Here is a 72,089-nt window from a genome sequence, read left to right on the forward strand (position 1 = left end):
GCAAGGGAGTCATTCATTTGCTGCTTTTTATTGTCTCTTTCTTGCAAGCAGAGACAGACAAACGTATCTGTTTTTTTCTTAGGTCTCAAATTGACATTTTTTAGATCCCCAACAGATACCTGTTATATATAAGTTATTCAAAAGGACTCTATGTGGGGTGAGAGAGAGAGAGAGAGACAATAACTGCTTCAAACCGTTTATAAGGCACCTTGTGACTAACCACCAAATACTTTGTGAGGATCCTGCATGGCAGAAGCTATAACAATTTTCCATCAATGGTAGTGGATAATCTATAAGAGATTAACATGCACCCCTGAGTTTTCAGAAGAACTAAAATGGTCTAACTTGCTATGATATGCACTTATAATTCAAAATTTTCTGATCAGTTTCCGTAGTGTTTTTTTTTTTTTTTTTGGGTGACTCTAGCTAGTTTAGTTAAACTATGAAGATCACCGCACATCTACCTAACAACATTCCACACATATAGCGTTCTGAAGGAGCGAACTTGGTGGAGTTCTACAAGGATGTTCGATGGTCTAAGAAGAAGGATCAATTCGTGACATCCGCCACAAAAAATATTTATGTGAGTCTAGGCCTTTTTTTCAGTCCAAATAGATATGCTAGCAGGTTTTATTTTTCAATACTCTCCCTATAAATGGCATAAACAACACATTAATACACTAATATATAGTTTTGTGTGTATGTGCAAAAGAAGATGGTTGGTAAGATGGATAATTTAGAACTTGAGAAACGTACCAAGGAGGCAGCATCGTCTGTATTTAGGGAGGTACTTGGTCATAGATCAGGGTATGCAAGAGGGCTAGGAGAGATGATCATACTGGAGTCTACAAAACAACATGAGCGTGAACGGGATAAAGAATACATTGTCTTAGTGGAAAGACATAAGAAAGATTCTGACTATTACAAGAGTCAGCTAGAGAAGATGAGGGGGAGATATGAGAGTACTTTTGGAGAGACAAGTTGAAACTGACGAGTTGTTGACGAGTTTTATGTCCGAAAGGCAATCCCACAGAGAGTCTCTTGGGGAGACTCAATGAGCTGCTTACGATTGAAATCTTTGTTGGGTATTTTGTTTTTTGGGTATTTTTTTGGTAGTAAGATGGTGGCTGGGTTTTTGTTAATGGGTGTGGGAGGTCACCATGCATGTTTTGTGGGAGCTAACTGGCAGGTGTGGGATGTTTGGTCTTTTGATATATCATGGAAAGTGGTTATTTTTGTATCTATGATATGGAGTGTAGTTTACATTTCCCTTTTTCATGATAGGGGGCAACTATGGCTTATAAAATTATCAAGTATTGGTTACTACTCATGTAAGTACACGACGAATATTTTCTGCACTTATTACAATGTGTATTGGCATTCATATAACTGGATTGTTTACTTACTAGGTAGAGCTCAACTCACTTGTTATTGGTCGCCTTGCATTGCTGGATAACTGGGGCCTACATTCGAAAGGATATTGGAAGTTGTATTAGTTCTATGATCCCAACAATCACTGAGGAAATGATTTCAATTTAACTAAAGAATTCACTGCTCTTGAAGTGAATGATGCTATTTTTCATATGAATCCATTAAGTTCTCCTGGACCAAATGGAATTCCAGTAAATTTTTACCAAGACCATTGGAGTATTGTTGGTCAAAATGTTTGTTAAGTTGTCCTCAAGTTCCTCAATTGAAATTGTGATATTGGCCACATTGATGATACTTATATAGCCATAATCACAAAGATTAAAAATCCTAACAAGGTTTCAAACTTCAGACCAATCAGTTTATGTAATGTAATTTACAAAATCATCTTCAGAGTGTTGGCAAACAGATTGAAGATAATTTTACCTACTATAATTTTCCCCGATACAGAGTGCATTTCCTCCTAGAAGATTCATTGTGAATAATGTAATGGTTGCTTATGAAACTATGCACTCAATGAATAGTAGGAGCTTGGAAAAAATTAGGTTTTATGGTAATGAAGCTTGATATGAGTAAGGCATATGATAGGGTGGAGTGGGGTTCGTTAAAAGCTATGATGATTCAAATGGGATTCAATGGAAGATGAATTGATCTTGTTATGATTTGTATCAAATCAGTATCATACTCTTTGCATATTAATTGTTCTCCTTAAAGTTCTTTTAGAACAAGAGGTATAAGGCAGGGTGATCCTCTATCACCCTACCTTTTTATTCTATGCTCTGAAGCCTTAAGTAATTTACTGGACAATGTTGAAGCATCTGGTGTAATCTCTGGTATCCAATAGCTAGAGGCAAACTTAGCATTAATTATTTACTTTTTGCAGATGATAGTTTGCTTTTTTACAAGAAGAATTCATTGAGTGGAGCCGATTGATTGCAATACATGACACTTATGAAAAGGCTTCAGGACAAAGACAGAATAAAGCAAAAACATCTATCCATTTCAGCACCAATACTAGTAATGAGTCAAAGGATATAATTCAGAGTATTGCTGGAGTTAGATATCCTTCATCCTATGAAAAGTATTTGAGGCTGCCAACTATCATTAGTAGATCTAGAGCTCAATCTTTTAAAAGTACCATGGAGAGAATAAGAACCATATTAAGCAATTGGAAGACATTTTTATCACAAGCAGGTAAAGAAATTATGTTCAAAAGAGTGGTTGAAGCTTTGCCTACTTATAGCATGGGTGTTTTGAAGCTTCCCAAGGTTCTACTTAAGGAAATAAATCGAATTACGAACAATTTGTAACGCCCCAATCCCAAAGATCCAAAGAGTTAGCTCTTAATACTTAATATCAACTTCAATAACACAACTATAAAATCCAGAAAATTTCATAAAATATTAATTCATTTACTCAACCCAAAAATCTATGTTCCTTCATAGAGACAATAAAGAAATTCTCAATAACATAAATTAAAACTCTCTAAAGACTCGAAAATATTCTTAATTCATCAAATCAAAATAACCGAAAATAATTTCCTAACTACGACTCTCAAATAAATACTTGTACCCTCAAACACTTATTCCACTACGATCATCACACTTTGCTAAAATTTTCTACTCTTGTTCTCCAGCTGAACCATCAAAATTATATGAAAAATATATGGAGATAAGAGGTGAGTTATCAACAATTCAGTAAGTAGAGAACTTATACTAGTGTGTAAACACGAACATTTACAAAGATTAGAATGCAGAACAAAATATTTTCATTTTCAGAGCGGAAGCAGAACATGTTATCAAAATATCAAAGTGAAGTTTTAGAAATAATTTCATTCAAAAATATCATTTGGCATAGCATAAATTATCATCATCATCATCAAAACATCATATCAGAACAGAAGCCATGTATAACCCCCGTGGTAGGGTTATGCATCTGCGGATAGTCAAGCAGAACATAAATCACTTTGTCACCAAGATGTGCACTCTAAACAAAGACCACTACTATAACCCGTGGCAGGGCCGTTTCCACTATTATAACTCGTGGTTGGGTCGTATCCACTATTATTACCCATAGTTAGGCTATATCCACTATTGTAACCTGTGGTTGGGCCGTATCCACTATTATTACCCGTGGTTGGGCCGTATCTACTATTATAACCCGTGGCAGAGCCGTAACTGAATAGAGCGGAAACATAATCAAATTCAAAATCAAAGAGTCATGCCAAAGGTTTTCAGAAATCACATCTTATCCAAACAGAGTATTGAACAAAATCATATCATCTTCGTAATCAAAGCAAATCCAAAGCATATTTACATAATTATGCACAAATTTTCATATTCGCTCTTTTTGCATAGGTCAGAAATAGAATGTAAAAAATAAGTTCATGTCTACACCAGTCATGACAAAAATGCTTTCTCTTTCATCAGAGTTCAATGTGTAATGAAGAATAAATAACTGAGGTTATTTTCACGTTTCTTTTCAAAACTTATGATGCACATTTTCCTAAATCAGTCTCAGTTCATTTTTATTTTATGCAAAGTCTTGCATAGGAACCCCGCTTATCTAGACTTCTTAACTTTTCAGAATTTTTCTCAAATCAATGTCAAGTCAACTATAAATCGTCACCAATAAAATAATCATGTAATTTCGTAAATTTTCAATCAATCACAAATTTACACCATTTAAGCCTAAGCTTCTACTATATCTATTTTAATCCTTCATTACCTAAAAATTCTCATAACCTTAAAATATCATCATTCTCTAAATTTCCTTGATATCAATCAACATTTAAGATAAGTACTAGTAAAAATTTCATTAAATAATTAATCATAATTTAAATGTTCAAAATAAAATTACACACTTACTAAAAAAATAATTTGCTACCAATAGTACAATTTAAAAATCCTATTTATTTTCTGTACAATTTCTTATACTTCCCACAAAAACCATGTAAAAACAGATTTAATATAAACAAAATTCCAAATTGAAACCATCCAATAATAAGGGCAATATTGTAATTCCATATCTAAATAGTATGTAAAACTAAGTTTACGTAGAGTCTAAAGAAAACGTTTCATGCGTTTTCTGTGCAACAGTTGGCAAGAATAGGGGCGTGAGGTACTCACTGAGAAGGGAGGAGCTGTGTGCGGTGCAGCGAAGAAGGTGGTTGTCCTGGCAGTGGGGCATTGATAGAGAGATGAGTGAGAGAAAAGATGAAAGAAACATGGTGACATAAACGGGGAGAGACGGAGAGGAGAAGCAACCAAAGGTCGTGGCCTTACCGAGTGGAATAACCAACGTGGGTGACGAGAGGTACTCGACGGCACCTGTATGCAAAGGTGATGACGGTGTGGAGGGTTGACGACGTTGCTGAGTTCACTATGCCGTGGTTGGTGTCACCTAACGTAACAAGCTTGCTCTGTTTTGAGCTACAAAAACAGGGGTGCAACTTGCTGCGTTTCCGTGAGATGGGGGTGGTGGTGCACTGGGTCGTGGGTTGGTTGAGCAGGTGGGCATTCACGGTGGTGGTGCAGGGATGGCGTTGTGGAGGGTTGTAACACAGAGGCAGTGGTGACACACGCATGTAGGCTTTCGTGAGGGTGTTGGACTGCAAACGGGGGTGCAAAGATGACTCCGTGTGTGGTTGTTCCACAGTGGTCCTGTGGTTGATGCTAGGAAAACTGGCTGCTGGGCTTCACGCGGTGGTGAGGACGGGCACTGATGTTGGACAGTGGGAGGAGCATGCAACGCAACGCCGTGTATACTATCTTTATGGCAGTGTACGTACTTCGTGGTTTAGGAGGGCAGAGGTTGTCGTTCTGCCGTGGGGTCTTGTGTTTAGGAGGAAGAGAAGTGTGCAGGACGTGTTTAAGGCGCATAAATATAGAAACAAAAACTGATAAAAAAACCCTAGAGAAAACAAAAGAGAGAGACGTGAATTAGTGCATGAGCGTGGAGACGTGTATCGCATGGAGTCGGATCCTAAGTTCCCATGGGCTTGGGCTTCTGGGCCCATTTCAAAAATAAAAAAAAATTGGGCTGGTTAGATCATTCCAAAAAAAATCTCTTTGGTTTGTTCGTAATACTTCTCGTAGGTCGAAATATATTATTAATACTATTGGACCTATAACCTATTTCCAAAAAAAAAAAATACTCGCTAGGATTTTCTTCCAAAAAAAGAAAAATTCAAACATGAGTTTCATGTTGGGTCCGGGTGTTACACAATTATTGGCTGGGACATAGCAAAATGAAAGGAAAATTCATTGGATTTCTTGGAGTCAGATGGAAAAGCAAAAACAATTGAAGGGTTAGGGTTTGGAGACTTGGACGAGTTTCAACTTGGCAATTTTGGCCAAGGGTGGAGGATTATTCAAATGCCTGACTCACTACCAACGAAAAATTTCCAAGTCAAAATATTTTCCAAAAACTTCTTTCTTCCAAGCTAAAATTAGTTCAAGACCATCTTATAATTGGAGAAGCATCATGGTAGCTAGGCATCTAGCATGGAAATAGGGTCTTTACGGAGGATTGGCAATGGACAAAGTGTTAAAATATGGAAAGATGAGTGGATTTCTCAACCAACTACATACAAGATTCAAAGTGTTGTTCGAATTTTGAATGAAGATGAATCTGCGGCTGCTATTATTAATTCAAACATTGAACACTGGAATGTAGATTTGATTGAAGAAATATTCTCTTATGATGAAGCTGCTATTAAAAAGAGGATACCTATTAGTCTATCAAACTGTCCAAATAAGCTAATATGGAGATGTATAACAAGTGGTCAATTTACTATCAAAAGTGCATAATATTTACAAATAGAAATATTGGATCGAGCTAAAGGACAGTCTTCAAATTCAAGTTGCAAGGAAGAAGTATGGTACAGAATCTGAAATTAAAAATTCCTAATAATGCAAAAGTTTTCCTATGGAGGGCTTGTTTAGAGGCCTTACCTACAGGACTTACCTACAAATCTACAACTCTTTTAGAAGGAAAATGGTGAAGTCATGCACCAAACTGTCCAATATGTTTAGAAGAAGAGGAAAGTACTATCCATGTTCTTTGGGAGTGCACAACAGCAAAGGATGTATGGAGTGTATGATCAAAGAAAATTCAGAAAAGCAGTTTGACAGCAGAATGTTTTAAGGATCTATATGTAGCCATGCATAATTTAGTTGGTGAAGAACATATGGAAGAAATAGTCTTGAATAGCAATGAGACTTTGGCAGAGAAGGAATGACTTTATTTTCAACAGCAACTTTTCCCATCAAATTTGGTGATGCAGCAGTCAAAACAGTATTGATTTTATTGATTTTAAGGAAGCTCAAACAGATTTTGTCGAGCCAGCAACGGGTGTAGAAAATTTGATGAATAGATGGGAGCCTCCTATTGGTGACTTATTCAAAATTAACTGGGATGCAGCACTTAATAAATCACTTGGTAAAGTTGTTATTGGCAATATAGTAAGAGATGGTGAAGGTAATGTACTGGCTACAAAAAGAATGCAACGTGATTTTTTCTGTTTTGATCATACCAGGTTTAATAAATAGGTTGTTAGGCATGTTAGGAGAGAAGCTAATATTGTGGCTCATTGTTTAGCCAAGAATTCTTTAGAGTTAGAGCACAATTCTATTGAGATGGAGGATTGTCCATCTTGTATTCTATCCCTTCTTTGTTGGTGGTTCATTAATAAATATATTGATATTGATTCTAAAAAATAGGTTTTTGAAAACCCTTTAAATTGTAGATCTAACACTTATCATATATTAATTTTGATGATTTTAAATTTTACACTCCACAATTGTTTAATTTTCTCTCATCTAACTTAATTAGGTCATGAAGATTTCTGTCTGTTGCCATTGGAATGATGAAAACTTTTAGACAAATTACATTATTTAAGAAAAATTTTATTTATAAGACGGTGTGGATAATGGATGTAATAAAATGTTTATATGGTATAATTTAATTGGAAAATGTCACTCTCAATGAGAGTGACTACTCAAAATAATTTTTTATTTTACTTAATAATTAAGAAAGTTTTTTTTAATGACTATGATTTTTTTTTAAATATTTAAAGGGTTTAAAAAATGTCTGAAGAAAAATAAAATAAAAATTACCCTTTCAGTGAGAATTATCAATGGGTGTAACATTGCCCAATTTATTTTAGTAGGTAAATTTTAAAATTTTTTTATACAATAAGAGTGGAGGGGTTTCGAATTCAGATTTTCTATTTGCAGAACCTGGCCGTATATCATCAAGTCATTAGGTTCTTAGTATAAATTTTAAAATTTAAATATTACAAATCAAATATTATCATTTAGTGTGGATGATGTATTTTATATATCAACTTGAAAATAGAATAAATATTTATTTAATGATAGTGCTTCATCAAATGGAAAACAATGCCATTTTTCTCAATGCAACGAATCTAATTAAATGATAGAAAATATAATTGGAGAAAACATATAATTATTTGTTCAAATTTAAACGACCCCGTAGATAGAACAAGCATAACCGACGCCGTATTCTGTTATATTCCAGAGTCCCCAGCCCTTTGGAAACGGCGGCGCATGTTATCTGACTCGAATGCTTTTCACGACAATTTGTTTTTATACCTCTTATTCATTCACCGGGTCCTTGAAACTGCGAGTGGGTGAGTTTTTTTATAGAGAGAGATGGGGTTGTTGATCTATATCTGTTCTTTGGTTCTGCTATTTTCTCTAGTACCTCTGGGTGTTGCAAAAGATCAACTGAGCTCAAGGGAGTGCGAGGATCTGGGTTTTTCGGGGCTTGCTTTATGCTCTGATTGCAACACTTTGGCGGAGTATGTCAAGGACCAAGGTAAACCATTTAAAAACCCATTATTTAAGAGTATTGGTGGGTATGTCACTATGTCTTCTATTAATTGGTAGCTTTCTCGAAAAATCATATATGTTTTTATTTTTACGAGTGGTTATACTTTTTCTGTCGATCTGGATTTGTGTAGTTCACTGGGCTTTCAATATTGTGTTGTGGCATTGTTTTTTTCTTGCCTTGGATTTGTAATTTGTTTTTTTTTTTTTTTTCCTTGGGTTGGGGAATGTTAGTTTTGTTTATGAACTTATCATTTCCTTTGGTTCATATTAAGGGTATTCGTTGACTATTAATTATGAGGTTTTATGGAGTTTTAGTAGTCTTTCTCTTGATTATCATTCATGTAAGTTTCTTGGTTTTCAAGTTTATAGGTTGAAGTGTTATGCTTGATTTTGGCTTGGAATTTTAGGTTCTTAATGGATTTTTATTGTTGTACTGATTGCTAGCCAGCATTGTTTATCATTTCTATGATTTTGGTCTTTTGGGATACCTGTTGATCATTGGTTTTGCGATTATCTTGACCTTTATAGATTTATATATTAGGTGCTTGCGTGTTTTGTTTCCCAGCGATTATAGTGTGATTTTGGGTGATAATAATGTGTTCTGCTGTTGGTTTTTTGGATTTAAGTTGAATACGTGGAAGACTTCTGAAGTAATGGATACCTATTAGTCTTATAGAAGTTAATAAGGTAGGAAATTAACATTGCAGAGCAAGTGTATGAAGAAAATCCTCATAGGAGAATTGTTTCATTCATAGTGTAAAACAGCGTCTCTGCCTTCCTCTGTACTGTGTGTTCACAATGTATTTATAGAGCCTTTTTACATCACATAAATATATTCCACAGTTGGAATATTTTATATATCAATCACACAATAACAGAATCTATTATGAGGAATATTTTCTAGAATATTCCTTCTAACACCTAGCGTAGGATTTCACCATTTGATTGTGCAACATTCTTTCTATAGTCTTCTAGAGCCATCTCCATATTTCTGTTGGAGCTTCTCAGATTATTATCATGTTCTGATCCAGAGGAATTCTTTTCCTTAACAGCCCCCTGCGAGTCAAGCGGCACTGAGCAGATGGTGAGGCTTAAGCGTAAGAGAGTGAATCGAGCTATGGAGAGTGATTTAGTAAGAATGTCAGTAAGTTGATCTTTGCTAGACACAAAAGAACCTTTAGAGCTTTGGCTGCCACTCGATCACGGATAAAATGGTAATCAAGGTCAATGTGTTTAGTGCGAGAATGCATGATAGGATTTATAGATAAATAAGTTGAACCCAAATTGTCACACCATAGAGTAGGTGCCTCAGGAAGAAAAATGCCAAGTTCTTTCTACAGTGATTGTAACCACAGAATTTCACATGTTGTATTAGCTACAGCCTTATACTCAGACTCAGTAGAGGATTGAGCAATAGTGGGTTGCTTTTTAGAACCCCGAGAGATGAGGTGTGATCCAAAGTAGATACAAAAACCACTTGTAGACTTGCGGTCATCAGGGCAACCAGCCCAATCAGCATCGGAGTAAGCAGAAAGAGTGGAGAAAGAAGATGAAGAGGAATGAAGACCAAACTATTGAGTAAGACGTAAGTAACGAAGAATTTGTTTGACGACTTGCAAATGAGGAAAACGAGGACAATGCATAAACTGACACACTTTGTTAACTGAAAAAGATATATATGGCCGAGTAAAGGCCAGATATTGCAGGCTACCCACCACATTGCGATCTAATTAAGGGTCATCAAACGAGGGACCATCCAAGGCAATGAGTTTGATGGAGTACATGGGAGTAGACACAGGTTTGGAATTATGCATATTGGTCCGATGTAATAGATCACAAATATACTTGGATTGAGATATGAATAAACCAAACGAATTACGACAAACCTCAATACCTAAGAAAAAATGCAACGGGCCTAGATCTTTAACAGGGAATAAGACCGAAGAGCATCAATGAAATCTGAAGAAAAGTATTAGATCCAGTAACAATAATATCATCTACGTAAATTAAAATATAAATTGCATGAGAATGAGAATTAAGAATAAATAATGAGGAATCTAATCGGGAACCTTGAAACCCAAGAGAGCAATCTATCACTCAATTTAGAGAACCAAGCCCTAGGGGCTTGTTTAAGTCCATAAATAGACTTTTTCAACTTACAGACATGAGTGGGGAAGTTTGGATTGACAAATCCAAGGGTTTGCTGCATGTATATTTCTTCCTCCAGACCATCGTGTAGAAAAGCATTTTGTATGTCCAGCCATTGTAACGGCCAATTGGAAGCAATAGCAAGAGAAATGAGAAGGCGGATTGTGACTGGCTTTACAACAGGGCTAAATGTTTCAGTATAGTCTATTTCGGCTTGCTGATGAAATCCCTTGGCCACCAGACATGCTTTGAAGCGTTCAAGGATGCCATCAGCAAGTCATTTGGTTTTGAGAACCCTTTTAGAACCCAAAATATTAAGATTAGAGGAGAAGAGTACCAAATCCCAGGTTCGGTTGTGCAGGAGAGCTAGAAACTCGATATCCATGGTAGTGCGCCACTTGGGGTACTTGGAAGCCTCTGTATAGGAAGTGGGTTCTTCAGGGATAGAAGAGGGGAGAGAGAGAGAGAGAGAGAGAGAGAGAGAGAGAGAGGGTTTAGGAGGAGGCCATGGGACTATGCCATTAGAGTGATGAATTGGAAAAAACATGTTTGCTTTAGAGCAGGTGACCATAGGATGAAAAGTAGGACGCCGAGATTCTAAGTCAGGGCAAGGGAGTGAGGAAGAAGATGGCGCAGAGGGAGAAGCGCCTAATTCTTGTAGGGAAGAGGTGTCGGGTAGGGTTGATAAGTGAGGGAGAGAGTTTGGTGTGGGCTTAATATTGAGTGGACTTGATAAGGGAAGGCCCGTAGAGGAAGATAGAGGTCTGGGCAAAAAATAAAAGCCCAGGGGCAGAAGGGACTATGGACAAGGGGGATGAATTGGGTTGGTTGGTGGGCTGAGAGGCAAATGAAAAATGTAATTCATCAAATTTTACATCTCGAGAGACAGATTCAGCTCATGGGAATATGTAGACAATTATAGCTCTTATGATCAGGACTGTAATCCATAAAAACACAGAGTTGAGACTGTAGGTCCATTTTATGTCGATTGAAGGGCCATAAATTGGGCCAACAGGCAGACCCAAAGGTACGTAAAAACTTATAATCAAGAGGATGATGAAAGAGTTTTTGAAAAGGAGAAATGCTATTAAGGATGGGAGTGGGCATTCAATTAATTAGAAACACAATGGTTTGAAAAGCCACAAACCAATATTTGGAAGGTACAAAAGCATGGGCTAAAAGAGAGAGACCAGATTCAATGATATGGCGATGATGCCGTTCGACATTTCCATTTTTTAGCATGAGAATAGGGACAAGTTAGTCTATTATTGATTCCAAAGGATTTGAGTAATGAATTAAAGGGCGAAATTCACCACCCCAATTTGATTGAACCGAAATAACGTTGGTAGAAAAAGAATTACTAACATAACGCAAAAAGACCAAGAAAATAGAGGACACATCGGATTTTGATTGAAATTGAAAGAGCCAAATGTATTTAGTGAAATCATCTACAATAGAAAAATAATAACGACAACCAAGTATAGACAGCACATGTGTTGGCCCCCAAACATCAAGAAAAAGAAGTTCAAAAGGCTTGTGAGATTGTGAAGGAGAAGGTGGGTGAGGTAGAGCATGCGATTTTGCTTGAGAGCAGGCCAAACAAGGATATGAAGTTGTGCCGTTAGTCACTGGAATTTGAAAGTGTCGAAGAGTAAAAGATGTAGTCCGAGGAGATGGATGACCAAGTCATGAATGCCAAATTTGAGGAGAGGTACGTTCACCCATGCAAGCTTGTGGTAAAGAACAACTAGACACAGTGGAGACAATTTTGGGAAAGGCTGCAACATCAGTGGAAAGAACATATAATCCATTTTGAACGGTGCCCTGAAGAACCACCTCCCAGGTATGCAAATCCTTCACAAGAAAATAAGTGTGAAATTCGAAGTATACAGAATTATCAATACAAAGCTGACACACGGACAATAAATTTCGAGAAATAGAGGGAACATGAAGAAGTTGACTAAGAAGAAATTTGCTAGAAGAGGTGTGTAATTGATCCAAGCCAGTGTTCTGAATAGGAAGTGTAGAGCCATTGCCGATGCTAACTTGGTCGGGACCTTGATAAGTTGCTGAGTCTAGGTTGAGATTGGAAAAATCTGCAGTGAAATAGTTAGTAGCGGTTGTATTAGGAAACCAAGCATTAGAGTGAGTTGAAGAAGATGGTTGAGCCGTCAAGTGAGCAGCCAAGGATGGTGGATCTGGGGCTTGGTAATTTTGATTGAAGCAGTGATAGGAAGACAAAGCCGTGTGGCCTAGTTTCTGATAGACGGGCCTAGTATCGGGTTTATTTGAGAAGAAATTGGAACTACTGCAACCAGTCCCACGACCACGACAGAATCCACGAGCTCCTCTGCCTCGACCTGATGTTGGGGATGCAAGCTTGGTGGTGGTGATATTGGCCGATAGAGGACTGCCCGAAAGAAGGGACTGTATCTGGTGGGCTAGCCATGATTCATGGTTGAGGAGATAGTTGTAGACTTGTTGAGGGGATAAGGGATCTGGTTGTGTTGTGATGGAAGTCACAAGGGAGTCATAATCAGTACCCAGTCCAGCTAAGAGATAAATGGAGAATTCGGAAGGGGAAAGGGGCTGTCCTGCTGCACCAAGAGAAACTGACAAGGTTTTTGCCTTATGAAAATATTCAGTAATGGTTTCAGATCCCTTTTTGAGGGTTGCAAGCTGATATTGAGTTTGCATTATGTGAGCTGATGATTGAGCAGCAAACAGATTATGAAGAGTAGTCTACCTCGTGAGAAATTGTGCATTCCAGAACGTGGGCTAAAACATGATCTGACAGAGAGGAGTTAATGGCTGAAATGATAGGTTGGTCTTGTAGAACCCATCTGGTATATGCTGGATTGGGGTTGCCTTCAATTATATGGGAGGGCATGGGAGTAGTCCCATCAACACGGCCAAATAATTGATGGCCTTTGAGAAACGGAACTATTTGTCCTTTCCATAACAAATAGTTTTCAATGGTAAGCTTGATGGTGACAAAAAGAGTAGCAGAGTTGATGATGGCAGCAGTGTTGGAGGATGGTGGTGGTGAGATTTCGGTAAATTTTTCTGAGGTATCTGAGGGATCCATACTGTTTTACTGGTAGAGAGGTAGACGTGAGTCTTTTGGAAGCTGTGGTACCATAATAAAGTAGGAAATTAACACAGCACAGCAAGTGTATGAAGAAAGTCCTCAAAGGGGATTTGTTTCATTCATAGTGTAAAACAGCATCTTTGCCTTCCTCTGTACAGTGTGTTCACAATGTTTTTATATAGCCTTTTTACATCACAGAAATATATTTCACAGTTGGAATATTTTATATCTCAATTACGCAATAACAGAATCTGTTATGAGGAATATTTTCTAGAGTATTTTTTCTGACACCTAGCGTAGGATTTCACCCTTTGATTGTGCAGCATTCTTTCTAGAGTCTTCTAGAGCCATCTTCATATTTCTGTTGGAGCTTCTCAGATTATTATCATGTTGTGATCCAGAGGAAGTCTTTTCCTTTAAAGAAGTAATACTAAAATCTCAACCCTCAGTTTTGGCTTAGCTGAAAATTATTTCTCTAGACAGTTTTATAAGATATAAATCTCTGGTGAAATCTTTGAATTTGATAAAAGTCTAAAGACATGTTTTCTTCCTCAAGAAGGCTGACAAAAGAAATTGTAACAAAATCTTTTACAAGTAGAACTAGCAACTCATTAGTCTAGGTGCAGGGGGTTTATCATTGAACATATAACTTGTCTGGAGAATAGTTGATGGGATGTGAACAGCTTATATGAGCGAGACAACCCACATTTATAAATATACTGATTAGGTTGTTCCTCGACACTTTGACTTCTGTTTGGACTCTAGTTATGCCCTCAGAGTTCTCCATAAATAAGACTTGTATCTACCACTGTTGTTATAGATGTGCTAACATCCAATTTTGGCTGTAGATTTGGTATCAGACTGTTCAAAGTGTTGCACTGAGGATTCTGATGATTCCATTAGCAAGGTATGAATAATATTTCCAGAATTTTAGAAGCTAAAAGTTATAGTTTCATTTAATATTTTTTTAGATTCACTTGAGCAATTTTTGCTAACCCAAAACCAGTCAAAAGACAAGATTGATTAGGTAAACATTGATGAGGATAAGACAACAGATTAAGCTGTCAGGGAACTGGCATGACTGACGACACTTGATTTTTATCCGTTCACTCCACTTTTTTATTTTCTTTCCCCTTAAATTATGAATACATAATGTAGCTTTAAAATTTTCAGTCCAATCTTTAAGTAACGATGTCCTTTCATTATAAAAATGTAAATTGAAGTTCAAGATGCTAAAACAAGAAAAAACTGCACTGTGGATGGCTGTCTCAATCAAAATATAGGATTTTTTTTTTCCTTTTTTCCTTTCTGGGCCTTCTTATACCTTCTAGCACATTTTAGCCAAGTGTTAAAAAAAATTAATTGATTGGAAGCTTGGATATGTATTGGGTCCATTGAGTGTATCTGAAAGGTCTCTTTACAACATAAGTGTGCATGTTACTTGTCTAACTCACCCTCTTTCTAAGATCTTTTTCGACTTCATGTGCATCATGTTCCAAATCACCATGTCTTTACCAGCATCATTTTCCATCTGGAGCCGTAAATCTTCTTGACTTTTTATTTTTATTCATTTACTCCAACGGAAGGAAAAAGGTGATGTAGTTAACTCTGTGGAACTGCAGATTACCTATTCTGGTGCTGTACTGGAGGTATGCATGAGGAAACTGGTTTTCTATCCTGAAATTGTGGGCTTCATTGAAGAAGAGAAGGATCAGTTCCCTTCAGTTAAAGTTCAATATATTTTCAATTCTCCACCAAAGCTGATCATGCTTGATGAGGCAGGCCAACACAAGGAAAACATAAGGTTAGCTTTCTTTTGTTAGTGTCAACTGTTGAGCACTGGTCTCTCCACTGGATGGATAGAAATTTTGGTTGAGAGATTTGCTTGACCTGATTGATGATAAGGGAGTGATGATGCTGAAATTTGTTTAATTGGTATATATACAAAAACCCCCTCCCCCCTTCCTTTATCCCCAGTATGTCATGCACCAAAGACTGAGCTCTATGTTACCCAGCTGATGGTTTCTGCCTGGCTCGTGTCCAAGTGTCAGAAACATTTGTTTTCCAAAATTTCTATCATTATAGAGTTCCTAGTTTTTCATATCCTCTACTTTGTCATGTTAATAGGGGTAGGTGTGGTAGGGTGTTTTGAGGGGTTTGGAGAGTCGGGAGTTGTCCATGCCATGTTCGCATGCCATATTTGGGCGAATCAAAGATGGAACTAACAGATCTTGCCTTGATCTGATATCGGTAGACAACAACCAAAACATGTACCTTAGAATTTGATCTGGCCGCCATACAGTGGCATTTTAGGTTGAGATCTCATTTTAGTCCAATTTTGGCACAGAAAACACAATTGTCTAGTTTTAGTTTGTTCCAAGTGAATAACGGGTATATGTTAGGTTGAGTTATTCTACATACTTCTCTTATTGGATCACTTTTTTCCCTTGTCACAGGATCGACAACTGGAAACGGGAACATATACTGCAATTCTTGCGAGAGAAGGTTAAGCCCACTTCAGCAGACTGAGTAGTTTTTATTTTTTATTTTCTATTTTTTTGTCTCTACCCGTGTCCTGATTGTTACAGTTGTCCAGATTCCTTTTCTTAGAATTTAATATAAAAAAAAGTAGACAATGAGAATGGAAAACATCATATTTTCGCGCTCCTTTCCTTATATACAAAAGATGAGAGCTGCATAAATGAATTGTATCGATGACAGCTGCCTCTCTAAACCATAGCTTGGACTTGGTGGAAGATTCCGTGGGTCCAAGACCCGACATTAGTGCTATCCTGCTTAGTTTCTCTTCTCAAAATTAGCAGTCCATCCATAATTTGGACTTCCTGACCACTCAAAGTAGCTGGATCTGGATGGGTTTATTCGTCTGTAGCTGGGTTCCATCAGAATGAAAGGTTTATAATTAATAGATACACCTACAATTCCATCCTCCGGTTTATCTGTTCAATCATTGAATATTGTTGTGGGCAAATGGCGTGAGCTACAAAGCTGCATGAAGCATCAGCAGCCAGATAAATTGGATCCCTGTTCCCAATTTTATTGTGGTGATGACAAAAATGCACTAGTCTAGCAACCAGTTATAGGCAGACAAAAAGAGAAATAATATCCATTTAGGTGGTGTTTGGATTCGGCCTGCAACCCGAGCAGAAAATACCAGGTTTGGACCTGACCTGACCCGAAAATAACTATTTAAGGCGCCAACCTGATCTGAACTGACCCATCAAAACAATATCGGGTCAAACCCGTATGTCTCGACCTCGTCTTTAAAAAAAAAAATACTGCTCTTTCTTTTTCATCGGCAGAGGACCTTGTTTGTAACCATTTTCTATGGATCAAACTTTCCAATCTAACCAAGAAAAGCAAGTTGCATGATAGAGTAAGCTTATACATTTTTAGATCATTTAGCTAATAAGTTGTGTTATTTTTTAAAACTCTCATCGACCAAACACGAGATCTATAAATAAGAAAAAATGTATCGAAGACAACAAATATCCCAACAAATAAAAATCCAGAAAGCTCCCAACAAATCCCCCAACAACAACGAGATCTATAACAAATCCTCCAACACAGAAAGCCCCCAACAAATCCTTCAACAACAACAGATCTATAACAAATGAAATCAGAAACCCAGTAAACAAACAAAATCACTGGACTCGAGAAAATGAGGAAAAAAAAAAGACAGCGAAGGTCCCAGGCCCCTCGGGACACCATCGAGCTTGAAGGTCTGCTCCATATTTTTCTCCCTTGAAGGCTTTTGGGTTGCAGCTCTAAAAAATGAGCTGGTTTTTCTAGATTTTTTTACCTAGTTTTATTTTTTCTTTGCCAAAGAATAATAGATTCTGTGCCAACGTCCCTCTCGGCGATTCTTTGTATCTACATCTGTCAATCTCCATCTCTCCCTCGCAATTATTATCGTTATTCTTTCTTTAATTGTTCAATTAATTTTCTAAAAGTGGACCTCATGCCCAATAGACCCTTCGCAGTAATTAAGTAGTGGTTTAAGATGCTTTTATCGATCGGTTTACACCAAAACTAAACCCTGTTGCTTTTATTAGATCGGTGAACCGATTATTAGTAAACCATCAATTGCCGGATCGGGTCGGGTCGGGTCGGATCGCAGGTTACACGGGTTGACGGGTCATATGCACAGGCCTAGTTTGGATAGTGAGATAAGATTGTTTTAAATGAAATTAAAAGTTAAATAAAATATTGTTACAATATTATTTTTTAATATTATTATTGTTTTAGTATTTGAAAATTTTGAATTGTTTATTATATTTTGTGTGAAATTTTAAGAAAGTTGTAATAATGAAATAAGATAAGACAATATGAAATATTTTTTTGTATCCAAACCTAGCGCACTCTGTACATTTTAAACTATGTGGATGCTATTCATTTAACTTGATTCCTTAACTGTCAAAAGCGAAGGCATAGTAACAAGATATATCCTCTTATGTTTTTATCAAAAAATAAAAGAAAGAGAAGAGGATGATGGAGATTGGCCATTTGATAAATGGCGTCACAACGGGAACTGTTTTGATCACACAGGCAAAGAAGTTATGTAAAATGATATTTCCCCCCTCCATATATTCATGAATTAATTATCATCATCCTTATACAACTCAGGTTTTCTAAATATACATTTTGCCATAATCAGTACAGAGATACTCATTCGATACTAGGAAGCTTCTACCATTACCAGCTTAAAATCAGGATGTTGAGGAAATTGCTTTCCCACAGTTCAAAAGATAGCCTATTCACGTTCCAGATTTCCATGGATGCACCGTGCTGAAGTTTTCGGTCATAAACTTGCTTCTGCCCAACATATATTTGTTGCACAGTAAAAGTTGGTTACCCTTTACACCACCATTCTAGCCGCATCAAAACCCTTGCGGTTTCTGTGCGACGGATTGCCTCAATGGAATTGAGAAAAAGCCTTCTCAAACTTGGGAGAAGTAGTCTTGATAGGGGCCCAGATATCTGCACCATTGCTTCGAGCAACTCCAGCTGTGCAAGAGACTGGAACAAGACATAAACCTTTGCTTCTCAAACTGTATGGTCCCAATTCCTGGAGACACAAAAAACGACCAAATTATTTATTATAGGGAAAATTTGCATACCAACAATCCTAAAGCAATCCAGTACTATCATTTTCAGTAATTGTTCGGTTTCCTATTTTGGAACCGTTGTTTTAACTAATTATGTAGTACTGTTCCAAGTACCATAAAACACCCTTTATCAGAGCTGCTTCGGAGAAAAATCCAAATTTGACTATTCAGTGTTAAGTATATCCTACAAATGTTCTGCTAATGGATGGCTCAAGCTCACCTGCATTACACTTGGGGTACTTTGGAGGTATGGAGCACTCAACACCTGAAAGCACCACCGATAAAAATCAAAAAGCAATGAGACCAAACTGAAATCTGTCAGCCATATCTTCAAATAATAAGATAGATGTCTAGTAGTCCAATCTTCAAACATCAAACTTCAGCCTCATGTCATTTGGATCCCCTCAGAACAGTTTTTAATGGATACAGATACAGATACAGATATGATCAGTAGCCCAAGAGTCCAGACAAAACTCTATCACCATAAAGATGGTTGCATCCCTCAAAACAGTTTTTGATGGAGCAACACTTGGGCAAGTTATCGTGATGATTTTTAATCTTTACTTAGGAGATAATCCATGATGGCACAACCCATAATAAATTTTCTATTTGCTTTATTGGACATGGCCAAACAAGTCCAGCACATCTCAAAGTTGGACAAGCAAGATTTTCTACAGTATAGAACTTCCATCACTGTAAAACAAGACAACAAAATGGTCACAATCTAGGGAAGTGCTAGCATGTATACGCTATAGATGGGCTACTAATGATAGTTCAGAAAAAAAAAAGCAGGAAAAGAACAAACCTTAACTTGTTCATGAAGGAACTGTATGTATTCCATTGCCTCCAAAAGGACAGAAGCTGTATCTGTCTGCAGTGAAATCATAAAAGCTTCAAAAACAACATCAATGGTCAACAACTCTATCAGGGAGAGCTTTAATGGATGAGCTATAACCTAGAAAGAGAACAATGTGTCCCCCAGTAACATCTTCCTTTTTTCACTAGGGCATCCCTCAATAGCATTCGTCTTAACAACATAACTATAATTTTAATGTTTTCTTTTCACAAACTCAGTTGGAGATGAATGTCCTAGAACTGCTCTTTAAAAGGATCCATGCTTTAATTACAAGGTCAATTTTCTGTATTACCTTCCCATATGGTGAAACAAGCTGTTGCAGAGTCACAATTCGCTCGCCAAGTTTATCCTTCCTCTCCTATTGTTAAAGTGAGAAAATAAAATAGTAAAATAAGAAAAATAAACATACCAAAAAATTACAGATAGTATGCAATAGGGTGAATTGAAGCAGCTCCAAAAGGGACTCAAAATTGCACTGGGGTGAATTCTCAACCACCTTCAAGAAATGCTTTCAGATTTCCTAAAGAATAATTTAGTCAACGTGACGTGGCCTTTTAGCATTCCCTTTATATTTGCTAAATATGCCACTTTACTTTTGGAACTGCATATATTCTGCTGGAAAACCATACTCGAACAAAAGAAATATAGAAAACAAAAATGGAAAAGGAGATGAAGAAACCTTGGCCGACAAATCAGCCTTATGCCGTTTGGATGTAAGAGAAGTGAGACTTGTCTCAACAGAACAGGGGCTCCTTTTGTGTTCCGTCATCTTTCCTAACTCTATCCCTTCTTCTCCCGAGTTTGAAATAACATAATGATCAGTCTGTGAGATAAGACAAAAGGCAACAAGGGCAAAAAACTTGCATGTCCATAATCCGCTTGAAAATATACACCTATGTGCTTACCAAAATGTTTTACCAGGCCTTTAATCAAATTCTATAACACTGACTACAGAATTAATTCAAACTACCGTGAATAAACTCATATTCCAATAAAATTATAAATTACATCTTTTCTTGTTTGCACGCGACACCAGTAACACAGAGTAACCATGTAATATGACCAGAATCATTTATATAATATTATGAGAACTCAACAATGGACGTATTCATAGTTTTGGAAGTTCTGGATTTTTGAAATTTTGGGCCAGTCATGGTTAAGCAAGTGAGACTGCCACTCATCTGGGGGCAGTACTCCATAAAATGAAAAACAGAAACCAAACTCAGAAAAATTAAATTAAATATCTGTGGGAAAGCAAACCCTTAATGGAAGTCCCAAGAAGCAAATACATTTTGCTTGAGACCTCAAGCTAGGAGGAAAGGTCCATCTTCACCTCAACATATGTCACACGCTCTAGTGTCCAATCAGTCCTAGTAAACAGGTATGATCCACACCAGTACAACTTGCAAAAATCCCACCACGTGTGGTAATGCCCAAAATAATCACAAATTAAAGTTGACCATCCAATGTAATTGACTTTACTTTAAGAAGCATCCCCGAAAGAACATAAGCCATTTTTAGCCAACTATATACTAGATTGGCATTCTCAATATACCTTAAAAAATCAAATTTTCTATGAACCATACACGAAACCATGCAAAAAAAATCATAACATTACAAAGTTTATATCTTTAAAAACAAGGCATGCACTATTTTGGTCAGAGGCTAACCCTCAATTTAAAACATCACGTAATATACATCTATCTGATGTTATTATAGCAAATAGAAAATCATATATATATATATAATCATAATTAATTAATAGTAGGCTCCACAAGCAGACAACGGGACCATGAATTCATGAAGAACAGATCACCTACACTCACAATAATATAATAAGAATTTATAATACAATAAAAATTTATAATATATAATAGTAAGAAAAATAAATAACAAAGGACGCTTACAATTGTTAAAGCTAATTCATCATGGTAATCAGAATCACTGAGTTCTTTCAACTTGGCGAGGGGTCCATGGTTTGATTAATTACACCACAACAATGACCAATGAGCCAATCTAACAATTAATTGGGGTTTCCTTAAATGATAAAAGATCAGATGAAAATAATTAACAAATCTTTTGTGGATAGGATTGGGAACAAACTGGATTAAAGAAATTGGGTATGGTGGGACCAGATTAAATATTAGACAATGCATAAAGGAACCGTAAATGTATTCAATTTTGCACATAAATCAGCCTCCCCCACCTTTATTTAATAGCCCGAATAATATGTTAACGAATACCAAAAAAATAAAGACAGCAAGTAATCCACAAAGCGAGAGTATGTCCAGAGAATGTCATGAACACCATCCCTACCATCACTTACTTCAAAATAAAAATAAGCAGGAAGGAGAGAGAGAGAGAGAGAGAGAGAGGGGGGGGGGGGGGGGGGGGGAGGGAGGGAGAGATGAGAGAGTGGCAGAAGCAAGCACTTTGATCGCAAGGTTAAGAGGGCAAGATTAATAGAGATAATTAGGAACATAAAATTTTTCAACAAAAGGAATATTTAACATGCGTTTTACTTTTATCATGTGAAGCAAGTTAATTACAACAAAAGAAATGAAATTAGCTTAGAGAAAATAAATGAAAGGTTTAAAGCTTTGAGTACTTACAGGGTACTTAAGAGTCTGCATTGCAAGGAGCTCGCGATCGTCTCCAACTTTTTACTCCAAACCCTCCGAAACCCACCACAGATATCACCCAATCTAAGGACCACTTCGATTGAAACCCAAAGAAATGTTTCTTATATTGATGATGTTCCTAGGCTAACTATCCCCGCCCAACTTTCAAAACCAAAAAAAAACAAAAAGCTACTCTTTCTTGTCTTCGTCTCTTTCTCTCAGTGTATTAGTTAAAACTTCTGCTAGAGTTTTGTTGGGTTTTCAAGTTGTAAAGTCGTGGACTTTAAGCACAACCAGCGTACATGGTTTTCAGTGAATGAGCCACATACTTTTTTCCCAAAGTTCCAAGAATTCGCTCTGAAAACATTAGAAAATTTGCAGGCATATGATACTAAAAAGAGGAAAATAGTCCTAAAACGATTCCGAACGATGACAATGGTCGGACAGTGGGCAAGACCGAAACGGAGAGAGAGGGAGAGAGCATGTGTAAACTGTAAAGAAAGCTGGGGGAGAGGGGGAGGGGAGGGGAGGTGAAGGGCATCTGAAAGTGTTTTATAAAGTTTTTTTTTAAGTTAATAAAAGGCTCTGAAATTAAATTTATATAGATATATGAATTATTTATTTGACAGCTAATATACAACCGTGTAGAGAGAGAGAGAGAGAGAGAGAGAGATTGAAGTAGTTAATTTAACCATAGATGAAGTCATTGTCCTAACTATGGTTCAAAGAGCCTGGAGAAAAAATAAATTAATTTAAAAAAAAAAAATGGGTGAAAGCAATCGTTGTGGCTTGGCTTGTGAGTTGCGATGCTTTCTTTCTAATCGTTGCTCCCAAAATTAACTTTAGCTTTTGGAGAAAAAGTCAAAGTTCAGAATGTGCCATATAAATGCAGCTTCATCTCTCATGTACGCTTGAGAGAGAGAAAATATTGCCAGTTTTCTCGTCATTCAATGTGAAGATGGAAAATCTGGGATGCTGTACTTGTTCCTTTAATTCAATAAAGAGAGCTCATCATTTTTTTTTAATCAAAATGCTGTAAAAATAAATTACAGATATAAGATAGGGAATGGAATGTTTCAAACAAAAATTCATTAAGGAAGTGACAACAACATTCTCGAGAAAGATGTGAATAATATATATATAGAAAACATTATAGACAAATCTCATAATGAGATTCTACACATTAATGTATCATACGTTTCTTTTTATTTTTTTTCTCTTTCTTTCTCCCCTCCTTCCGTGCCACCATCTCTACCCTCTTCCCGTGCTCTCTCTATGTCTGTCATGGTAGTCGAGGACCACTTCAGAATGGGTAGAAGACACTGACAGTCCAAACGGCACTGTCTGCATGGAGCTCACGGTAGTTCGCCATACACATTAGTGGTCGGGGGCCACATTTTGCACATTGTGTGCATGGTCAAGTAAGGGATTGCCAAAAGACAGTTTGAATCTCATTTATACTACTCACTTTGTCACTTTGCCAAAAAATTTTAAAAATATATATTCAAAATAAAATAGCACCCAAAAATACAACAAATAAAAAACTAAAATCATAGATTCCTAACCATTTTATGTTGTGTTTTTAATTTTTAATTTTTTTTTAATAAGTCACATGGCATTATATCAATAAAGCAAAGTGAATGGTATAAATTATAGGCATAGTAGCATTTCTCTATTTAAATATTACAAATCAAATCTTATCATTTAAGTGATCTGGATGGTATGCTCTATACATTGACTGAAAAATATAATAACTCTTAATCTTATATGTTGCAGTTGAGTGATTATACCATTGAACTGCAATATATTGGTCCGTCAAGAATAAAGCCCTTTCTTAATTTATTACACTTGATTTTAGATACCAAAACTTTTTTTGTTTAAGGAAGACTATCGTCATTCATTCATCAAAAAACTTACATCCATGAGCAGATACATTCTGAGATGTTCTCATTTCAAATATGATATCATAAATCAAAATAATGCATTTGGAGCTCTACCAGTACACTATTTTCTTTTGTGATTGGTTTGGTCTTCACTACTGCTGATACTTTAAACATCCAAAAGGCAACCCAACCTCGCCTTTCATAGAAAGAGAGGACTCAACCTCTATAGACAAAAGTCTAAGAGATGAACTTTTTTTTTTTTAATTAACAATAAGAAACCCAAAAAAGAAAGTAGTAAGATAGATGTAAAAAATGACGGATTACAATTTAGACCAATTATGGTAGATTTTAGAATCTGTGATGGCGTGTGAATGCAACATGCTTTATCTCTTTTCAACCACAAAAGTCAGATATGAAAGATCTAATGGTGGCGAGTTCGGTGATCTAGTAGGTGTAGCGAGAAGAGCTGTCAAAAGGGGTTGCGCGTGAGGACCACTCGTGGTGATTTTCACAAAACCGTCACTTTCTTCTGAACAATTTACGGTTTGAGAGTCTGCTTGTACCGCGCTTGTCTTTCGAGAGTTATCGGAAAGTTGTAGATCTGTCTTTTTTAATCTTGAATGAAATAAAATAAAACTAAGCAAAATGAACTATCTTGATAGACAAGGTAAGTGGATGAAGAAATGAGTGAATAGAGAGGAAGGAGGAGGAGGAAGCCGAGACCTCCAACAATAATGAAGAAAATTTGATCGAGAGCCCTTGATTTGTTACGGGAGAAATAAAGCGGGGGACTTAGATACCAAAACTTAAAGGCTAATAATATCAATGGATGTTTGCATAATAAAGTCTTATATATATAGATCTTAGTTAGTTATTAAGTAATTTTAAAATAAGGATAAATAAAATTATCAACTTATCATATGCATAATATATCGTAATATTAAAATTTCAGATTTAATATTCTCTAATCTTCCATCACCGACACGTGCAATTGTAACTCAATGTCGATGGCATGTACGGTTCGTGGAACATTCATAATGAGTGCAACCGCTTTTCACGACGAGAATATTAGAAGTGTAGCCTACGTTTGAGGTGGTGAGGCAATGAAGACTTTAAAAGTAAGATGCTGCATTGATAATTGGATCAAGCATGCATCTACCGAGCATATTCTTGTTAATTTGGAGAAGATTGCATAAAAAATTTTATTGTCGCTTGTGTTTGGATAGTCACTCAACTATTATTTATTATGTTTTTACTATTATTTATTACTATTTAATATTTTTTTATTATTTTTTTACTATTATTTACAAATTATCTAAAATCATCTCATTATCCAAACATAGATCAGTACAATCCCACCATCTATTCATGTTTATTGGGAAAAGTGAGTTTTATTTTTAAAGTGTATATATGTAATAAACGGTAATAGCACACTGTCCAGATGTCTTCAATTGTAAAATTTAATTTATAAGATTTAAATCGTAAAATTTATGTATTAAGTCAAATTATGTCTTATAAATATTTATTAAATATGTTCTACAACGATTTGAAAATAAAACTTTTAAAATATATATGTGTGTGTGAGCAAACATGTGTTTTTTTTTTTTTTCAATATAAGCATAACATAAATTAGCTAAGTGATTACAAATATACAATATTTAATGGAGTGGGAGTCACCAATAATCATCCCAAAACAAGCAAAAGTAATACCAAAGAAAATAAAAAAAATAGGATCTAGAGTCAAAAGTTTAACTCCCACCTATTTCTCACTAAGGGGAAGCTACTTAAAGTGGTTTTAACATTGTCTGATAAACAAACTATAAAACTACAATTAAAAGTAGTAGTTGAGAGTTGTGTGTTGCATTTTGTTAGTTTGGTCCGACTGAATGAGACTTTCGCGACTACTTTATCTTGATCCTTGGTTAGGAAAAGTAGAAATATAGAGAATTAGTAACCTGAAAATAAGTCGATACGCAGGCTTAGGACCGTCACTGGCGGTGGTGGCGGGTGTGGCTCACGCGCCACTCTAAGGAATAAGGTAGTACTCGGATCTAAGAGATCTGAACCTGCTGACCTCAATAGTACCGCACATGGCAGTAGAAGACTCACCCTGGTTCGACAGCACGTGGACTTCATGCTCATTGTAAGTCGCACGCGCGACACACGCGCTACTCATTTGGATAGTTTTCTCCTTTCGTCTGATAGATTGGTGGTTGTGGAGTATGATGGTGGAGCGTGTGGCGATTGTAGAAGGCCGATAAGTAGCAAATCAGAACATCTTGATGTTATAGCTGGAAAACTAGAAAAAAAAATCATAAAAAAATTGATATACATGGTCATTGATGGCTGCACAGTTGGAGGTAGGGAGGGAGGGAGGAGTCGGAACTCCAACCCCCTAGGTGGAGAGGCTGAGATAATTGACTACTTGGGTAAAAAGAAAAATGGTCTGGAGAGAGAAAGAAAATCGTTTTATGTGTCTAAGGCTACTATGCTGCCCATACTTTTTTTTTTTTGTTTTTTTTTTCACATTTTTTAATATTTTTAAAAAATAAAAAAATACATCAATATATTTAAAATTATTTTCTTAATTATTAAATAATTAAATAAAAATTAACCAGTGAACAGTCAAACTAAGGCGGCAGACTATCTTTTCCGGCCCAATAATATGCTCCTCCTTTTTTTTCTTTATCTTTTTTTTTCTATATTTCCTACTAGACATTATTGTTAGTTTGTTGATGTACAAGACATTCTATCAAAAAGTTTGATGAGTTGTCGGATTTAACAGATTGGACGTTCTCATCTGTTAGCTTGAATGAATAGACAATACTATACTTGAATAACCTTTTTTTTTTTCCTTTCTAATCATTCCGATAAAATAAAAGGGAAATGCCGGTGAGAGAGGCTGTGGAGAAAAATATCGATTGCTTTTTTTATTTAATTATGAAGAAAGTATTTTTAAATAAGTAATGAATTTTTTTTCTTTTTAAAATGTTTTAGGGGTTTAAATTATTTTTGAAAATACAAAGAAAAAAAAAATTTCACTCCTCAGTACATAAATTCGGCAGGGCTCCCGTTGGCCTAGCACCACTCAAAATAATATAATATAATATAAAATATTTAAATAGTAAAAGTGTTTTATTTAATCTCATCTTATCATTATAATTTTTTTAAATTTTCATATAAAATATAATAAATAATTCAACTTTTTTAAATCTTAAAACAATAATAATATTAAAAAAATAATATTCTAACAATATTTTATTCAACTTTTAACTTTTATCTAAAATTATCTTATCTCATTTCATTATTCAAATGGGATCTAAGTAGACAATTCCAGATACTACCAAATATTAGTCATCAATCTAGTTTGGTTCAAATTATAGAACAGAGTAATGATATATGTAAAACTCTTTTACAACCTTTAAAACAATCATGTTTTAAAATTGATATTATTTTTATAAGTTATATACTCTTGGTTTAAAATATAATTGTATAAAAAAATTGTAAAAGAAATTGTGTTTTATCATTTTTCTATCTATAATAGACTTATAATATATAAACTCAACTTGACTAGACAAGATTATTCAAAACTACTAGTTGATTTTGTGAACTTTTAGGTCTCGTTTGCTTTCATAAATCCTCTTAACTTATTTCATCTTATCTAATCTAATCATTACAATTTTTTTAAATTTCCATACAAAATAAAATAAACAATTCAAAATTTTCAAATATCAAAACAGAAATAATATTAAAAAAATATACTCTAACAATATTTTTTTTAAGTTGTTAACTTTAATCTCAATTCATCTCATCTATAAAAATAAACGAGACCTTAGATTTAACCTAAAAAATGGCTCAATTAAAATTGAACTAACATTTCAAATCCATGAAGTTATTAGTAACATGCATGCTCAGGCTAACTCTATATGAAGAGCATCAATATCTTATTAATTATCAATATTTTATCTCCTTGCACCCAGTCGGGTTGTTTGGAACATGGGATGATTTCATATCGTCTCCTTCTTAAATATCATTCAAATATAAATACTTTTCAATTTAAATCTTTAAATTTTTCTACAATTCAGTATAATTTTCTCAAACTTCTAAAAAAAAAACTAACTTTTTTCAAATTTCAAAACAAAAATAATATTAAAAACTTGTATTCTAACAATATTTTAATTTTATGATATTTGAATTATATTTTTTTCCTCTCATTTTTCAAAATCCCATAAAATATCATAACTCAAATTATTTCACTTCCATTCACAAATCATTTCACTATCATTTACAAATAATTTTACTGTTATTTACAAATCTTTCATCTCATCTCATTCTCCAAGTATTCCTAAGACTGTGTTTATGTGCCGAGGTGATTTCAGATGATTTGAGTTGGTATGTGAATAATTATATATCGCGAGTTCCATTGAGATATGTTTGAATATATGAAATATGTTGAAATATGTGTTTAAATATATGAAATAAGTTGAGATATACTTAACTTTTTATGGGAAGTTGAAAAAATAATAAATCACATTAATGATTAGTTTGAAATAAATTGAGATGAGTTTTATATCAGAGAAGGAATAAATGAGTTGGTCGGTTTGGGTAAAGATCACGCCACTTATCATTTTCTACCTAAACATACCCTTTGTCTCGTCACCAAAAACCTCATCCCCACAAAACTCAGAGGATGAAGGGAGACGTTCCATGCATTTCCACCGTGCCATAGTTTCATCCGTCTTTTCCTAGCCTTTCCCTCCCTCTTTCACCTTTTCGCTAGTTTTCTCATTTTCTACAGCACTTCAGAGACTAGAAGTCTAGATCTATGATTCTTGACATATGAGTACCAAGACCATCTCTCTATATGCTTCCGCAATTACTAGCACCCCGGCCCCCTTCATTCACCAACCCCACCGTCAACCGCCTGATCTATCTGCCCGCTTCTAGCTTTAATTTCTAGTTTTAAGGACATTGAACATTATATATATATATATATATATATATATATATATGTTCCAAACCAATGCTTAAAAAACTAAAATCGGAGCTGGAAGTGGGGAATGAAATGATTCTATTTGTACTTGAATTGGGCGATTCTTGATACATTTGAATAGGGTATTTCAGTATGAATTAAAAAAAAAAATTAATTGATATGTGTGTACAGTAAAATTCAAGCATTTAAAGTCATGCTTAACGAAGTTAAAAGTATAGATTAATTGCTTGACTTCAATAAAATTATGATATAAATATTCAATTTAGGTATTAATTAACCTTAATTGTCATCATTTCTCGCCCCAAATATTCTCACCTACGAATAAGATAAATTACCTTTATATTATTATATAATACGATAAATACTTTTGAATTATAAAGTACAATATTCAGTGCACAATAACACATTTAATACATGACTTTAATAACATATAAACAACCCCTTTGAAAAGGTAAGGTATAGAAAATTTACGCTAGCTTTTGACAATTGAAAATTTCAAGAAAAAATGCTTTTTACAATCGGAGACGTTGTTATAATTCAAAAGAAAACGAACCGAATCTGAAAAGAATATGCAAACTTGGCCGCATACAAATAGTCGTCCCTCATCATCTCAACGTTGAAATGAAAAGCAAATTTGTTGCTTTTTTGACAAATGGATCGAGGTGTCAGGCGTGTATTTAATTTGCCAGAAAAGTGATCGTGGAAAGTTTGATCCAAGTTAGATCCTTATATCCAGCCCAGTTTGGATATAAAGATGTTCTCGTCGTCTCGTCTTGTTTTTTTAAATTTATATATAAAATATAATAAATAATTTAATATTTTTAAATTTTTAAATTTTAAAATAATAATAATATTAAAAAATAATATTTTAATAATATATTTTTTAATTCATCTAAAACTATCTTATCTTATATTATCTTGCTATCCAAAATAGAAGTTAATTATAATTATAAGCTTTGTATAAATTTAAGAGTTTTGATCCACATAAGTCGGTGTAGACTTATACAAATTTAAAAAATAAATAAAACACCAATAATATTTTAACATAGTCAATATGGAAAGTTTTCACAATATGTTGGGTATATAAAAAATAAAACTTATAAATATATTTTCTTTAAACTTAAAAATGATTTTTAGAATTATGTTGTCCTAATTCTAAAAATTAGAAAATAAAATAATTATCTATTCAAATTTTAAGACTCAATAAAAATTATAGAACCCAAATTAAACATTTATCTTATCTTTACTTAAATCTTAAAACTTGAATGCAGAATCATGATATGGTACGGTGAACATTTATTTATGGTTGGGAATTATTTATAATAGTACTAAAAATTCAAAATCATAGAATTAATTACGAATAAATCTTCACAATATTCTCATATTTTATATTTTATATATATTTTTTAATTTTTATTATTTTTTCTTTTATTAAATATTTATTATATGAATAATGAATAGAAAATTTGAATTAATTTTAAAAAAATAAACTTAAAAAAATATTAATAAATTGAAAATTTTTAAAAAATATGAAGTGTAGAGTATGATGTGTAGTGGAAGTTGTTCAGCAAAACTCTTTCACAATTCTAACTGCACACGTCACAGACCAAGCTGCTGGCTCAACTTGACTATGAACGTAGCCGAGCCGAGCCACACTCACCGCGGTCTCTCCGGTCTGCTTTTTTTTTTTTTTAAATAAAATCATCTGTTTTTTTATTTTTAGAAAAATGTTTGTCTGCTCTTGGCGGGAAATCGCTGTCAGAGCAGTTTCCGCATTCAGGTGGAAGGTTTTCTGACAGCGGGTCCCACTCATGTTTTCGGGACCCACCAGCTTTCCTCACCTTTGATTCCCCAAATCCTTTCCCAATCCCCGCTCCATCCATCCCTTTTTTCCGCTAAACTTACTTTACGAATCCCGTCCGTGAGCTTGGATTTCTGGTCCTACTTTCTGTACTCGCTATGTACGCTCTCCGCGTGTTGCAAACGGCAGGTGCCACTCTCGGAGGCGGGCTGGGGCCGTCACCGTCTAGGAGAGAGAGTAGATGCAAGTCGCCAGTAGATTTGGGGGATGTGGGGCCCACGGCACACTGCGGCCGTGCGCCAAAAAGTCCACGAGGAGGAGGATTTAGTCATTAGTGGGACCCACGCGGTTTTGCTCTTTGTCCTTCTGGAGTACTTCTTCGGACCTCTGTGGGCGTGGAGACTCATAGGATAGGATTGGTTTCTAGGCATATGCCATAATAAATATCGAGAATTTTTTATTTTAGTGCGATATTAATTTTTTCCTAGTGCTTTCGAGTTGAATATATATAATTTTAGTTAATTTTATAAATTAAATTATATTATCTATACGGAGATTCTTATAATTATGCAATTCATACAAAGTTAGATATATTATAATTATAGAAATTTATAAAATAAAAATTAATATTAATATGAATGGTAGATTTTTTATGTTGCCTATTATTGAGATAAGAGAAATTATATTTACAGTCTTATAGTGTGCAAGTCTAATATATTTCATTGAAAAAAAAAATTCTAGCGGAGCCTTTCAAAGTTACCGCTAAATTATTTTTATTTAATAATTAAAGAAGTAACTATTAATAAAATTGTGTATTTTTTTTCTTAATGAATAAGGATATTAAAAAAGTGTTGAAAAAAAGTGAAAAGAAAAAAAAAAAAAAGACTAGTAGTATGCTCAACAGTAACCGCTAGGTGGCCCGCTAGTACGGTCTTTTGAAAAAAATAAACAAATCTAAAATTTACATAAAAATTTAATTTTTTAATCATAAATTCTATTTTTTTTTAAAGATAGTGTTGTATTTAACATTATTCTTAAGATAAAATGAATGCAATATTAAACTCACGAGAGAGTCTATGGAGATTGAAGGTTTTGTATACAAAAGTATAAAAGAGAAAAGGAAGAAGGGTGAATTACCAGCCAAGTCATGCCCAAAGGTAAGGTAATGATAGACTTAAACCCGGAGGAGAAGGCATAAAAATATAAAGCTGAAATATGAGACAAAAAGTTAAAAAATGTGACATTTACAGGAAGGTAGGTTATAAAAAGAAAAAAAAAAAAAAGCAAAAGGGAAATAGAGAATGGGGTTTCCAGATTGGTTTCGTGTGAGATTGGAAGTACCGATACCAGAGAGTTTCAAAGAAGAAAGAAAAGACCAAAGAGAACTCCATGGAAGTACTTCTAGAGAACTTGTAACAAACTTAATTTATAGTGGACTAACACCCCCGACTTGTAAACGTAAACTTTAGTGTCAACCCACATAAACAGTTTTTCTCGTTTAGTCTCAGGTTGTATTTAGTTAGTGATATAATTTTAGATATTTTGTAAATAGTAGTGAAAATATAATGAAAAAATAATGATAGAAAATTAAATAATAGTGAATAGTAATAAAAAATAAATAAATAATAATAATAAAATAATAAATAATATCCCAAACTAGCCCTCAGTCATTTCATTTTAAGTAAGTCATGAATTAGAGTTCTAGGCACATCACTACAGCGTCATTAGTTCAACCATATTGTGGGCATTCAATTGTGACCGAAAAATGCCTCAACAAGCATATATTTAACAAATGAACTTAGAAATAAATTTAAAAATCGAGACACAATTAATTTTATTTGTCATTAATTTGGATGATAATAAATATACATATATATATATATATATATATATATACACGTTGGACAAAGTTATAATCAATTGTTGCTATGAATATAATTATGTCTGTTTGTCCTTTGGCAATTATAGGAGGAGTAGGGCAGCTAGCATACTTTTAAATAATATATGGCTAAAGAATACTAGGATTATTGATTGAAAAATATGTAGATATTAAGAATGTGATGATTAGCATCATTGAATAATTTCGATCTGATCACAAAGACTACGACAATTATTTGAACCTAGACTACTCATGTCCCCTTCCCTTTACGCTTCATGAACGAACAAGAATGCTTTTTGTGTGCTGTCGAATTTCTCATGTTATATGCTTTCTTAATTAATAAATGCCTTCCCTCGATATAATGCAGCTTTGGTTGCTTGCCATATCATAAAATATGTACTATCTTTCGGACGTAACTTTCTAAATTTTGTTGGGCTTTTTATGCAGGCGGGGGCCTACTCCGGTCTTGATCAGGATCAACACTCTCAAAAATCTTTTCAACTAGTCCTATGGTGCTACGTACTATTATATATATATATATATAGAATATTCATAATTTTAGAGTATATAAATTTTGCATATTTTTTTTAAAAAGAAATTAAAAAATATAAATTTCATATAAAAATTTACTTTTTTAATAATAAATTCTACTGTTTTTAAAAAGAATATAAAAAATTTACACATTCTAAAATTATGTCTAGTATTACTTTATATACAAATATACTGTATACGGTAATGATGTCAACATCGATCATATATATTAGTGGTCACCATGAATTGGTTGATCCACAATTATACTTCTTGTTTATTTTTTAGATAAGATGAGATGAGTTGAGATTAAAATTAAAAATTGAATAAAATATTATTATAATATATTTTTGTTTTAAGATTTAAAAATTTTGAATTGTTTATTTTATTTTGTGTGAGAATTTTAAAAAATTGTAATGATTAAATGAAATGAGAGAAAAAGAATTATAAAAACAAACGAAACTAAGATGCCGTTTGGATTGTGAATTGAAATGAGATGAGATATGTTAAGATAAAAGTTAAAAATCGAATAAAATATTATTAGAATATTTTTTTTAATATTATTATTATTTTAAAATTAAAAAAAATTAAATTATTTATTATATTTTATATTAAAATTTAAAAAAATTATAATAATTAAACGAGACCAAACACTTTCCTTTTTAAATGGGCCTAATGTCCCGATTCGCCCAACTTATGGAATCCACCACCGACAGATCCCCCCCCCCCCCCCCCCCCCCCCCCCCCCCCCCCCCCCCCCCCCCCCCCCCCCCCCCACGCAATATTCCACACGTCGCTCTACGGCCGTTTTCACACATGCAAGTATGTAAACCGACGAAGTGGTACGAACAGATTTAGAGGCCACCGATGTATCGTACGCTCGATCCCTATGCACCCAGCTGAACCAGTACTCCAAAGCAGCCGCAAGCTCCATTATGACATGTACACGGCTTGTAATAAAGAGTCAAGACAGGAATGCACCTGCATCTATGCAGGGCGCAAGCACCAGCCCGTCTATGCCTAAATTCAGTACGCATTTTCACGGACGATCATCGATTGATGTAAAAGCTCATCCAATTACGTACCCGATCACGCATGAACATTGGATTTCTACGTTGAGTACTGTGAATACCCTCCCATTTAATAGAGAATATACAGTACGGAGTCCTGATGACATTGATTCACGTATGTATCATATTTTATGTGATTTATCCATAAAATTATTTAAAATGTCTTACATGATCAGTTAATGTGATTTAAAAAATAAAAAAAAATGTAGCTAGCTAGCATGTAGAATATAATATAATATTGCTCATTATCTAATTATATGTGAACAATTTGGTGAATATCTAATAGGGATATTACTATATATATGCTTTGCCATTTTAAATACATTTCTTTAGGCATAATATTTTTGGAAGGGTTGCTATATAATTAGATGAATTTGAATCAGGAGGGGTAAAGTATTGTCTGGATTGCATGCACCTTGAGTGCTACCAGTCTCATTACTCTTGTCATAAATTATTTCTTCGTAATAAGAGTTTATCTTATGTATAGTATTGTATGTATCTTTTTTTTTTTTGGGATGGAGTATAGTATGTACCTTGAATGGTACCAGATGTACCATCTTATTATCAAGTTTAGGCTCGTGACCAGGCCTTGTCATCTAGCCTAATTCTCTAGGTCTTAGACCTTTAAGGACTCTTTAGGTCTCGATTGTTTTCAGTAAATATTTCATTTTATCTCATCTAATTATTACAATTTTCTCAACTTTCAATACAAAATAAAATAAATAATTCAACTTTTTCAAATCCTAAAATAAAAATAATATTAAAAAATATATTCTAATAATACTTTATTCAACTTTTTAACTTTAATCTCAACTTATCTCATCTCATCTGTGAAAATAAACGAGCCTTAATTTTACAAAATTTCTCGACTCATTTCATCTCATTTAATCTAATTATTATATATTTTTTTAAATTTCTACTAAAAATAAAATAAACAATTCAACTTTTTTAAATTTAAAAATAAAAATAATATTAAAAAAATATATTCTAACAATATTTTATTTAACTTTCAACTTTTATAAAAACTCATCTCATCTCATTTGCAAAAACAAACGAGGCCAAATCTGGCAAAGGTTTTATCCAATGAGTAGTGCTTCTTTGCCGCCTGAGTAGCACCGTTCCATTTGACCGCTAGGCCATTTTGACCTTTTTTTTTCATTTTTCTGTTCATATTTTTTTAACATATTTAAATATTTTTAAAAAATAAAAAAATACACCAATACATTAAAAATTACTTTCTTAATCATTAAATAAAAAAATTTTAAAAAATAAATAAATATATAAAAGGTCAAAGTGAGTAGATAAAATAAGAGGACAAACTAACATTTTTCTTATCTGACTAGATGAGGGGGTGTTTAATTTACATAAATGTTACTCGTTGGCAACAGCAACCTGATCACAAACAAAGATCACAAGCAATGCATATTAGAATGATCCGTACTGTATACTATGGAGATTATTTGTTTGAAATTTTAGCTATCTTATATACATATATATATATATGAGTAATAGTAATATGTACAAGTTTTAAATAGATAAATTTCATGTAAACTATTTGTAAAATAGTAAGTTTTACTAAAAAATAATAGAATTTTTTACACTTTTGAGGTAGAGTTTATTTTTTTACGAAGGAATTGCATGTAACTTGTCTATTTAAGATTTGTATAAATCATTTATATATATATATATATATATATTATTTCATGGGAGCTGAGGCTTGGTAGGTGGTCAGTTTGATTTGACCTAGAGGGCATTTACCGATCGATGGAATCGCAAGAGTCCCACGAGATTAATGCAGCCAACCTTGAATTATGCCATAAATCGTGGCTTCAATTCCTTGTAGAGCGGATTGAGTTCTTGACTTTTGCCTCCTTTTAAGATATCCACGTACAATTATCTTTGCATTCCTACCATGTTAAGGATTTATAAGATAATTCCTTATAATATTTCTTGAGTACTGATCATCTAAAACAGACAGATAAATACTGCATTAAAGTGAGCTGATCTACACATTAAATAAGCTTTTACATAATGTTGTGGTGAAAAAAAAAAAATACTCATCGAATTATTTTACACACACACACAATGTCATAGCTAGCTTCTTCCCACAAAGAGGTATTCAATCTTTTTGAACGCTCCAGAGACGAATTAATAGCTTGATTTGTCGGTGACGAATGATGGTAAATGTGGATTGGTTGCAGTGCTATAATCTGCGCGTTAAATCCAAATCATCCGTGAACAAGTCATGCTAATTAAGCCAAATTAAACTTCAATAATGAGACAAAAGTCCGTGACATTCTGAGTTAGACCTGATTGCCATCGCAAAAATCATACTAGCAATCATAGTTTTCTGCCCTTTTTTTTTTTTTTTGTTACTTTTATATTTCGGTTTGAATTTGTTCAAGTATGACTAACATTTTTTAATGGACCTCATAGCAACATATATCATCAAAAACCAAATTGAATCCATGCATCATAATTACTAATTTCATTTTATTCATAAAAAATTTTTTTTTTTTTGTTTCATGTCATTAGTTCTAATTTTTATTTCTTGGAAGAATACAAACTATCAAACTAAATTTGTGTTTCGCAATTATGTGCATTTTAAATTATCAAAATTAAAAGTCTCACTATTTAATCATTGATGCATGACTGAAATAATATTTTCATACAATTTATTATCATTGAGATGAATGAAGCATGTCTAAAAGTTAGTGACACGACATAATTTTAACGGTCAAATTACATAAATCAAGCTAGCTTTTGTGTGCCATATTGGAACGAGCTATAGACTCTAAGGATCATAAGATTCTTTTTCTTTCTAATATCATGAGAATGATAATATACTCAACTCATTCTCTCAGATTCTTTTGAAGCTGTTTGTATGTTTAAGTGGAGGTGGAGGAATAAGCCTGAGTGATGTGAGGGATGCGAATGGACACATGATTTTTGCTTTTGTTAGATATTATGGTATAAGTTCAAATAAAATTGTTGAGATCCAAACCCTCTCAGATGGTATTATTTTATGTGCACAAATGAATATAACCCACATTGAAATTGAAACTAATTCTAAGCTTGTAGTTAATTGGTGGGAAAATGGTGAGTTAAGTCCCTTGGAGGAGTCAGATGTACTGGAATGAGAAAAAAATGTAGGCGCACTCGATGGTGGTAAGGATCTATCATTCTTTTAGGGAAACGAATCATGTCACAGACAGATTAGCCAAGCTGGACTCTGGTGGTCAAGAGGCAATCTTTGAGAATAATAATAGCCTTCTGAAAGACATTCTAGGAGCTATTCAATTGGATCAAGTTAGTTTACATGTAATCCGACATACATAAAATATTTTATGTAGGTTATTTGAGATTTAGTTGAATTTTTTAGGTATGTATTCTAGTTTGCTTTTGATTTATATGCTTATTTAAGTATATTAATATTGTATAGTGGTTGAGTTATTTATATTTTTTTTTTGATACTTGAATTTGGATTTTATGATTATATGTAACTCTAGGTGTCTAGTTGTAACTCTAAGTTCAAAGTTTCATAAGACTGTTAAAAAAACTCCCTTACAAATCCTTAAGCTACAACTTTAAATATTGAAATCTCACCACAAAATCCACTCTTATTTGAGAATATAAGATTAGATTAACCAAATTAGCTTTATCATGTGTGGGGAAGAAAATCATAAACTAAAATTCCCATTATTCAATGGAGTTGGTTAATAATGTCAAAGGCCGATCGATGGGGTCAACAACTACCTTGGTGAGTTCAAAAAGGCTTCTTGAAGGTGCAAAATCAGTCAATGCACATCATGCTTTTCATAAAGAAAACAACCAACCCCCATTTGTCCTTCTCACTTTCTTAATGATGGTGATAAGATACCTTCCTTAGAATCACTATTCTAAACTTTAAAAAAGAAAAGAAAAGAAAAAGGAATCAAAAGAAGAACATACCTAGCATTCTATGCTAAATTAGGTCCATCATTATTTTGAAACGCTGGAAAATAATGAACCTCTAACTTCTTCTAATGACAATATTAGCGGCAAGATTACTTTGATGCTTTTCTTTGTCGGGAGATCTTTGGCTAATTTTCTATGATACGTATAATGTCTTTGGTGGATCATGAAAGGTTGCTTAATTTTAAAAAAATAAATGGACTATCTCGCTCGAGAGGAAAAGTTCCATCAATCTATCTAGCTAGCTATCTTGTCTTTAATTAACGTTTACGCGCGTGATATATATATTAAGGTCTGGTTTGGATAATAAAATTATCTCAATTCATCTCATCTCATTTAATCATTACAATTTTTTCCAAACTTTCAAACAAAATACAATAAACAATTCAACATTTTCAAATCCCAAAACAAAAACAACTCTAACAATATTTTATTCAACAAATTTCAACTTTCATCTCATCTAATCATCTCAACTCACTATTCAAACCAGATCTAAGTCATCACTAATCCAGCTAGCTATATATATATATATATATGTCTAACCAGAGCAGGAGTACTCTATTCACAACAAAGCAAATGTATTTGGGAGTATATAAGATTGGTATATATGGTGAAACGCCAATTAATAATTAGTTAAAGGGTGCAAAAATGTATAAATTAACCAAACAAGTTGATCAGTACGTACAATAATTATTGCATTCTAGAATCTGTTTGTATAAACCAAACAGATGATCTGTTTGTATATATCCATGGAAAACGTGCGTACGTACGTACGCATGCAGTACTCAGCTTCCTTGGAAAGAAATTAAAAAAACTTGTAAATTTTGCACATGAATAACAATGGAGAGGTGCTTTTCCGAGAAAATTGATTTTGTAAGAGGAGTTTTAAAATAAAATATCTTATAATGGAAACTAACGTCCTCTAGTTGCTAGTATCAGAAAACGTTCCCAAAACCCCGAGGGATATATAAGATTTGGGTAACCTGGGCTTACGAAGAAAGTTGGTTTAATTAGTAGATTGAATTAATTAAAACTTATGTTGGGCCCTGTGTGATCTCAAGCCCTACCTCTAACAACTGAAGTCCGGCCCAATTAGTTGGGCCATGATTTGGTCCCTCTTTAGGCTATACATGTAGACTAATTATTAAGTTGATAGTTTTTTTTTTTTTTTCCTCACTTTCAACGTTTCTCATTTATAATATATATCATATATAGCATGAATTAACTACCATTCGGGATGGTAATATATATATGCATGGAATATTAATGGAATGAATCGTATATGTATCAAACTAGCCAAAGCATGGTATTCACAAGTACTCTCTCTAATTGCATCGATCTCATGATTTGAGCTTATAGCCTTAATGAAAGAACACAAACGAGTCGTGCTATACAGAAGTCTCACACTCTGAATATCACATAAAAATATGTAATTTTATTTTTTTGTACTCATATTTCATATTTGGCGGAGGTTTTGATGCATAATCTTGGCATGGTGTTTTTTGATACTATATTCGAAGCCATTCCCATTCACAGACCCTTTCCATTCTTTAAACTCATCCATGACCATTTCAATTATTGTCCCGTGACTAGTCAGTATCGCTTTAGACCCTTTGCTCAGCACAACCCATCTATTTTCATTCTTGTAGGACATCAACTTTTGAATTTCCTCAGTCACAGCGTCCCGCCCGCATACTGCTATCTTCTTGTCGGTCTTGATGAAGAAAAAGCTTTCAACTTTGCTCCAAAAACGCCCTAGGATGCTGAGGTCGTCCTCCCCTTTGTTGTCCTTTCCTACACAAAACAACTCTATGGGAATCCCCGCCTTCTTTATGATCGGATCTTTAGCCAAGGCAGTTGCTTTCTTAGCAAATCTCTGGATCCACTCCTTGTCCTTTCCTCCATAGAAGAAAATGTACATGTCCTCTTTGATCTGATTAATGAACCAGATATATTAATATCAAGCCACTACAAGAAAAATGAACATTTGTGACAGATTATTGACCACAAGAATAAATATTTGTAACAAAAACACTCATTTTAGTAAGAAATAGTCATTTTCACAGAAAATAACTGACTACAAATAAACAATTTTCTTGTAATGGATCAACTCTATTTGAATGATAATTATTTATATATCATGAATTCGAAGAAATATGCATGCATATTGAATATGAAGTTTGCTTAAATGTTATTTGGATTGAGAAAACAACTAATTTACCACGAATGGTGATGTTGGGTTGATGCCATTGATTAAGTATCCCATGTGTAGAGGATTTGAGAATATTACCCTCTGATTGTGAACCATATTCACGAGATCCCCCTTGATTATAGGAGATATTTCTAGGTGATAGTTTCCATAGTTAATTGTTAGAATATATGATTGTAAATGCTTCCATATTTGTACATTTCTATAAATGAGAACGTCACCACCAAAGCCAAGCATGGTGGTTTTACAAACCTTTTCACCATGCATCCAGTTGTGTTTACTTCAGTGTTTTTTGTACCGTACCGTATCGGCCGGTATGGCCGGTACATGTCGTACCGAAACAGTGGCCGGTACAGGTTCATGGGCTGTTTCGTACCGCTCAAGATATCGGCCGTACCGACCGGTACATATGTGTACCAGCCGGTATTTGGTTTTTCGGCCGAAACAATAATTTCGGCCGATACACAATCTTCAGCATTTCGGCAGAGGTTTGGAGATGGCATTTTCGTAATTTATGTAAATATGCAAGGGCTATTTTGGAATTTCATTGCTTGATAACTTAGGTTTTTTTTTTCATCTCTTTTCTTCCCCAGCTCAGCACTCAGCAGTCGCGACTCGCCTAGACCTCCGAAATTCACCCATCTGTGCGACAGCACCGTCCGTCCCACCGCACGTAGCCGTCGCACGTCGCCGCCGCATGTCGCACGTCGCCGTTGTGCCCAGCCGCAACGTCTCCATCCCTGTGGCTAACTCGCCTCTCTCTCACTGTCCCTCTCTCAATATCACGTAAGAGTGAGTTTTTTTTTTTTTTTTTTTACTGATCTATTGGAACTAATTTATTTTTTGTGATTCTGTGAAATTTATTTTTTGTGATTCTAGTGAAACTGATCTATTATTTTGGCTGTGAATATGTTGGGTTGTGTTTGTTTGGCTATGTTTTTGTCAGTTTACAACTGATAAAATTGTAGAAAATTAAATTGATCTGGAAAATTAATGGATTATCAGTGGGCACCCATTACTGTTTTAGTATTTTGATATACTTTTTAATTTTTTTGATAGGATGAATTGGGTAAATATGAAGCTGTAAATATTAAATAGTCTAATTTTAGTATCATACAATCTAATTTTTGTAAATAGTTACTGCTCTAATTCATTGGCCATTTATTGTGAAGTTTAGTTTATGAATTTTTTGAAATCTTGGTTAGGGATTTTTGCTTACTTGTAACTTATAATTGTTAATCTTTTATACTTTAATAGTTAAAAATGTTTAGTTGTCAATAAACCGGTGGTATGACTTCAACTCCAACACTTGCTCCTGTAAGATCAGAAGATCCAGCATGGGCCCATGCAGGTGCAGTGCCAGGGGCAAGAAATAATACTAATGTTTATATTGTAATAAAGTAATTAGAGGTAGCAGGATCACTCGGTTGAAGTATCATCTAGCTGGGATTCCAGGCAATGTAGAAGCATGTAAAAAGGTCTCTGAAGATGTAAAATGGCAAATGAATGAGTTGCTTGATGAAATAAAAAAAAGTAGAGAGAAGAAAAGAAGAATAATTTCAGAGATTAGAGGCGATATAGATTTAACATCTGATGATATTGATGATAGTAATAGTATGGAGGGACAGTCTCAGCTTTTAAAAGGTAATGGGAAGTCGAAAGAATCTGGAACTGGAAAGTCAGTGGGGGGATTGAGTAGATTTTTTGCTGCAAGAACAACTCCTGGAGCCCAACCTTCAATTAAGAGTTTTAGGTGTTCAAATGAGATGATTGTAAAAGCAAAGATGGCTGTAGCACGCTGGTGGTATGATGCTAATCTGCCTTTCAATGCAGCTCAATCCAAGTTTTATCAACCAGCTATCGATGCCATGACTGCCATCGGGCTAGGATTCAAGGGCCCTTCTTTATATGAGTTGAGAGGAAATTTGTTAAAGATGGCTGTGCTTGAAGTTCAAGATTATTTGCAACAAATTAAGAAGATTTGGAATGAGACATGTTGTTCACTAATGGCAGATGGTTGGACAAACCAGAAGCAACAATCGATAATCAACTTTCTAGTTTATTGTCCGAAAGGTACAATGTTCTTGAAGTCTGTTGATGCATCTTGCCTTATAAAAGATGCTGAAACATTGTCTAATATCTTTGATGAGGTTGTTCAAGAAATTGGAGATGAGAATCTTGTGCAGTTCATAACAGACAATGACGTAAGTTATAAAGCTGCAGGAAAAAAGTTACAACAGAAGTATGGCTCTTTCTATTGGTCCCCATGTGCAGCTCATTGCATAGACTTAATGTTGGAGAATTTTTTTGATCCAAGATATTTTCTCCTTATTGATGATACTATAAAAAAGGCAAAAAAGATAACAAAATTCATCTATAACCATGGTTGGGTTTTGGCATTGATGAGAAAAGACTTTACCAAAGGTCATGATTTGTGTCGTCCTGCAATTACAAGGTTTGCGACAAATTTTTTAAGTATCCAATGCTTGCTCTTGTTTAAGAAAGAACTCAGACAAATGCTTACTTGTGATAAATGGATTGCATTAAGTCATTCTAAGAGCAACATAGGGAAGGAGATAGCTGAGATCGTTTTAGATGATAAAGATCAGTTTTGGGCTCAATGTCAATTTATTGTTAAAGTTAGTGAGCCTTTAGTTCTTGTTCTACGACTTGTTGACGGGGATGAGAAGCCTGCAATGAGATACTTGTATGATGCAATGGAAAGAGCTAAAGAGAACATAAAAGCAAGATGCAATAACAAAGTTAGTTTATTCAGTCCATTCACCCGGATCATTGATCTTAGATGGGATAGGCAGCTTCACAGTCAATTACATGCGGCGGGTTGTTTTCTTAACCTTGGAATTTACTATAGCCCCAACTTTAAAAATAAAAAATGATGTTGTAAGAGGCTTCAACAGCTGTGTTATGAAGATGAAACTTGATCCCGATAATCAAGGCAAGATCATTGCAAAACTTGACTTGTATAAGAATGCAGTAGGTGAGTTTGGATATTCTTTAGCAATCCGCTAGCGTGCTAAGATTAATCCAGGTATTATCATTTATCAATATCATTTGTTAAATAGTGTGACTTTGTACTTTAAATTTTATCTTATCTTATTTTTATTTGTATTTAATTAATAATTTATAATTGCATTATTATTATAGTTGCAGGGTGGACCCAATTTGGTTGCGAGGTTCCAACGCTTCAAAGGTTTGCTGTTCGAGTACTAAGTCAATGTTGTAGTGCAACTGGATGTGAGAAAAACTGGAGCACATTTGATTTTATTCATTCAAAGAAGAGAAATAGATTGGTGTATAAACGTTTGAATGACTTAATATTTGTTCGTTATAACTTGAAGCTGAGAGAGAGGTAAATTTTTTTAATACTAATGTTTTCACTGTTGAAAAATATATAAGATTTTCACTTATATTTGATTTTATTTTGACAGGAGCATAAAAAAGGGAAGAGATGCTTTGGATCCAATCAATCTTGAAAACATTGATTTGATGGAAGAATGGGTGGATGAGGAATCTGAGCTTCTTGATGGAGAAGATTTGGATTGGGCAAGTATTGAGGAGCCATTAGCCTCACTAAATGAGGAAGACAATGATAATGTTGGTGTTGATGTTGATGTTGATGACGGTGATGATGTTGATGAAAATATTTTGATTAATATGTCGAATCCTGATCCTTATTGTCTTTTTGATGAGAATGAGTATCTTTGATGATATGGTGACGTTAATAATTTTATCATGATAATGTTGGTGTTTATAACTTTATGTTAGTTGTAACTTAAAACTTAAGACTTGTATTGAGAATGATTGAGTTTATGACTTATTTTGTTGTTATTTTTGAATACAGTTAATGTTTGTATATATATAATTTATCCAGGTATAAATTATTTCGAAACGGTACACGAAACGGTATCAGTACGTGCACCGAAATATTATCTCGAAACGGTACACGAAACGGTACCGGTACCGAAATATTTTGTTCCAATGCCGTGACCTGTACGGCTTCCGGTACGGTATTCAAAATATTGGCTTACTTGCCAAAACCATTTCAGCCTCTTTAGTGAAAGGGAAGGCCTTCGCTCCCTAGACACAAATCATGTGGAGTGCATTGGGGTGTTCCACTTTCCATCGTGAGCTCAATACCACCACCATAGGGCGCTTATTCTGAAAATTCCAATCCTTCGAAATGAACTTGATGCCTACTATTGGTGAAAAGTACTTCACTATGTAGTACTACTTCATGTCAAGCCTCAGCTTTTCAAATTTTCTGTGTAGATCATCTGTCCACCCATCCACAATTGGGATCCACATAATTTTATACCGGTCCTCCTCCTTTATTTCATCATGAATTGGTTTCAAAATCGAGATCTCGTCAATGGAAATGTCCAGACCCGAAATGAACAGCAAAATATTCCTTTTCTTCAGCACGTTGATGTTTACCTGTTTATGCAAAAATTAAATTCACCGACTGTAGTCTGTATGTAAGGTCTGGGCTCGAAACAGTACTTTTCATTTCAACAACTACTGTGCCACACATTTCATTTACCTACAAGGAGTTTTGTGGTGATCATAAAATTAAAGATTATACAAAAATAACCTCATAAATTGATGTAATTTTATGTGATTTGTTAGATTTACTTTATAATAAAAGTAACTTTACAATTTGATGAATCATATCAAGCCATGTTAATTTGTAGGATTACTTATATATATGTGATCCCTTTGTGGATCCTAAAGTATTTCTCTTTACTTTCGTTTGCATATATCTTAAGAGAAGTGCTATGGACACAAAATGATTTTATAAAAGTAAATTAAATTAAATTGTAAAAATTAAATTCACCGACTGTAGTCTGTATGTAAGGTCTGGGCTCGAAACAGTACTTTTCATTTCAACAACTACTGTGCCACACATTTCATTTACCTACAAGGAGTTTTGTGGTGATCATAAAATTAAAGATTATACAAAAGTAACCTCATAAATTGATGTAATTTTATGTGATTTGTTAGATTTACTTTACAATAAAAGTAACTTTACAATTTGATGAATCATATCAAGCCATGTTAATTTGTAGGATTACTTATATATATGTGATCCCTTTGTGGATCCTAAAGTATTTCTCTTTACTTTCGTTTGCATATATCTTAAGAGAAGTGCTATGGACACAAAATGATTTTATAAAAGTAAATTCACAAACTGACATGATTTCATATGGTACGTTAGATTTATTTTACAATAAGTAGTTTTATAATCAAACGTGTCATATCAAGCCACATAAATTTATGAGTTTACTTTTATATATAAAAATTCTTTGTGGTTAAAACATTACTGGTATCTTAAATTAAGAACATAGATCATCGTAATATCCACACAACTTTGTATAAAATGCAGGAGAAATGTCGAGTCTATAGAATACTATATAAAATGCCTTATGACCTTGAATTTGTCAAATCAGTTTTTCACTCAAGTACTAATTATTGGCATGGTAAATCGCAGCTTAACATATATTAAGTTAGTCGACGTATTTAAAATAATAAATTTAGGACGAATTAGATCAGTACTAGAATTGCTAATTGACCTCAGTTTTTGTATAACCATCCTGAATTAGTGGCTGCACATCAGTATCCTCGGGGAAGATCCACGATTCCAGTAGGTGCTAATGATCAGAGTCTCTTGAGTTTCCTATAAACCTCCATTTGGCCTGCAGGGAACAAGAATATGAATCTATTGTCAACCTAGTCGCTCATAGTTACGACATTTAGGATATTGCATGCGCGCGCTACGTACACGGGTTCAAGGTAGCTTGCATTTTTATAATATTGAAAGCGTCCCAGTAGCTAACCTATTCGAATATGGGCAGATCGTAGGAACTTGAGGGTGGTGTCGATTTTCTGACGCAAGAGCGATAGTTCCTGCAGTTTGTTTCTCCTGAAACCACGGTCATCAATTGCATCAGAATAAAGAAACAACTAATATTGTATATATTGCACGTCAAGGTAAAAAACTTACTCATCACCACTGATGTAATAAAGCATTTGAGTCGTGCAGGCTACAATTGTTACGATAACCCAATAGACATCCGCTGGGATAAGGCTCATGGCAGCTGACAATTTCGTTACATCGGCCTCTGTATCGTAGAGGTAGATACAATATTTAGAATATAGTTTTTCCAACTCAAAGATGAACTCGTTGACTTCCAATGTGCTGTTGGCCAGATCGTCAAGCTCAACTATGGCATCCTTGAATTTCTGAAGGCCTAGGTGCTTTGAGATAGCGGGTGCTCGTTTCAGGATTCCCACAGAATTAGCGAGTTGGTTTGTTGAGTTAAGATCGACAAGCACTAGGGCGCCAGAACTCCCCATACTCCATAGCAAAGGCTGCAAGTGTCATCATCGCCTTGGCACTCCATGAATACTTTGAGAGTTTAAGTATTGACATTGTTGTTCTGTGCGCAATTTCCTCACCCGGAGCATTGCATGCCATTTGGCGCACATCGTACAATATTACGCATGTTTTATCTTGAAACGTCACATATATATATATATATATCTTACTCCTAACTGATGCCACAAACCATGCTCCGGGTGAGGAAATTTTCTCGAGGTTCTCCTGATCATGTGATTTGGTACCCTTTAATGAGTCATAAGTACATAATGTATATCGATGAGAAAATGCGCGCCATGGAGAAATTAAAACAAATAAAAATAAACATTCATGTCAATTATTTAACCTTATATGTAAAAAAACTAAGTCCATATTCAATATATATCTATATATGTTTTTTGTCTTGATCTGATATAATAAACGTGAAACATGGATGCTAAATAAAAATTAATCTCTCTGGCGCCATTTCAAGGTCGCAGTCGACTTGGCTCAGGATCATGTTTATTGATCTAGGAATTAACGGTTACCAAATCTTCCTAAAAAAAAAAAAAAAAAAAAAGACAATGGTGTGTGGCGGAAACATATATATACATACCCTCACAAGATTATCATGAACAATATGGCTGGTACGCTTGAGAATGTTTCCGACGACAACGAAAAGAGAGTCGACATTAAACTTTTAGCGGCCTGCAACATGATCATTTGTAGGATTAACTACATTTTTTCTTTTTTTTTTTGAAACGGCTTAGCTGAATCTTTATTGATTATTGATCACCCTCACTTTAGGCAGGGGAAAACCATATATACAACCCATATATCAAATAAATACCACCCAACCAATTGACACCACCAATAACAAATAAACCCAGCCTAACGACAACGTAAAAACGGAAGACCCAACCTATCAATTCTCAACAATCCTCTAACTGGCAAGGGAAGAGCAAAAACATCAAACCAGGACTCATAAGTCCCTACTGCACCCAACCCGGAAAGGCTATCAGCCACTGAGTTTCTTTCTCTAAAAACACGCTTCACCAAAAAAGTGATAGATGAAAGAATATTCTGGACTTCCTCCCAAAATTCTTCTAAATACCGGTACCACAATCTTTCTTTTTCAGCCAATTAACAATGATCATCGGGTCCAATTCTACTTCCAACCTCCTGATTCCCATCATTTTGACACTAGATTTATCCCAACCCTCCTTATCTTATCATCCACCGAGAGTGAATATTAATATCCATCCACATGTTAATTGAAATCTTCTTCGGAAGAGCTGGATGCCAAATCCATGATGCCAGGCAGACTTAGTGGAAAAATTTCCATTCGGACTTTCTGTCCAAACAAGATAATCCTTCCCTTCTTTCATACTACCAAGCTGTTGTATAATCTCAACCATTTTTCCTCTCCCTACCAGTCCACTGATCAACTCCTCATTCCACCCTTGAGCCAATTTACACACCTTTATCATGAGATCCGGCAAAACAACTGAACCAGAACTTAACCCCAACGGCTCCTTTTCTGACCATTTGTCCCACCAAAAGGATACATTACCCTCCTTTGCTCTCCATCTAGACTTTTTTAGAACATCTGGAATACACCTCATAATCATCCTCCAAAATCTTGATCCTTTAGAAGGATTTACCAAGGAAATGTGCTTTCCTTCATATTTAGCCTTAAAAAATTTCGACCATAATTAGGGGTGTAACCAGTCTGGTTTTGGACAAAATCTAGGATCGAACCGGTATGTACCGGTTTTTCATTTTTCAAAACCGATTACGCCCCGGTTACTTTCCTAAACTGGTACATCCAGTTTTACCGGTTTCCGGTCCGGTCAGGTCTGGTTTTTTGATTTTTTTAAAATGTAAAAAATATATAATAAAGTACTACTTCTTATAATAAAATGTTATTAATAATTTAAATTTTTAATATATATATATATTATGTTCAAAGCATATGATCAATTAAATTTTTATCTTTAAGATTAAACTTTTATTTTATAAATTATAATAAAATTATCTTATATATAATTATATTAATAACATATGATCAAAAAAATTACAAATGTTCATATTTAAGATTAACATTTTATGTTATAATTTATAAATTATAATATGAAATTATTTCATATATGATATATAATTATAAATTATACATAAAAATTTAATATGTAATTATATATTATATATAAAACTTATATATATAAATATTTTGTATAATATATAAAATTAATTTTTATATATATATTTTTTACAACCGGTCCGGTCCAGTTCCGGAAACTACAGAACTGAAACCGGATTGGTTCTGGCCGGTTTTCATAATATAGGAACCGGTTCCGGACCAGACTGGTTCAAAACCGGACCAACCGGTCTGGTCCAGTTCGGTCCGGTCCGATTTTTCAGTTTCCCGGTTTAAATTTACACCCCTAACCATAATGAATCTTTTGTTAGAAGCTTCCAAGCAAACTTCATATGAAGAGAAGTTTGTACCTCTATCAAGCTCTGCAATCCGACACCCCCTTCCTTTACCGGTTTGCATAATTTATCCCATGCAACCCACTTTCTTTTTGATCTTCCGTCCACAAACCCCCCATAAAAGCTACTGAAAATTCTATTAAGAGAGGAAATAATTGACACAGGACAACGAATGCATGAAAGCACATGCCGAAGAAGAAGCAATCTGGAACCTTTAGACATCACCTTGTGTAAGTAAAGGTAAAACTGGGAAGAAGAACCAGAGAATCAAGGAGCACAATGCATGGAGAAGGTGAATATTCCACACTCAGATTTATTGAGAAGACGTAGGTACAATGTAGTGGGGAGGGCCTGCTATATACTGCCATCTCTAACAAACTAACAGATTTCTCTTACTAAATATAGCTGCCAGATAATAAAATGAATAATACAAAAAGAATAAAACAATGAGTAATGCAGATAAAGACAAAATAACGAGATCATCCTTTTTCATCATGCCATGTTGCATGTGGAAGTGGTGTTGCGCGACTTGTAGTTGCAGCAGGTGGTATACGACTTGTAGCTTGTAAATTGGCTGCATCTTTATTCTGTAATAGCCCCCAGCTAGATGGAGAATAGAGGTTACCTATTCCCATCTTGGATAAATGAGAGTAGAGGAGGTTAGAGGGCAAGGCTTTTGTAAATATGTCGGCTAGTTGTGACTGAGAGGCAACATGGGCTGTTGTAATGCTGCCCTATTGGATTTTATCTCGGATCAAGTGACAATCGAGCTCGATATACTTGGTGCGCTCGTGGAAAACAGGGTTAGCAGCGATGTGGTGTAACAATCGGCATTAAGGCCTGGCCTAAGCCCGTGGTACATCATAAATTGAAGCCCTAGACGTTGTCATTTATGTGAGTGACTTTCCCCTTACTTTTTCTTTTCTTCTTCTCCCCGTAACTGCCACACTTTTTCCACGCCTTTGCAGTTTATTTTTCGTTTCCTTATTTCCAAACCTCCCAACCGATCACTCTCCCTCTCTTTCTCTCTAAAGTGCAGACCCCTTGTATCCTTTCTCTCTTGCGATTTTTAGTGATTTTGGTGCACCTAGGTTTCGATTTCTGGAGTAAACCAAGGTTAGCTTCTCTCTCTCTCTCTCTCTCCCTCTGTTCTTCCCTATATTTCTTCTTTTCGGTAGATTTGAGATTTTAGGTGTTTGCATCTGATTGCAGATTTTTGGGTTGCCGTCGAACCCTCTCACTAGCACTTCTAACGTTGGTAAATCTCAATTTCACTATTCGATATCACTCTCATTTTTTTCTCCCTTTATTTATGTGCTCCCAAGCCCCCTTATTTCCTGTCTTTCGCGCACTCCCATGACATTTTCCTTTTCACATAGAATCTTACTCCTTCACATGCACGCACTCTAGCTCTCATAAACTCTATTTTTTACCCAGTCACGCATACACTTTAACCACACTCATTTTATTTTCACAGTGTATTTCCCCTCCACCGAGCAGTGCCTCCCTTGTGTTTGTCATTTTTTTTTTGTCAAAGAGTCCAATGCTGGTAAGCCACGTTACTCACTTCTTCTCTTTTATTCACCACTTAGAAAAAAAATGGAAATTTTATGTGATTTTAAGTTTAGTTATTTTAATTATTTATGTTAAAGTGTGGTGTTTTGGGTTGATGAGTGTGGCGATTGGAAATGATTGATGGCTGCTCGGGGTGGTATATTGACTGTGTGTGCAAAAGGTGTTGGAACTGGTTGTGTTGGGTATATTATGAGTAGCGTAGATACCCAAGTCTTGAAATGTTGGATGATTAGCTGAAGTTTTTATATTGAAGGTTGGAATTGATGTGATTGCCTGTGTTATGTTTTAAACACAGGAGTTGCTGTTGTTGGTTTTGGGAGATGTTTTATGGTTGGTTTGGTGTTGGTAAAAGGTAGCTATATGGGTTGAGTTTGGCTGTTGGGTGGAGATGTTAGTGGCTGTATTGGGGTATAAATACTAATGGTTTTAGGAGGGGACTGTTCGGGTTTAATTTTTATGATAGTTATTGTGTTTATAGGGGATGTTTTGGATTATTACTCAATAAATAGTAACTTACTGGAGTGGTTTATTAAATTTTGGTATATATTTTGTTTAGGTGGTGTTACTACTAGAGTTCCGACTCAAGGCGTAGATAATATACGGAAGTCAGGTAAGCGGGGTTCATATACTAGTTTTGCATAAAAGAAATGAAATGAGGATGACTTTGAAATAAGCATGTTTGTTTTTGAAAAGAAATCTGAAAACGACCTCAGATGTTTATTCTGCATATGCATAAATTATATATAAGAGAAAGTATTTCTGTCATGACTGGTGTAGACATGAGCTAATTTTTTGTATTTTGTTTCTGATCTATACAAAAGAGCAAATATAAAAATCTAAAAGTTTTTGTTATCAATAAATGTAAATGAAAATATTTTGATTCTGTTTATTTCAAACATGTAAAATAATCAGAAGCTATTCAATATTTTATTTTGATATGATGTGTCATCTGAAAACCTTGGCTTGAAGTTCTAATTTATATCTGAATGTGATTTAGTTTCGATGATGTTCCGTTCTATTTTTGTTAAGGCCCAGTCACACGGGTATAATGGTGGTTTATAACCCTACCACATGAGTGAAATATGGTATACGACCCAGCCACGGGTATAATGGTGGTTTATAATTCTACCACGGGGGTTAAACATGGTGTTTGTCTCGATGTGATGCTATGAGATGATATGAGTATGTTGTTTCAGTTTGGATATGCCAAAGGATTTTCTTTTTGGGAACAAGTTTGTTTTGTTTTTCTGAAAATTTCACTCTAATATTTTGTACCAAGTTTTTGTTTGTGTATTTTGAAAGTAAATATGTTTTTTTTTTTTGCATTCTGATTATAAATGTGTTGTTCTGCATATCGAACTTTATAAATGCTCATGTTTACATGCTAGTATATGCTCTCTGCTTGCTGAGTTGTTGATAACTCACCCCTTAATCTTCATAATATTTTTCAGATGACATTGATGGTTCAGTTGAGGATCAGTATTAGAGTTTGCGGACAAGATTAGCTGTGAATAGTTATTGGGTATCTCGGGGAATTAGTGCTACTGTTGGATGTTATTTATTTATTAAGTTGATTTCAATGGATTTAGATGGTTTATGGAGACTTATGTCAATTTTATTTTATTCTAGTTGGTTATTTGAGACATGAAGAAAAGTTGATATTTTATTTGGGTTGTTGTATTGAGGATTTGATATGTGAGTATGTATAGTTTATTAATTTGAAACATTTATGTTTGATTTGAAGTTTTGGAAGTATATATTCTTGGATTTGGAAATATATTAGTATTGTTGGAGTTGATTATCAAGTTATATGAGTTAACTCTCCGGACCCTCGGGGTCGAGGCGTTACATGTGGAGGGCTGCTTGATTGTCACAATAGAGAAAGGTAGCTTGAGGATGTGAGATTTGTAGATCATGAAGGAGATATCGCAGCCATGTGAGCTCTGAACAGGTGGCTGCCATTGACCGGTACTCAGCTTCAGCTGAGGAATGAGATACCACAGATTGCTTCTTAGACTTCCAAGAGATAAGTGAGTGGCCAAGGAAAATACACTAGTAGCCAGTAACAGATCGATGGGTATCGGGACAAGATGCCCAATCAGAATCACAGTAAGCCTTTAGCAGCAATTATGATGTGGAGGAGAGGAGGAGGCCTTGTCCAGGGACAAATTTGATATACCTGAGAACTTTATGGGCAGTGGCTAAGTGTGCATCAGTAGGTCGATCCATAAATTGGCTTAAAAGTTGGACAACATAGCAAATGTTAGGTCTTATAAGAGTAAGGTATAACAAACGACCAATGAGTCGACGATAAATACTAGGATTTGAAAGAAGTGCACCAGAATTCTTGCTGATTTTGAAATTATGCTCTAAAGGCAATTTAATAGGCTTGCTGCCAAGGGTACCAGAATCAGCTAAAATATCCAAAGCATACTTTCGTTGGCATAAATGAATACCTTGGGAAGATCTAGCAACTTCCAAGCCAAGAAAGTAGCGTAAACAACCAAGATCTTTGATCTTGAACTTGTGGTTCAGAAAAGATTTAAGAGAATCAATGGAAACTTGAGAGTTACTAGCTATGATGATATCATCTACATAGACTAGTAAAGCAAGAAAAGAATCTCCATCAAGTTTGGTGAAAAGACTATAGTCGGCTTTGGATTGTTCAAAACCAAATTCAATGAGAGATGTAGAGAATTTAGAGTACCATTGTAGATGCCTGCTTAAGGCCATAGATACTCTTGAGTAGCTTGCAAACTTGGTGAGGGCCTCCTTTTGTATAACCAGGTGGTTTGTGCATGTAAATTTCTTCAGATAAATCCCCATGTAGGAAAGTGTTGTTGACGTCAAAGTGGTGAAGAAGCCAGCCATGTACTGTTGCCAGGGAGAGTAAAACCAGAACTGTTACAAACTTTACAACTGGAGAAAATGTCTCTATGTAGTCAATCCCTTCCTGCTGTGTAAAACCCTTTGCTACAACCCTAGCTTTTAACCTCTCAATGGTGCCATCAGAATTATATTTGATTTTGTACACATATATATAAGCAACAACTTCTTTGCCTCGAGGAAGGTCAGTGATAAGCCAAGTTTTGTTCTGTTCTAAAGCTTGTAATTCAGTGTCCATTGCCTGACACCAACCAGGGTCTTTTACTGCTTGTTTATAAGTGGTTGGCTCAAAAGAAGTGGAAATAGAAGAGGAGAATGCATGAAAAGAAGGGGTAAAATTCTGATAAGACAAAAAATTATGCAGAGAACAAGTTGTACCTTCAGCTGTTGGAGGTGTCTTGGCCAAAGATTGGGTTGTAGCTGGAAGTGAGGCCTGTTGACAATGAAAGTCAAGTAAGTACTGAGGTGCCCTCTTTTCTCTAGTTGACCTGTGAAGGGGAGGAGTGTATGGGAGTTGAGATGCAGGTTGGATAGATGGAGAAGGATTAGAAGGAGGAGAGGGAGTATTGGTGACAACATGAATAGAAGGGAAATTAGAAGCAGGTGGAAATGTGGGGTTGGTTTGAAAATTAAAGGAAGGGAAGTCAAGAATATTTGGTAGAGGTTTAGTGAACACAAAATTAGGATGGTCGGTATGTGAAGAGTTGGAATGGGAGGAATGAAATGGAAAAATTGATTCATGGAATTGGACATCGCGAGAAACAAAGGTGGTGTTTGTAGTGAGGTCAAGGAGTTTATATCCTTTAATGCCAAAAGGATATCCGAGAAAAATGCACTTGCGACCTCGGGAATCAAATTTCTTTCTACCATGGATGAGGGTAGTTGCAAAACATAGAGATCCAAAAATTCGCTTGTGAGCATAAGTGGGTTTTGATTTAAAAAGAAGCTTAAATGGAGTTTTATTGTCAATAATAGGACTAGGAATCTTGTTAATGATGTAAGTGGCAGTTAACACAGTCATTCCAAAATTCTAAGGGAAGTCTAGCTTGAAATTTTTATTGTGTATAACAGAAGCTGAAATAGGAACAGTAGCATGAGAGAAATTTGAGAGAGTAGTAGCTAGAGATAAGGGGGAAACTGCAGTCCTTAGCAAATGATAAAAGCCATGTCTCACTTCACCCTTCCCAATCATTGTCCAAGTTGAAAGGTCCTGGATAAAATAGTAATTAGAGAAGAAAACCAAGCAACAAGTGAGTGAGTTAGCAAGTTTTGTTGCTGAAAGAAGGTTAAAATGGAAAGATGGAACACATAGAACATCTCTGAGTAGGATGGACCGTGTGAGTTGAACATGATCAGTGTGTGTCACAGGAACTTGGTTCCCATTGGGTAATTTGACATAGTAAGAAACATGTGCTGTGATGGTAGTGAGAAAAGAGGTGCAACAAACCATATGGTCTATTGCCCCTATATCAAGGAGTGTCACTAGATTGCAGTGATTTGTGTGTGTAAGTGGATAAACAAAAGGGAATACCAGATAGATTAGATGTCGAAGAAGGTTTGAAAATAGACTATATCTAGTTGGCAGAAGGAGAAGCAGCAGTTGTGGAGTCCCGTGGTTGAAGCAAGGCAACAAGTTGCTAATATTGAGTTTTAGTCAAACCAACTCTCTCATCACTAATGTCCTCAGATTCAGAAGCATTGGAAAAACTCGACTGATTAGCAAGAGTCTAGGTGTTGAAGATTTGCTGAAAAACTTGTGGCCCGGTGGATACCCATGTAACTTATAGCACTTGTCAGCTTTGTGGCTAGGTAAATGGCAATGAGAACAAATGGGGGCCTCGACATTACCAACTTTGAAACAAGTTTCGAATGAATGGCCTGTAATCTTGCAGTGGTTACAATATGGTCTATCCGTCTTGAAGGAAGGTTTGGGTGGGTGAGGGGAATTAATGGGTGTGTAAGGTTTCTTGATGGCTAAGGCCATTGAATTAGGAGAGGGAATGATGGGAAGGAGCTGGTGTTGCTGTTCTTGTTGGTGAATTAGAGAGAAGACCTTAGTGACAGGAGGCAAAGGGTCTAAAAGCATAAGCTGGTCATGCACATTAGCGTAGGATTCATGTAAACCCATAAGAAATTGAAACACACAATCTCTTTGATAGTGATCCAAGAGAGTTTTTGTTGAACCACAAGTACAAGCAGGAATTGGATCGTAAATGGAGAGTTCATCCCAAAGGGTTTTCAACTTACTATAGTAAATACTTACTGAGTCATGATCTTGATGAAGGCTGGAGAGATTTTTCTTAAGCTGGAAAATTCGGGGCCCATTTTGCTGAGAAAATCGATGCTGAAAGTTGAGCCAAATTTCCCGAGCATCATCAACGAACACGACGTTGGATTTGATTGAAGAGCTGAAGGAGTTCTGCAGCCACGACACTACCATGTCGTTGCAGCGTTCCTAGAGCTCGACCAAAGGGTCCTCTGGGTTAGTAGGTTGCATAATGGCGCCGGAAATGAAGTCGAGTTTGTTCTTCGCACGTAGTGCCAGTCGCATAGCACGAGACCAGGTTGCGTAGTTGTCGGTAGTAAGCAGATCTGTTACGAGGATAACAATAGGGTTGTCACCATTGTCTAAGCGAAATGGGTTGCTAAGGTCACCAATGTTCAAGAAACAGGATGCAGGTGAGGTGGTTGTGTCGAGGTGTGTATGAATAGAGGATGAGTCATCCGAATGTTCCTGTGCGTCCTCCATGAAAAAATGCTCCTAGGATCGTGATACCATGTAAGTAAAGGTAAAACTGGGAAGAAGAACCAGAGAATCAAGTAGCACAATGCATGGAGAAGGTGAATATTCCACACTCAGATTTATTGAGAAGACGTAGGTACAATGTAGTGGGGAGGGCCTGCTATATACTGCCATCTCTAACAAACAAACAAATTTCTCCTACTAAATATAGCTGCCATATAATAAAATGAATAATACAAAAAGAATAAAACAATGAATAATGTAGATAAAGACAAAATAAAAAGATCATTCTTTTTCATCATGCCGTGTTGCATGTGGAAGTGGTGCTATGCGACTTGTAGTTGCAGTAGGTGGTATACGACTTGTAGCTTGTAAATTGGCTGCTTCTTTATTCTGTAATACCTTGTGTTGCCATCCTGCCAACCTCTTTTATACGCCCCACCAACTCCTCCAATTCTCTAGCTCTATGTCTTCTAGTAACAATAGGAACACCTAAATACTTGAAAGGGAAATTGCCTTACGTGAATCCTGTAAGTTTGAGCAACACCCTTCTTTTGGACATAGTGATTTTTGAAGTGAAAAAAATAGTAGTTTTTTCTTTATTAACAATCTGCCCCCGCCCATTCCTCATAAACACGAAAAACCTCCTTTATTATCCTTAACGAATTCTTCCCCCCATTAGCAAAAATTACTATGTCATCTGCATATTTGTTAACCCTGGTGTCTGGTTGTTTCCACGGTATTCCTCCGCCATAATTGAGAGTTTATTAATAAAATTGGGGTATCGTCTTCTTCTCTTAAAAAAAAAGGCTTATGCAATATCCACCTTGATCATGACATTACCACCCCTTGTTTGATTATTTAAACTCTGCACCATCTCGTTTTAAACTCACATTTTGAAATATACTTCTACTAGGTATAAAAGCTATATGTTCCAAGGATACAATGCGAGGAAGTACCAAAGCTAGACGTTTTACCAGGAGCTTAGAACACACCTTGTATAAGACCGAGCAAAGGCTAATAGGCCTAAACTTATCAAAGCCTGTTGGATTGCTCATCTTGGGAACTAATACCGCATAAGTAGAGAAATAATACCTGAGAATTGCCGTGCCTCTAAAGAAATCACAAATGGCTTCTGCCACATCCTTCTTAACAATATCCCAACATGATTTGAAAAAACCCGAGCCAAAACCATCCAGCCCTGGACTACTATCCACTGGAATCGAGAACAAAGCTTCCTTTACATCCTCCCCTGAAGACATCACACAAATATCAACATTTTCTTCATAAGATATTATTTTCTCAATCCATGGAGAAAGATTTGGTTGAGTCCCACCAGGTCTAGCCTTTAAAAAATTTGAAAAGTACTCTACTGCTTCTAAATGGACAGCATTTGGAGAATCCAATATCCTCCTCTCCCTTAGTGTCACATCCCTTACCATATATTATTCTTTTTACTATTAAACTACCTAAAGAACTGGGAATTACCTTCCCCTTTTTCCATCCACCTTTGTTTTGCTTGCTGCGCCAGCCTCATCTCCTTCTTTTTTTTCCCAAGCCTCAAGCTCCAATTTTGTGGCCAGATAAACATATTCATCTTCCTCTGAAAAAGTCACTGGAAGCTTCAAATCTAAACTCTCTAACTCTTTTCCAGCTTTTGAATATGGTCATGAGTCCACCCAAACACCTCTTTATTTCACACTTTGAGGGCAATCTTCAATTTTTTTTAACTTTCCTGCAAGGCGCCAAAGACCACTCCCCGTCGCCTCTTCCTTCCAAATCCTTAAAACAAAAACTCGATAACCCTCATGCATAGTCCACATTTGCTAGAACTTAAACGGCAAAGGACTCTAACGATCCCCAACATTCTGAAGCCAAATAATCATCGGAGCATGGTCTGAATCTCATGTGTGCACCAGAATATACCTCCAAATAAGAAGTATCACACAAGACTCTATCCAACCGTTCCCAACTTCTTGTCCAACCACTATACCCATTACACCAAGAAAAAGGACCTCCAATCGACGCCATTTCCATCATCCCCTCACTATCAATAAATTGGTTAAAATTGTTCAAAGAGCCCTTCTATCTACTTCGGTACATTTTGCATAAACAAAAGAAACCATCACGCTTTGTCTATTATCAGTCACCAAGCACGCAATCTGCTGATTGCTTTGCCCCACTAAACTAACCTGCACTCCATTACCCCATAAAACCCATATCTTCCCTTCCACTCCCCCATTCGACAAACAATCAACACAATTCATTTAATTTTTCAACTCCACTATTTTATCTACCGTTTTAAATGCCTCTGCCAATGCCACTACACTAGGATGAAACTTACGAATCAATTTCTTCAACCTACTTTTCGAGGTGCCTATCCCTCGAACATTCCAAAACATATAGTTGCAATTCATAGGTTCTGTCTGGAGGGTTTGCTAGGAACCCTAGTGGAATTAACTTTTTAACTTCCTTCCCTGCATGATGACATTCCATCGTTTTTGAATCTGACATAAAGTCTTTTATTTTGCCCATATTCTCCACCATATCCTCTCCCTCATTATAAGAAGAACTCCTTACCATTACATCCGAAGCCAAGTGTTCAGATGCCTTAATCAGACGAACTTCATGTAAGTTTGTGATAGTCTCCTCAATCAATATCTCCTGCAACTCCACATCCCCTTCTCGACAAGCTTCCTCTTCTAGTACTGTTATTATCAAATTCTCAACAGGCCTCATCGCCTCCATCTCCCCCTGTAAAGGGTCAGAAATCTTCTCCACAACCTCTTATGCCTCCATCTCCTCAATCCCTATCCCTTTCTCCCTTAAATTATCGACAAGCACACTCTCTTCTTCACACACACCCCCTCCGAATTCTCCACCAATTCTCCCTCTTGAACCTGAACCTCAGAGGACTTGACATCATTTTCCTGTATTTCAAAACCTAAGGCATCTTCTTGATCCTTTCCATCATTTCCCATATTCTCAACATTAGCAATGTTTTCTCCCTTCGTCAATTGTGCCTCCTTTCAAACCCATGCCTTCTCTGGCATACTCTCCTTACTTCTAGGTTGTTTATTCTTTCCCTTACAAGTTTTCTCATTGTGACCTTGCACATAACAATTCTTATAATAGGCTGGTAAAGTTTCGTACGTAACCTCTTGATACCAACTTGTCGATTTACGCAGGGTACCAATCCAGAAACCCATGGTTGGGTCTTTTGAAGCATCCATTTCAACACATACTCAAGCACCATCGGTTCGCGTCACACACTTTGTCGCGTTGTCTTGTTTAATGTACCCCCTATTGGTGCAGAAATACTATTCAGGAAAGAATCATGATAAAAATTTGGAAGTAATCTTGGAAGCATGATCCATACTGGCACAATTGGCGGTTCTTGATTTTCATTGAATTCTGGAGTCCAATGAAACGCCCTATAGGGAACTCCTTCTATATCACAATTTTCTCTTGATAATGCATTCAAAAAATCCTCCTCCAACACCATACGAATAAATACATTCCTAGGTTTTCTCATGGCAGAAACCACAGGTTGCTTGAGAAGATCCCACTGATTACGTATATAAACCCTTATCTGATCCAGTATTGGTCTTTGTCGTAGGAACTTCAACACAATGGAATATTTGAATGGCAAAGCCGATATATCAATTTTTTTCTTCGTAAAAAGCACACAAATTTCCTCATCAATTTGTTTTGGCAGCCTAAACTGCGCTTCCTCCTTAGATGGTGGTTGCAGAGATTGAGATATAAGATCAGTGAAAGTTTTTCTTCTAGTAGCCAACGCCGAGGGACCAGAGGAACCCTCGGCGATAGTCATCGTAGTACAAAAGCCAAACCCTAGTAGAGTTTAGAATTCTCTTGCCACGTCAGCCCTCAAGCACATTGTACCCTCAAATTATTAAACTTACTTCCCTGACAATTAACTAGATTCATGATTTGGTCCTCGGACATGCTTGACAGGCTCAGCCGATGATCACTTCCCAGCTTGATGGGTTGATCAGCGGGAACCAGCATCAGCTTGCTGGCTGCGGGAGCCATATGCAACGCAGATCATGCAAACCACGCTAATGAAAAGCCGACTCCAAGGGTCTTTGACGCACCAGATCACAGTTGCATCATTTTAATTTATATATATATATATATATCTCTGGCACCAGATCATCACACTTGCATCATTTTAATATATATAGAAGTAGTACTATCAAGCGACTAATTAATAGATAAAGACCAAGAAACTATACTGATCCAACGTCATCGTTGATGAGTCCTTAATTATTGCATGCGCTATGTGATTCCACGCACACTAGTAATTAATGATACGTAGCAATATTAATTAGAAAACCATGACTCCGTCTCCCCAAAAAACGGTAGTATATACTAACGTCTAGTACTAGTATGTAAATTAATATTGATAAAAATCCCAAGAAATGAATTATATATATATATATATATATATATATATAGTTGATTCTAAGCTAGTGGGTCTTTTAATTATATATTTTGATCAAAACTCTAAAGTCGACGTTGGTCATGTCGTTACATGAGCTTAAAACACTCGAATTTTATATGTATATATAATTCTTTTGCAGACAATCGGCAGATTGCAATCACCGTGCAGCCGGCTAACGTGGCGTGGTACGAAATTTTAAAAAATGAATAGAATGAAAACAAAATAAAACCTAAGAAGCAGTTCAGCAGACTGCAGTCACTGCACATCGCAAAAATCCGATTGTTTAGCGTTCGTGTTGATCGCAACGTCGCAAGATCTGTGCAGCACAGGCTGATATCTTTTATTTTCCTCCCTCTCTCCAGATCGATCATTATTTTTTAACGTGGAATTATGGCTAATTTTGTTACATTTTGGTTGTGATTAAGAAGTAGCTTGGGGCCTGTGAAGTGTTGAGATATTAATGACGTAGTTGTTGTTGAAAATATGGGCCGAGGGCCAGATGGAGACGCATGTAGTTGGGATTTGTAAAATTGTAGAATTGTGGCTTTTGTGGTTGATTGTTTTGTGCTATGCCATGCCATCCAATAACTGCTTGTCATGCATCTGCATATTAATTGTTGCCATGATTTATTCAACTGTGCTATGTTCTATGCTATGCTGCATAATCTGAAAATTGAGTTTTTTGGTGTCATCGGAAATATATTTTTGTGTGGGTGCGTGCGTGTCATGACCCCATGCCGAGATGAGGTATCATCTTGGTGGAGCTCTTCTGGTCACTCTGGAGGGTGTAAAACTGAGTGACGTTCCCTGGACTGTCATCGGGTGACAGTTGGCTCGACCAAGACGATAACGCTCTTGGCACGACTTCTAAGCCCCTTTGCTGGCGGGGGATAGAAGATTCCTGGTCAAGTTACGTGCTGGGTGCGGAGCTGGGCATCGCTCTTAATGAAGTCACACTCACGGTTGTTACCCATGGTGTGACGAAAGGAGTTAAGGTGTGCTAGTGGTCCCGATGGGAGACCATGATGTGCACTGTAATAAATGGTTGTGTATTGGGTACAAATGAGATTTTTGGAGTGAGTAGCTGTACTTAAATGATTTTCGGGAAGGTTGTAAAAATGGATATTTTGGGTAGTTGCTTTCATGACTGTTGATCACGTTTGGTTGTATAATTTCATGTTTGAATCTCTTGGTTATTGTTCAGTTGATTTATTTACTGTGATTGCGAAATTTCATTGTGGTATTCCTATCTACGTTTCATGGAACCGTAGACTTTGATTTAGAGGATGCCTATGAGCAGGAGGGACCAACTCCACCTTAGGAGTAATGGCTTGGATTTTATCCGTCATTGTTGTTGGACGTTTTTATTCATTTTCTTTGATTTGGCTGTATGAGTGTATTAATCTCTTGGTGGATCTTGTGTTGGGTTGTATTTGCTTAAATTTTTTTGGTACTTAGTATTTGACTGCCTTATATTTTTCTCGCTGTGTTATTTATGATGTACACATATTGCATGTTTGCACACACTTGCACTTGGCGATGAGGTGCGTGACCCGAGTGGCCATCATCCCAGTGCCATGACTCCCACCAAATCACACGAGGGGGTCGAGGGCACCACATAAAATCATCCCCCACACATCTCTTTGGACCTCTTTAAACTTCGCATTTGTATACAACACTTGAAATTGCTTCTAAATTCGAAATGAGGATATACATGGGATGATTTGGTTGCAGGAATTGAAATTAGCTGTCATTTCAACCTTCACCTTCTTCCTCAGAGCATTATCAAATTGATCGACGAATTCCTTCAATGTCGTACCAGAATGCAAAAACTCATCAAAGAAAGCATTCATACTTTTAGACCGCTGTGTAGTGCTCATATCAACCCAAAATACACTCTTCAAGTAACCTGGTACCCAGAACGACCTTTAGTTGTACAACCCTTGTAGTCATGCATTATCACCAAGGTCATACTTTTGAATTAGTTGCCCCTACTTGTCCTCAAATTCTGTACAAGTCTGTGAATCATATAGGGCACTTTGAAGGGAAGTTTTCAACCTTGCGTTGAATTGGGAGCAGGATCCCAATTTCTCTGGCAGTTTCTGCATGATATGCCATAGACAATATCTATAACAAGTGTTTGGGAATACCAATGCAATAGCACTCTTCATTGCTTGGTCTTGATATGTTATGATCACTTTTGGAGCCCGACCATTCATGCACTGCAACCATGTTCGAAACAATCACACAAAAGCACTTCTGCCCTTACTTGAAATCAAGCCAGCCCCTAATAGTATAGATTGCCCATGATGGTTTACCCCAACAAAGGGAGCAAAAGACATACCATATCTATTTGTTAGGTATGTTGTATTAAAGGTGATAACATCTCCGAAATACTCATATGCCGTTACACTTCGTGCGTCAGCCCAGAACATATTTTTGAGTCTCAACTCGTCATCCACATCCATAACAAAACAAAGCCATCATTCATCAATCTCATCATCTCAAAGTAGTCACAAAGTGCTTCGTCACCTCATTTACCCAGCCTTAAGTTTCTGGCTTTGTCAATAAAACTTCGACAGTATTTCTCTTAAAAATTAAGATTCTCGAACCCTCCCACGTCACAACAAGTCTACCAAATTTTTTGTTCATTTGAATACCTGCTTTGTCATTCAAATCGAGCATCCTTTGATTGTATTCATCTAAATACTTGTGAGATCTAAAAAATCTAGACTTCTGTAGGCTGACAGTACTATGATTATGGGCAATCTCAGCAGTGATCACCACCCATACACCCTTCACCAATTGAGCATTTATCTTCGCCTTGCAATCCATTTTAATTGTTGGTCGTGGCTTCGAGATATTACCATGGCTAGGATGGTACTTGCCGCCTGCGCACACCCAATTGTTAGATACTTTGCACTCCCATCTGTCTCTCTCTTCGTCCTTTGTGTGATAATACCAAAACCTTGTTACTTGGCATATCACTTGCAATAGGCCATAAGCTCTTTATCAGTGACAAACTCCATTCCATGTTTTAGCTCCTCAACTCGTTCATCATCATCCGATACTTTATTAGTCTCCTCGCCCTCTGCCCCTTTATTTACATTCGATGAAGTTTCTGAAAATGAAAATGTATGGTTCGGATTAGCATTTATATTATATACATACACTTGATGTTTACTAATCAGGTTAAAAGTGTAATATCATTTCTCATATGACAACTTTGATCAGTCGTGTGATGTACTTTCAAAATTCTTTTCACTTTTACCTCTAAGGGCACAGCTAATGATTCACTTGCTAGCTGGGAGGTCTTTTCAGACCATCTCAACTCCTTTGAAATATTCGACAGAGGGTAGGTCATTGATGGAGGCTGTAATTAGGCACAATGTTAGAACGGTTCAAATGCAAGTAAGAAAAAAAAATTAAAAAACTTAGAGAGGAATCTACTTGGATCGTATGTTGAACTCGTCCTGACTCCTCCACACTACTCGACGGAGGGTAGAGCATGGTTGGTCCAAATTGTGGCATTGATGGAGGCTGTAATTAGCACGGTGTTAGAACAACTCAAATGCACATAAGAAAAAAAATGTAAAAAGTTAGAAAGGAATCTATTTGGATCATATGTTGCACTCGTCCCGACTCCTCCACATTACTCGATAGAGGGTAGAGCATCATTTGTTCAAAAGGTGACATTGATGGAGGCTGTAATTAGGCACAATGTTAGAACGACTCAAATAAATGCACGTAAGAAAAAAAATGTAAAAAGTCAGAAAGGAATCTACCTGGATTGTATGTTAAACTCGTCCCGACTCCACAGTACTTGACGAAGGGTTTAGCATTGTTAGTCCAAAAAGTTGAATTGATGGAGGCTGTAATTAGGCACAATGTTAGAATGATTCAAATACACGTCCGAATTTTTTTTTTTCAAAAGCTTATAAGGAATCTACCAGTCTACTCCATGCATATGTATATGGATTTATATATGCATTTGAATCATCATAAATGGCAGGTAGTACGAATTTCCTAGACCATAATATCTTAAACGCACACACACCACCATATGCAGCACACACAGGTGCACTCCCCACACACACACCCACATGAACACACACACACACACACCCACACCACACACACACACGCATAAACCCACACATGCACACAAACTTGTATACACATGCACATACAAACACACACCCAAAACACAAACACAAACACATCCACACGCACGCACGCACGCACGCACACACACACACACACACACACACACACACACAAACACAAACCCTCAGCGCAATCACACACACACACACCCAAAACACAAACACAGACCCTCAACACACATGCAGGCACACTCGTACACACATGTGCACAAACCCGCACGCTCACACACACACACACACACACAAACATGCATGCACATACACACAAACATGCACGCACTTACACACGCACACACGCATGTATACACAAACCTGAACCGAATGTCGCGCGGTTGATTGGACCACTGGCCATCCTTCCCACCTATCTAAGCTTCGACACCAATAACTTAGCCTTTACAACAACCCAACCACCATAAAAACAACGACTAGAACACCGCCCAAAATACTGTCAAAATAAATGCTTAAATCCAATTGATAAACAAAAGAAGTATCCAAAATCATAATCATCCAGCATCAAACTCTGGTAGGAGAGAGAGAGAGACATACTTGGAGTAGGGAGGCCGAAGTCGACAGAGAGGAAGAGAGAGAGAATACGATGGATGGTGGGGGCCTGAGACATTGAGGTCAATGGACGAAGAGAGATTGAGATGAGAAAGAGAGAGAAGGGGAAAAGAGAGATACTTGTTGTGGGGAGGAGGGGTTCAAGTTTTCAAGAATACCTAACAAGAAACGATATTGTTTTGGGGAGACTCGAGACTAAGAGTCTCCACAAAGCGACATCGTTTCATTTAAAAAAAATAAATTATAAGATAAAATGACGTCGTTTTAGGGAGTAACTTGTTTATTGTCCCAAAAACCATGTTGTTTTATTAAAAAAATTACTTTTTCTAAATATATATGTATATATTGGCCAAGCCGAGCGGACGGGCTATATCATGGGCGTGCTAGTGCCCAACTAGAGCCCCGCCCTCGACTCCCAGTTAAACATAATTCTCTTCCACACACGCGCATTGACCCACACACATGCTCACGTGTGCATTCACCCACCCACACGCTCTCTCTCTCTCTCTCACACATAAATCCACACGCGCACACACATGCACTCACACACACGCGCGCGCGTTCTCACACTTACACGCCCACATGCATAATGACACACCCAAACAGACATACACATGCACGCACAAACCCACACACACACTCACTTACACACACAAACTTGTATGCATACACACACACACACACACCCAAAACACAAACACACACACCCAAAACAAAAACACACCCACACCACACACACACACACACATACAAGCACATGCACACGCAAGCACGCCCACACAAAAACATGCACGCACACACAAACATGCATGCACTTACACACATACACACATGCACACACACATGCCCACGTGTGCATTCACCCACCCACACACGCGCGCACACACACAGACACACTCTCTCTCTCTCTCTCTCTCTCACACACACACACACTCACAGGCACATTCACACACACACATAAACCCACACGTGGACACACATGCACTCACACACACACACTCACACATACACAACCACATGCACAATGACACACCCAAACAGGCATACACAAGCACACTCACGCACAAACCCACACCTGCACTCACACACACACAACCTCTTATGCACACACACACACACACACACCCACACACCCAAAACACAAACACCCACACCCAAAACATAAACACAAACACACCCACACCCACACACACCCAAAACAAAAACACACCCATACCACACACACACACACATACACATACAAGCACACGCACACGCACACAAGCGCGCACACACAAACCCAAGCACTCACACACATACATACACAAACAAACATGCATGCATGCAGATACACATAAACATGCATGCACTTACAAATATGCATGCACACACACACCCACATCGAAATCTGCAGGGATGATTGGACCACACAGCTGTCCTTCCCACCTGCTCAAGCTTCGACACCAATAGCTTAGCCTCTACGACCGCAAAACTCCCATAAAAATAACCACCAGAACACCGCCTAAAATATCGCAAAAATAAATGCTTAAATCCAGCCTATAAACAAAAGAAATATCCAAAATCGTAATTATCCAAAACCAAACATAGGCAGAGAGAGAGAGAGAGAGAGAGAGAGAGGAGAGAGAGATACCTGGAGTAGGGAGGTCGAGGTCAAAAGAGAGGAAGAGAGAGAGAATATGACAGACAGTGGGGGCTTGAGGCATTGAGGTAGATGGACGAAGAGAGATTGAGACATGAAAGAGAGAGAAGGGGAAAAGAGAAACAATTGCTGCGGGGAGGAGGGGTTCAGGTTTTCAACAATACCTAACAAGAAACGATCTTGTTTTAGGGAGACTCGGGACTAGGAGTCTCCACAAAACGATATCGTTTCATCTTAAAAAAAATGCTACATTAAAGAATGTTTATTGTCTCCAAAATCACGTCATTTTATTAAAGAAGTTTACTTTTTCTAAATATATAAGTATATATGCAAGACTGAGCAGAAGTGGTAAATCCTGGACGTGCTAAGGCCCAACTAGAGCCCCACGCCTTCGAGTCCTAGTTAAGCATATTTCTCTTCCACCAATATGTGCATGTACACACGCAGTCACCCACACACACATCCACGTGTGCATTCAACCACCCACACACGCTTTCTCTCTGTGTCTCTCTCACACACACACACACCCACAAGTGTGCGCGCACACACACACATACACCCACACGTGCGCGCACACTCACATGTGCAGTTACACAAACACAACCATATGCACAACGACACAACCAAACACACAATGACAGACCCAAATGTACACACCGCCACACGCCGCACACACGAGTGCACTCCCCCATACACACACCCACACGAACACAGACCCAACACACACATACACCCACACCACACACACACACACCCAAAACACAAACACACACCCACACGCACGCACGCACACACACAAATCCACACATGCACACACAAACTTGTATGCACACGCACACACACACCTAAACACAAACACAAACACAAACACAAACACAAACACATGCAAAACACAAACACAAACACACCCACACGCACACACACACCCACGTTCATACACACAAACACGCATGCACGCACGCACGCACAAGCCTTCATGCTCACTCACACACACAGACTTGTATGCACACACACACACACACACACACCCAAAACACAAACACAAATACAAACACCCACACCCACCCACACACACACACACCCCCAAAACACAAACACACAGACCCACACCATACATACAGGCACACAGGCGTGCATACACACAAACCCGTGTGCACACACACACACACACACACAAACATGCATGCCCATACACCCACCCACCCACACACACACACAAATACCCAAAATACAAACTCAGACCCACACCACATGCAGGCACACGTTCGCGCACACCACGCACACACACACAAACATGCATGCACTTACACACATATACACGAATGCAAACAAACCCGAACCAAATGTCGTGCGGTTGATTGGATCACTGACTATCCTTCCCACTTGCCCAAGCTTTGACACCAATAGCTTAGCCTTTACGACAGCCAAACCACCATAAAAACAACCATCAGAACACCACCCAAAATACTACCAAATAAATGTTTAAATCCAACTTATAAACAAAATAAGTATCCAAAATCATAATCATCCAACATCAAACTCTAGCGGAGATAGAGAGAGACATACCTGGAGAAGGGAGGCCGAGGTTGACAAAGTGGAAGAGAGAGAGAATATGATGGATGGTGGGGGCCTGAGACATTGAGGTTAGTTGAACCCAAGGTTTTAAGTTTCATATAATTATATATATCTACATATGGATTTTGATAATAACAAATGTATTCAAGCATAAAAGAGTCTCAAGCTCAAGTTGTTTACACAATGGAGCCAAGCATATCAACGAATCAAACATGGGCAAGAAATGGAACAAGCTTAAAAATAAAGCTCTTAGAGTAATTTTGTACATCTCTTGATAAAATTTGAAATTTGATTAAGACTTAAAATTAATATTTTCTCATAAAGCATCAAATTGCATTTTACACATGTGCATAATATATTTGAAAATTAAAAGTTTGAAATTTAAATTTTTGAAAGATGATTGATTGTCATCTTTCACATGTGCATGACATGATTAAAAGTTTGAATTTTAAAAATTTGAAAGATGATTGATTGTCATCTTTCACTTGTGCATGATTTTGTTTGAGAAATTTGAAAATAAATAGTGCTCCTTTTGTCATATGCGAAAAGTAAAAGATTAGGTTTGAAAATTTTAAAAAGTGATTGATGTTCTTTTCGACATATGCAAAAAGTAAAAGATTAGGTTTGAAAACTTTTCAACATGATCTTGTTTGAAAATTTTGAAAAGTAAATCATGCTCACTTTGTCATATGTGAAAAGTAGAAGGTTAGGTTTGAAAAATTTGAAAATTGAATGATGTTGTCTTTGACAATTACAAAAAGGAGAAACTTTTGTTTGAAGATTTTGAAAAGTGAGTGGTGCTCCTTTTTGACATGTGAATCTTTTTAAATTTGAAAATGAAGTCTCATATGTCTATAAATAGATCAATTGAGATATTCAAACAAATGACACAACAACATAACAACAAGAGCATATGCATATTATTTACAACATCCATTCAAAGCTTTCAATCTCTCTTCTCTAAACACTGAGCGTTAACCCTTGTTCATTTTGAGAGAGATATAGTTTGCACTATATTGTTCTTATTCTACTCATTGATGAGTGTTTTTTTTTTATAACGTACCCACTATCAGCTCTTGTATCAGTAAAATGGTGTGTATAACCTTAGTGTGTGTAAAAGGGGCTCTACACAGGGAATAGTTGAATTATCACGTATAAGGTGATTACAAGTGTAGAGGTACTGGTCAAAGGTATAACAGGTTTCTATCTCCACCTGAAGGTGGGTGAATAGTGAATTTGAGAATCCTCATTGGGTAGCTTGAGGCGAGGACCTAGGCAGTGAGGTTGAACCTCATTAAAATACTGAGTTTGCTTCTTTCTTACCTTTCCTCTTTATATTTACTGCTACTTCCTATTTTATTTATATTTTATATTGTGTACTTTGTTTATAATTATTAATTTTTAAATACAACCCACTTCACAATTTCTTGTGTTAGTCATCTGGGCAACAATTGGTATCAGAACAATGACTCTTTTATAAGATTAACTATCTTTTGAGTTAAGATATTATGGCTAACATTGCAACTACATTTGGTGAAGGCCAATCTAGCAGTCGGCCTTCACTATTTTGCGGAGACAATTACACATTTTGGAAAGCTAGAATGAGAATCTTTCTTCAATCTCAAGGTCGAGAAATTTGGAGATGCGTTGTAAATGGACTTTATATCCCAACAAAAATTGTTAATGGAGTAAGGGTCAAAAAGGAACAAGAAGAGTTCGATCGTGAAGTTGACAGAATTACAACATTGAATTCAACGGCTATAAATCTCCTATATAATGCTCTCAATGGGAATGAGTTCAATAGAATAATGACTTGCAAGACGACAAAAGAAGTTTGGGATAATTTGGAAGTTACTTATGAAGGAACTTCGCATGTTAAGGAATCAAAAATTTATATTCTTACTCATGAATTTGAAATGTTTAAAATGAATGATGATGAATCTATATCTTGTATGTACACTCATTTCACTAACATCATTAACAGCTTGACAGCTCTCAGCAAAGTCTATTCCAATGTAGAGATAGTGAAAAAAATTCTCAACTCTCTGCCAAAACGCTGGGAATCAAAAGTGACGGTTACTCTTGAAGCTAGAGACCTCAAGAAACTCAAAGTAAATAAACTCATTAGGTTACTACCACACACGCAAGCACACAGAATCACACATGCACACATGCGCACACACACACACATGCACGTGCACTTACACACATGCAAAACACAAACACACACCCACACGCACAGTCATACACATGCACGCAGAAACCCATACGCACACTCAACCACACAGCCAAATCACAAACACAAACACACACCCAAACACACCAAAAACACAAACTCACAGACCCACATCACACATGCGGGCACACACGCGTGCCCACACAGATACATACACACAAACTCTTGTACTCACACACAAACAAACATGCACACACATATACAAACATGCATGCATGCAGATACACACACAAACATGCATACACTTAACACACATACACGCATACACTCAAACCTGAACGTATGTCGCGCGGTTGATTGGACCACCGGTCGTCCTTCCCAACTGCCCAAACTTCGACACCAATAGCTTAGTTTCTACGATAGCCAAACCACCATAAAAAAAAACCACCGGAACACCGCCCAAATATAGCAAAAATAAAAGCTTGAATCGAACTAATAAACGGAAGAAGTATCCAAAATTATAATTATACAACATCAAACTCTGGCAGAGAGAGAGAGGCATACCTGGAGTAGGGAGGCCGAGGTCGACAGAGATAGAGAATACGACAGATGGTGGGGGCATGAGGCATTGAGGTCGATGGACGAAGAGAGATTGATACAGGAAAGAGAGACAGTTGTTGCAGGGAAGAGGGATTCAACTTTTCAATAATACCTAGCAAGAAACGATCTCGTTTTCGAGAGACTCGGGACTAGAAGTCTCCACAAAACAACATCGTTTCATTTTTAAAAAAAAAATTCTAAGTTAAAACTACATCATTTTGGGGAGTAACCTATTTATTGTTCCAAAAATCACGTTCTTTTATTAAAGAAATCTACTTCTTCTAAATATATATATGTATATATGGGCTAGGTCGAGCGGACAGAGTAAATTCTGGGCGTGTTAAGGCCCAACAATTGCCCGCGCCTGGTTCCAAATGTAAGCATATT

At 36.1% G+C, this 72,089-nt stretch overlaps 2 protein-coding genes across 6 annotated transcripts; one reads left to right on the top strand and one right to left on the bottom strand.

Moving 5' to 3' along the window:
• The first annotated feature begins 8,041 nt into the window (after positions 1-8,041).
• LOC121255892 (selenoprotein F-like) lies at positions 8,042-16,187 on the top strand. The gene is made up of 4 exons (XM_041156446.1): positions 8,042-8,271; positions 14,373-14,431; positions 15,147-15,328; positions 15,981-16,187. Exons 1-4 carry the CDS (start codon positions 8,106-8,108, stop codon positions 16,051-16,053), a joined length of 480 nt encoding a protein of 159 aa, XP_041012380.1. The 5' UTR covers positions 8,042-8,105; the 3' UTR covers positions 16,054-16,187.
• Positions 16,188-18,099: 1,912 nt separating this feature from the next.
• On the bottom strand, positions 18,100-22,682 carry LOC121255862 (transcription factor bHLH153-like). 5 transcript variants are annotated; one of them, XM_041156405.1, is made up of 6 exons: positions 22,119-22,677; positions 20,186-20,329; positions 19,799-19,864; positions 19,456-19,521; positions 18,871-18,915; positions 18,100-18,610 (listed from the first exon to the last, which is right to left on the bottom strand). In XM_041156405.1, exons 1-6 carry the CDS (start codon positions 22,137-22,139, stop codon positions 18,458-18,460), a joined length of 495 nt encoding a protein of 164 aa, XP_041012339.1. In that variant the 5' UTR covers positions 22,140-22,677; the 3' UTR covers positions 18,100-18,457. The 5 variants fall into 5 exon arrangements, with proteins under 5 accessions (XP_041012339.1, XP_041012362.1, XP_041012344.1 ...); XM_041156428.1 differs by having other exon boundaries at positions 20,186-20,298; positions 22,119-22,675; XM_041156410.1 differs by having other exon boundaries at positions 20,186-20,298; positions 22,115-22,674.
• Positions 22,683-72,089: the final 49,407 nt, after the last annotated feature.

The sequence above is a fragment of the Juglans microcarpa x Juglans regia genome, chromosome 1D (assembly GCF_004785595.1).
Source record: "Juglans microcarpa x Juglans regia isolate MS1-56 chromosome 1D, Jm3101_v1.0, whole genome shotgun sequence".
Classification (NCBI taxonomy): Eukaryota; Viridiplantae; Streptophyta; class Magnoliopsida; order Fagales; family Juglandaceae; genus Juglans; species Juglans microcarpa x Juglans regia.

What these genes read in the sequence shown, in the direction of transcription:
- LOC121255892 (XM_041156446.1), top strand. Translation starts at nt 8,106, where the DNA reads ATGGGGTTGTTGATCTATATCTGTTCTTTGGTTCTGCTATTTTCTCTA. An exon ending in CTGATGATTCCATTAGCAAG is followed by an intron (nt 14,432 to 15,146) that starts GTATGAATAATA and finishes GTGGAACTGCAG; the next exon opens with ATTACCTATTCTGGTGCTGT. An exon ending in CAACACAAGGAAAACATAAG is followed by an intron (nt 15,329 to 15,980) that starts GTTAGCTTTCTT and finishes CCCTTGTCACAG; the next exon opens with GATCGACAACTGGAAACGGG.
- LOC121255862 (XM_041156405.1), bottom strand. Translation starts at nt 22,139, where the DNA reads ATGCAGACTCTTAAGTACCCT. An exon ending in TGCAGACTCTTAAGTACCCT is followed by an intron (nt 20,330 to 22,118) that starts GTAAGTACTCAA and finishes CTTATCTCACAG; the next exon opens with ACTGATCATTATGTTATTTC. An exon ending in TTGTTTCACCATATGGGAAG is followed by an intron (nt 19,522 to 19,798) that starts GTAATACAGAAA and finishes ATTTCACTGCAG; the next exon opens with ACAGATACAGCTTCTGTCCT.